The sequence below is a fragment of the Cynocephalus volans genome, chromosome 4 (assembly GCF_027409185.1).
Source record: "Cynocephalus volans isolate mCynVol1 chromosome 4, mCynVol1.pri, whole genome shotgun sequence".
NCBI lineage: Eukaryota > Metazoa > Chordata > Mammalia > Dermoptera > Cynocephalidae > Cynocephalus > Cynocephalus volans.
Window position 1 is genome coordinate 150065017 of NC_084463.1, and position 72089 is coordinate 150137105.

At 33.2% G+C, this 72089-nt stretch overlaps 3 protein-coding genes and 1 pseudogene across 3 annotated transcripts; all 4 read left to right on the top strand.

Annotated features, from left to right (window-relative positions):
- The first annotated feature begins 24275 nt into the window (after positions 1 to 24275).
- Positions 24276 to 25220, top strand: LOC134376869 (olfactory receptor 1165-like). Its single transcript, XM_063095428.1, has one exon. The coding sequence runs from the start codon at positions 24276 to 24278 to the stop codon at positions 25218 to 25220; it is 945 nt and encodes a 314-aa protein (XP_062951498.1).
- Positions 25221 to 44379: 19159 nt separating this feature from the next.
- LOC134376541 (olfactory receptor 5D13-like) lies at positions 44380 to 45369 on the top strand. The gene has a single exon (XM_063095053.1). The coding sequence runs from the start codon at positions 44380 to 44382 to the stop codon at positions 45367 to 45369; it is 990 nt and encodes a 329-aa protein (XP_062951123.1).
- Positions 45370 to 58863: 13494 nt separating this feature from the next.
- LOC134376542 (olfactory receptor 5D13-like) lies at positions 58864 to 59805 on the top strand. The gene has a single exon (XM_063095054.1). The coding sequence runs from the start codon at positions 58864 to 58866 to the stop codon at positions 59803 to 59805; it is 942 nt and encodes a 313-aa protein (XP_062951124.1).
- A 12208-nt stretch (positions 59806 to 72013) lies between these two features.
- The window catches only part of LOC134376543 (olfactory receptor 5D14-like), a 933-nt pseudogene continuing 857 nt past the window's right edge, over positions 72014 to 72089 (top strand).

The following is a 72089-nucleotide window of genomic DNA, read 5'->3' on the forward strand; positions in this document are numbered from 1 at the left end:
AAACTTTAATGTTGCCTGTACTTGAAATTCGTATAACCGAATCTCAGAATATATGGTCTATTATATCCCACATGTGTTGTATTTCCTCCCCGATTTTGATGTGCTTCTTCACTGTCTTGATGATGTATTTATATGTACAGATTTCCTAATTTTTCATGATGCGCAGTTTATCAAATTGTCTCTTTGTACAGTGAAGTGCTTTTAATATACCATTTAAGAACAATTTCTCTCCTTCAAAATAATAGTCTCATATGTTATGTGCCATCTTGACCCCTATTCTATACATTTTTCTCTCGTGTACATTATTTTCTACTTTCTTTTATTTTGTATTCTAGATTTTTCTTGGCCTTTTTGCATTGATTTTTACATTCATCTCTGTGATCACCCTGCAATGAATTTTTGCTGTAAAAGGAGAAAAGACCTATTTCATATTTTGACTTATGACAGTATATCTGTCCCAACAATATTTATTGAAAAAGTACTCACTTACATACCTCTCTTGAGTATTACATATTTCATTAAGTAAGAATTCATATATATATGGATCATTACCTGAATGCTATCCATGTTTATATTTGTTTTATATTCAGAAACACCTATAAATAAGCTCTGATACCTAGTAGAACATCTTCTGAAGATTTGTTATTTTTCTTGCAGGGTAGTGGGATATTTGGGGGCCGTCACCTTTCCAAACAAATTTTAGCATCTTCCCTGTTTGGATTTAGGGGAGAATTACAGTCAATCTATAGGTTCATTTGAAAAGAAATGGCAAGTTTGCATCACTAAGTCCTCTAAATCTTAAGCTTGTATATTTCTGTTTCGATTTTTTTTAGGTTTATGAAAAGTTTTATAAGAAAAGATTTATGATGTTTTTTCTGTAAATTTTTTACACATATATTTTATTAAATCAATTACTATAGCACTTGGTATTTTAATCCTACTTTTCATGTCTATTATAAAATGTGTTTTTAGATCTTAATAGAATATAATTTCATATTGATTTTCCTTCTGCCAAGTTTAACAAATCTCTTATTAATTTTATAATTTATTTGTATATTATTTTGTATTTTCAACATGTACATGACATACTCTTTGTTTAAATATATAATCATTCTGTTGTTTCAGACATGAAGAGAAATAAATATTTTTACCTCTGTTGATAAATGTATATTTTACCAAATTTCTATAAAGAACAAATAACTCAGAGGAAAAGTATTCTTAAATCTTGAAAACAAAGCATTCACTGAAGAAACTCCATTTTAAGTAAATTTCATAAAAATGTTACCTTCATCAGTTATTCAATTTCATATAATGAATTTCTTTTCTTTTGATCGTGATTAGCGGATTTATTAGCTCATCAGACAGTCCTTATTAGGCTTAATCTTTCCTTTTTTTTTTTTTTTTAACCGGTAAGGGGATCACAACTCTTGGCTCGGTGTCATCCACACCACACTCAGCCAGTGAGCAGACAGGCCATAATCATATAGGATCCGAAACCGCGGCCTCAAGCACTCCCAGCGCTGCACACTCCTGAGTGAGCCATCGAGCCAGCCCAGAGTTAATCATTTAAAACTTCAAAAATTCAGACTCTTGTTGGTTTACAGAAACAAAAATTTCCTATTTTTCAGTCTCACATATTATTTCATTTATCCTTGGCTATGAAAACTAAGTTTCCTACAAAAAAAGCCTTTTCTTTTTATTAGCTATTAGCTTTTTTAGTGCTATATATTTTGTGGTTTATTGTTGCTGATTAGTAATTGGCAGTTTATTTCTGATTAATACAATGTGCAAAACAAACAGACCACATACCCAGCAGAAGATAATTAATGTTAACATTTAAGAATATCTCTAAAATACTTCTTCAAGAGACAGTTTTACATCATTGAGAATTTTGTGCCTTATTTATTACCCTGTGTAATATTGATCAGTGGAATTTTTGTTTAGACCACCTACAGATCCACTTAAGTAGATATTCTATGAGTCCTTAACAATAGAATATATCTACTATGACTAAAAATTCAATATATCAATACAAAACTGTGAATGTCTGTGAAGATATATCTTTTCCCAAAGGGATTTACCATTATGTTTTTCTTTAAATATATATATATGTGTATATATATATATATATATATATATATATATATACACACACACATATATATAAAATATAAATATATATATATTTATATATAAAATAATATAAATATGTATAGATATATATAAAATATATACATATATTTTGTGTTTTTGTGACCGGTAAGGGGATCACAACCCTTGGCTTGGTGTTGCACGCATTGCGCTCAGCCAGTGAGCGTACCGGCCATTCCTATATAGGTTCCGAACCTGTGGCGGGAGCACCGCTGCACTCCCAAGTGCCGCACTTTCCAGAGTGCACCACAGGGCCGGCCCTTTTCTTTAAATATTATAGGTATATCATCTTCCCAAGATGATAACATGACCACTGTGATCTGCTAAACCCTTCTCTGATTTTGATTTATGTCTGTCTGGTTCTTATATAATTATATTTTATTATGGACCGTTCAATGCTCTAAGTATTACATACTTTAAAATTTAATTTATAGGAAATAATAATACTAAGTACAAGCATTTAAAAATTTTTTTCCAGATAAAGAAATAAAGTACTGAAGGATAAAGCTCATTGTCTGCAATCAAAATATTTGTAAGTTGTAAAGTAAGAGTCAACATGAAGCAAAAAGGGAATGCATGCATGTGACTATATTTGTTTTCACTTGTTTACCTTGACATTTTCTGTGTTCTTCCCACCCACCTTCTCAAGTTCTGCTGCTCAATTTATTTTCTTTTTTTTCATCTACATCAAGAAATGAAGGGCCATTGGACTGGATGAGGGATACCAGGGCACCATGTTTACTGACTGGATTAAGAAGATGGACCCGACAACATGCTGCCTTCAAGAGACTCACCTCACCTGTAAAGACATGCGTAGACTAAGACACTGTGAAAATGTCCATACTACCCAAAACTTTATACAGATTCAGTGCAAGCCCCATCAAAATACCAAAGATATTCTTTACAGAAATATAAAAACCTATCCTAAAATTCATAAAGAACAACAAAAGACCCTAAATAGTGAAAGTAATCCTGACCCAAAAATAAAATAAAACAAAACTGGAGACATATCTCTACCTGACTTCAAATTATAATACAGAACAACAACAACAAAAAACAAACAAACAAAAAAATCCCCAATATGGTACTTGTATAAAAGCAGACAAATGGAATAGAATAGAGAAACCAGAAATCAACCTCTGTACTTAATAGTCAATTGACCTTTGACAAAGGCATCCAAAAACATTGAGGAAAAGTCTGCCTTTTTAATAAATATTACTGGGAAACCTGGACATCCATAAGAGGAAGAATGAAACTAGACCCATGCCTCTCACCCATATACCAAAATCAATTCAAAATTTATTAAAGATTTAAATGTAAGTCCTGAAAAATAAAAATCCTAACAAAACAAACAAACAAACAAACAAAAAACATTGTAGAAACACTTTAGGAAATAGGAGTGCACTAGACTTTGTGAATTAGACCTCAAAAACAAAGGCAGTAAAAGAAAAAGAAAGAAATGTGATTATATGAAACAAAAACTTCTGCTCATCAAAAGAAACAGTTAGCAGAGCAAAAATACAACCAATAGAATGGGAGAAAACATTTGAAAACTATATATTTGACAAGGGATTATTTTCCAGAATGCATAAGGAACTCAAACAACTTCACAGTAAAAAAAAAAAAAAGAAAGAAAGAAAGAAAAGAAAAAGGAAAAAATAATAATCCTATTTAAAAATTGGCAAAGGAGATGAGTAGACATTTGTTGAAGGAAGACACACAAATGTCCAACAGGTACTTGATAAAAATAATAATTGGGGGAATGCAAATCAAATCCACATTGAGATATCATCTCATTCCATTCAGACTGGCCATTATCAATGAGACAGAGAACACCAAATGCAGATGAGGATGTGGAGAAAAGATAAACCTCCTACACTGCTGGTGGGACTATAAATTAGTACGGCTGTCATGGAAAACAGTATGGAGGTTTCTCAATACAACTACAGGTGGAACTGCCATATGATCCAGCAATTCCACTAATGGGCATATACACAAAGGAATGGAAATCATCACGCTGAAGGAATACCTTCACTCCCATGTTTATCACAGCTCTATTCACAATTGCCAGGAGTTGGAACTAACTTAAATGTCAATTGAGGGATGACTGGATATGGGAAATGTGTTATACATACACAATGGAATATTACTTTTCCATGAAAAAGAATGAAATTCTTCCATTTGCAACTTGGATGGAGTTAACGAAAATTATGTAAAGTGAAATAAGCTTGGTGTGAAAGAGAAATACTGCATGTTCTCACTTATAAATGAGAGCAAAATAAAAGAACCTGATAAATAAAATAAGTTAAAAAGAAAGATGTAATCATCACAGTAATTCATTGAACTTTCAAAGAAGAGAACAGAACTGAGACCACCAGATGTGGGAAAGAAGGAAGGGGAGGGGTTGTTAGTGAGAAGTTGGTACAGGGCCACAAAAAGTGATTACAACATGTGAGATTGAATGAACTAATTATCTTGATTTGAACATCACATATTGTATACAGGTATTGATATTCAATATTGTAGGCCACAGATATGTATAAACAATTAGGTTTCAATTAAAAAATAAATAAATAAAAAATCAATCTTCAGGGCTGGAGCCACAAAACAAAAACAAACAAACAAACAAACAAACAAACAAAAAAAAACAGAAAGAAAAAGAAGAAAAAGAAAACCAAGTGAAACCAAATATAATAACAGCAGATTAAGTGTAATTGAGAGATATATAGTATATTGAAAGACTTTTCCAGGGTAGAAAATAGAATAAAGTAGAGTAAGACAAAAAATGGAAAAACATATAAAGGAAGGGAGATAATTTGATGCTTGGACAGACACATACTTGATTGGTGATTCAGGTGATAAGAAAAAATATAAAGAGAAGAAGTAACTTTTGAAGGGATAAATGTTGAACATTTTCATGAAATAAAGACAGACATAAAATTACATATATATATTTATGCATTAATAACATTTTAAAAAACACAACAAATCAATAAGAAAATTACATTAAAAAAAAGCAAAAGAAGTAAATTCAAGTCGCCCCTCAAGGCGCTGATACACTAACAGCTGATTCCTATAGCAAATATGGAAGATAAGATAATGAGAAAATATCTTTAGTGGGTTGAGAAAAGAAAACTTCATGTTTTGAAGTTTATTCCAAGGAAAAGTATCATTCAAGAACTACAGAAAATTAAAACTATTTTTCATAAAATATAACATATTTTCCATAAAATTAAACTTGGGAGAAATTTCTAAATCTTATGAATATTCACATAGATCTGTAGGGATATATATCTACAGAGTCTGTGATAGAGTTTCTGACAGAATTTTTCCAACAGAAAACTACACTATATTATTCACCATACCTATAAATTGCCTTACTGAAAAATGTATGTTCAACACAAGTTTTAATAAAAAAGAATATTAAGATAAAATATTAAATATAAGGGCACAGTATCAAGTCTATATGCAGAATGATGCTGAGTAAGTTATTTTAAAAAACAGGCTTACAAAAATAGAAATGCTAATGGAAACTGAAGAAACACAGCTCACTAACCATATAGTATGTGTGGTTTATTGGAATATGATAGTAATTTTCCCTTTGTGAATTTTGGAAGTTTTACATTTTTGATAAATACATAATGAATCAAATTGTAGGTTGATGGTTATCACTATTTCTAAGACTAAATGAACCTTCCAATATGATTAAATGATTTAAAATTAATAATCTAAATTAGGAAGAAGGGATGTTATTCCAATTGTCCTGTTTGTAGCTCATGGAAAACCACTAGTTAAGATTCTCTAGGGTGTGATTCCTCAAGATCATAAAGCTACATTTAAAATACATGACACTTTACATAAATTTAATTTCCAAATCTGACTCACTCTTCAGAGGCTCTATACTGTCTATGATTTTTCTTTATAACTACAAAAATGTAATCTTATTACATTTTTAGTAATCTAAAAATTGTTGTGGAAAAGTAGTTGTGGAAGACAGAACTATGTCCTTTAAAGGATGCAGAATACATTGTTTCTTTGCCGGCACATTTGTGATTACAGAAGCAAATATATTAGCAGTGATGGCCTATGACTGGTTTGTGGCTGTTTGTAACCCCCCTGCTCTACACAGTTGCTATGTCTCATAAGCTCTGTGTTGTCCTTGTAGCTGGGACTTATATATGGGATTCAGTCAGTTTCCTGACACTCACATATCCTCTTTTGAAACTGTCCTACTGTGTATCTGCCATCAGTCACTTTTGCTGTGTGTTTTCTGTCATCATCTCTGTATCCTGCTCTGACACCTACTTCAACCAGAAGGTGTTAGTAAATTCTACACTAAATGAGGCTTGTAGCCTCCTGATCATTCTCACCTCCTATGTCCTCATAGTTGTACTATCATCAAGATGCCTTCCATGGGTGGGCTTTTGGAATTTTCTCCACCTGTGCCTCCCACCCAACTGCCATCATCCTTGTCCGTGGAGTTCGCCTCTACTGTGTGCCCAAATCTAAAAGCTCATTACTCCTCATTGAAGTAGGTGTCGTGTTTTACTCCATTGTGATCCATATGCTAAATCCTCTTATCTACAACCTTAGAAACAAGGATCTGAAGGAGATGGTCAGGAAGTTAATTCACACCAAACTGCTTTGTCGCTCAACATAATCACACATGCACATATATACACACAGACATAAACAAGTCCCTATTTTTTAATACACTTTATATGTTGCACTGATGGTTATTTTTGTTTTTCAAATATGTGGATAAAATTAATTCAGTAAGTTGCTTTGATAATTTATATACTTTCAATATTACTAAACTCACTATGCTTTGAAATCACCTTGGGTAAAGGAAGAAAAAGAGGGAGAAAATTCTGTCTGTATTGTTCCAGAATGTAGCAGGCTAAATAATGATCCTTTAATTAAGATGTCCATATTCTAATCCTTGTAAAGTGTAAATATGTTACTCTTATATGCTGAACTTCACTTTCTCTCTCTCTCTCTCTCTCTCTCTCTCTCTCTCTCTCTCTCTCTCTCTCTCTCTCTTTCTCTCTCCCTCCCTCTCTCTCTCCCTCTCCCTCTCTCTCTTTTCTTCCTTAGTCTATCACAATGAAATATGACAACTACTTAGATAAGTATGTTTTGAATAATAATCCTCTATGATACTTTATTCACAAAAGAAAAATGAGAACATTATCAGCACTTTACAAATTTCTCATAAGCACTTTTCTAGTCACTGTGCCTGCCCCTCGCTGCTAGGGTAAAATATATTGTGGAGATGGTATCATCCAGAAAATTTTTCCTCTTTAGCTGCAACCTCTAATTATATGTTCTGTGAGTCTAAATTTTAAGTTTGCCTCTATTTGAAATTCATGTAAATTAAATCTTGGAGCATACATTCAATTATGTCATATTTGTATTTAGTTTCTTCCCAGATTGTGATGTATCTATTCAATATTCTGGTGATTTATTTGTTTGCACAGATTTCCTAATTTATAATGAAGCACAATTACTCAGTGTCCCTTCATACAGTGAAGTACTTCTAATATCTTACTCATGAAATATTCTTCTCCTCCAAATAAGTAAGATAGTGTTCACTTTTATGGGATATATTATAGCAAATTACATACATTCTTCTGTATTTTGTATTCTATTCTCTTTTACTTTGTATTTTATTATTTTTTGTATGCTTATATTTATTGAGAGAAAAACACAATATTCATTTTTGTGTTACACTATTGTTTAAAGTAATTTGCCAAGAAAAAACTAGCAAACTTCTATCTAAATATATATCAATATACGCATGTACACTCCCTATTTCTCAATGTACTTCATTTTTATTAAAAAGTGTTTATCGTTGTTCATTACATATATCTCTTCAGTAGCTTTTTAATTTTATTTTACTTTATTTTATTTTAACTTCTCAATATACTTCGTAGTTGATTTTCATTTCTCTTTCCCTATTCCTCTTTCTTGCTTCCCTCTCTCTCCCACAGGCCAACTACATCATATCTGTTCTCTTGTCTTAACAAGTACAAGGAATTGTTGTGATTGTTGTGTCTTCTTCCCACCCACAACCATTTATTTGTTCGTATATTTATTTATTTATTTTTAGCTCCCACAAAGAAGTGAGAACATGTAGTATTTCTCTTTCTGTGCCTTACTTGTTTCACTTAATATTATTTTCTCTAAGCCCATCCATGTTGATGCAAATGGTAGTATTTCTTTCTTCTTTATAGAAGAATAGTATTCCATTGTGTAGATATACAACATTTTCCTTATCCACTCATCTGATGATGGACATTTGGGCTGGTTCTAACTCTCAGTATTGTAAATAGTGCTGCAATAAACATCAGAGTACAGGTATCCCTTCAGCATAATGATTTCCATTCCTCTAGGCATATTCCCAGCAGTGGGATAGCTGGGTCATATGGCAGATCTATCTGTAATTGTTTGAGGAAGCTCCAAACTATTTTACATAAAGGCTGCAACATTTTGCGGTCCCACCCACGGTGTATGAGAGTTCCTTTTTCTCCACAACCTCTCCAGCATTTATCATTCTCAGTTGTTTGGATATTAGCCATCCTAACTGGAGTGAGAAGGTATCTCAATATGATTTTGATTTGCATTCCCCGAATGATGAGTGATGTTGAGCATTTTTTCATATGGCTATTGGCCATTTCTATTTCTTCCTTTGAGAAATGCCTCTTCAGCTCCTTTGCCCATTTTTTAGATGGGTTACTCATTCTTTTGCTGAAAAGGTGTTTGACTTCCTTGAATATTCTGGATATTAATCTTTTGTCAGATATATATTTTGCAAATATTTTCTCCTACTCTGTTGGTTGTCTTTTCACTTTGTTGATTGCTTCTTTTGGTGTGCAGAAACTTATTTTGATATAATCCCATTCATTTATTTTGCCTTTGGTTGTCTGTGCTTTTGGTGTCCTATTCCATGAGACAAATATTCTGATACCAAGGCCAGACAAAGATACAACAATAGAATTAAACTACAGACCAATATGCTTAATGAATATAGACGTAAAAATCCTCAATAAAATACTAGCTAACAGAATACAGCAACACATATAATAACTTTTACCCCATGTTCAAGTGGGATTCATCCCAGGGATGCCAAGTTGGTTCAACATATGCAAATCAATAAATATGATACACCTCATCAATAAACTCAAAGACAAAACCCCTATGATCATCTCTATAGACGCTGAAAAAACATTTGTCAAAATCAACAGGCATTCTTGACAAAGACTCTCTACAAATTAGGTATTGATGGAAATTACCTCAGCACAGTTAAAGCCATATATGATAAACCCACTGCCAATATCATCCTGAATGGGGAAAAGCCTTCAGCTTTTCTCTTAAGACCAGGAACTAGACAGGGATGGCTGCTTTCACCACTCCTATTCAACATAGTGTTCATTGGAGCTGCTAGTCAGAGCAATTAGAGAAGGGAAGGAAATAAAGGTCATCTGGATTGGAAAAAATGAAGTCAAACTGCCCCTGTTGGTGGATGATATGATTCTACGTATTGAACAGCTCAAAGCCTCTACAAAAAACTTCTTTGAGTTGATAAATGATTTCAGCAAAGTTGCATGATACAAAATCAACACACAGAATCAGTAGCATTTCTATACTCGAACAATGAACATGCAGAAAGAGAAATCAAGAAGGCTAGCCCTTTTACAACAGCCACTAGAAAAATTAAATACGTGGAATAAAATTAATCTAGGACATAAAAAAGTCTCTATGATGAGAACTACAAACAACTGATGAGAGAAATTAAAGAGGACACAAGATGATGGAAAGATAACCCACGCTCTTGGATTGGAAGAATTAAAATTGTGAAAATGTCCATATTACCCAAAGTGATCTATAGATTCAATGCAATCTGTATAAAAATTCCAAAGACATTCCTCTCAGAAATAGAAAATACTATCCAGACATTTACATGGGATAAGAAAAGAAAATGAAGAGCCAAAACAATACTGAGAAAAAGAAGTAATGTAACACTTCCTGACTTTAAACTATACCAAACAGCTATAATAACCGAAACAGCATGGTACTGGCATAAAAACAGACACATGGATCAGTAAATAGAATAGAGAACACAGAAATAAACCCATATACCTACAGCCATCTGATCTTTCAGAGGGGCACGAAGTCTACACCCTGGAGAAGGGATTGCCTCATCAGCAATTGTGCTGGGTAAACTGGATATTCATATGCAGGAAAATGAAACTAGACCCGTACCTCTCACCATATACCAAAATCAACTCAAAATGGATTAAAGCATTAAATATACATCCTGAATCAATTAAACTCCTTAAAGAAAACAGGGGAAACTCTCCAGGAAGTAGGAGTGGATACAGAGTTCATATATATGACCCCCAAAGCATAGGCAACCAAAGGTAAAATAAATGAATGGGATTATATCAAATTATTTTGTATTTTACATCTTACTTTGTCTTTTTACATTGATTTTCAGATTCATTTCCTGACTAACCTGGGATTTATTTTTGCTGTCCAATCATCTGTCAATGGACAATTAGGTTGATTCCATATCTTGGTTATTGTAAATAGAGCTGTGATGAACATGGGAGTGCAGGTATCATATCAACATGAAGATTTCCATTCTTTTGAGGATATATATAATCTGACATGGGATTGATGGATCATATGGTAGATATAGCTGTAGCTGTTTGAGAAAACTCCATACTGTTTTTCATATAAGCAGTACTAATGTACAGTTCTACCAACAGTGTTGGAGAGTTTCCCTTCTTCTTCATCATCACCACCATTTCTTATTCTCAGTATTTTTTTATTATAACCAGTCTAACTTTGGTGAGATGATATCTCAGTGTGGTTTTGATTTGCATTTCCCTGACGATTAGTGATGTTGAGCATTTTTTCAAGAACCTGTTGGTCATGTGTATGTCTTTCTTCGAGAAATGTCTGTTCACCTCCTTAGCCCATTTTTAAATTGTTATTTATATTTTCTTAGGGTGTAATTGTTTTAGTTCCTTGTATCCTCTGAATATTAATCCCTTGTCAGATGTATAGTTTACAAGTATTTTCTCCTATTCTGTAGGTTATCTTTTCACTCTGTTGATTATTTTCTTTGCTGTGCAGAAGGATTTTAGTTTGAAATAATCCCATCTGTTCACTTTTACTTTTGTTGTTTGTGCATTAGGAGTCTTATTCATAAAGTCTTTGCCCAATTATGAAGTGTTTCAGCTGTGTTTTCTTCTGGTAGTTTTATAGTTTCAGATCTTATATTAAGTCTTCAATCTATTTTGAGTTGATTTGCGTGTCTGGTAGGAGATGCAGGCCTAGTTTCATTCTTCGGCGTATACGTGTCCAATTTTTCCAGGACCATTTATAAAAGGCAGTTATTTTTCACTATCGTATGTTCTTGGTGCATTTGTCAAAGATCACTTGTCTGTAAGTATGTGCATTCTTTATTCTGTTCCACTGGGATCAGTGTCTGTTTTTTTTTTTTTTGTTTGTTTGTTTGTTTTTGTTTTACCAATACCATGCTGTTTTGGTCACCTTAGCTTTGTAGTACAATTGGAAGTCAGGTAGTGTTATGCTTCCAACTTTATTATTATTGTATTTTTCACTCAGGATTGCTTTGGCTACTCAGGGTCTTTTATTTTTCCATATGAATGTTAGGCTTGTTTTTTCTACTTCTGTGAAGAATGTCATTGGTATTTTGATGTGAATATATATGTTTCCAAACAGTATTTACAGAAAACTGACTCCCTATACACTGCTTGACGCTGTTATGTTTTTCATAAAGTAAGTGTTCATATATGTTTGAGTCAATGTCAAGATTCCATATATGATTCTATTTGTTTTCAAGAGTAGCACCTATAACTAATATGCTTTAATATCCAGTAGAACAACTCCTAAAAATGCATTATTTTTCTTGCAGGGGGATTGATATATTTTGGGGCCTTCACCTTTCCAAAGAAATTTTAGCCTTATCCTTGTTTGGATTTAGGGTAAAATTATAGTCATTCTATAGATCCATTTGGAAAGAAATCACAAATTTGTATCTCTACATCTTCTAAATCATAAGCTTACTATATGTCTCTATTTAGATTTACTTCTATTTTTGTAATAAAAGTTTTATCATATTTTATGTTTTTAAACATTCTTGCCCATATTTTATTTAAACACAACTGAGACCTTAGTATTTTTAAAGCTACTTTTAATGCCTATATTAAAATATGCATTTTTAGACCTTATTATGATATATTATATGTTGACTTTTCCTCTGGATATTCTAACAAAAACTTATTAATTGTCAAATTTTTTTGTAGATTATTTTGTATTTTCTACATGTTTATCATATACTCTTTGGCTAAGTTTAGTATTATTCTGTTGTTTGAATTCTATTTTTTAAAAATTACTTTTATTAAATTGAGTAATTAGCTAAAAACTTCAACCTAATATTGAAATAACCAAGAAATGTGTGCATTCTTGTCTTTCCAATTTTACAAGGAAGTCATTTATAAATCCTGTTGAAGATGTTTACTGGAGGTTTTTTGTGGATAGATTTCTTTTTCCAGATTAGCAAAGTCATCTGCATTTTTAAAATTTATTATCTTTTGTTATGTTTTCTTTTTGGTGAGTGGATGTTGAAATTTTTTCAAGCTACTTTTTCTTCATTTTTTAAGTAATTATGTGATTTAACCCCTTTAAGATCATAATAAGTCAACTTAATTTTTTAAAAATTTTCTAATAGTGAACCAAATATTTTTCCCAAGAAAACAGAGTTTAATGTTGTATTAGGCCATTTCTGTAACTTATAACAAAGTACCTGGAACTGGATAACTTGCAAGAAAATTAAATTTATCATTACCAGTCTCTGAGGCTGGAAAGTCCAAAGTCCAGGGAAAATATCTGCTGAAGATATTTCTTGGTGGTGATTTCAGCTATGCAGTTTATCATGTTGCAAAATTTGTGGAACACAGAGAGAGAGAGAGAGAACTCCTCATGCATCATTCTGTCCCTGGCCTCCAAAATTAATGTCCTTTTCAGAGGTGAATACATTCATTCCATCCCCAAAGTCTTAGCTCATTTCAGCTCAAAAGTTCAAAGTCTCAAAGTCACATCTGGCAAGTACAAAGTCCAGGGAAGATTCTGGTGAGGTAACTGTACAACAATGCAGGTGTCATATAGCAAAAATGGTGGAGAAGAGAGAACTAACCCTTCACTCCCTCTCCTTTTAAACCCCAATAAACTGCTTGCATCCAAATCCTTGTCTTGGTGTCTTCTACTAAGGAAATCAACTAGGAAAGACTAAAAAACATATTTGGAATATATGTGAGACATGTGCATAGTAATTATCATATGAAGCATAAAATACAAAAGATACCCAGGAAATGCTAGCAAACAATCTAATGAACAAACTTCAAAAATAAATTAAATTGGTGTAACTAAGAGTTGGCATGTAAGTGAATTACCAAATTATTGCAAGTGCTGAGTGTGTCTGTAAAGTTTATCAAGTACTTTGAAAAACCTCTTTGGAAGAATAAACTAATAATTCCATTCATTGGTATGTACTCAATAGAAACACATTATTTTCATCAAAAAATGTTCCCCCAAACACTATTTCTAATTTCCTCAAACAGAAAATAACTCATACATACATCAAAGAATACCAATATTTTGTTGTATTTATTCAACTGAATACTTTCTAGAAATGAAAAAAAAAAAAAAAAGAACTAGCAATACTCACAAAAACATCATGGAATATTGCAGCTATAATGTTAAGCAATAAAAGGTAAATATTGAAGTATATAAACCATGATATTATACTAAATCATAAGCTTAATATTAAGTTTATAAACAGGCAAAATAGCCCATACTAATGTTTCAGAATAGATGATACCCTTAGAAATCTACTTACTGGGAGGGGTCATACTGTATGCTTCTGGGCACTATTTTGGTAATGATTGATATCTTGATCTTGTTGGTATCTGTACTAGTTTTTTCACCTTCATTCATTGAACTAAATTGTTTGCTTCATTGCATTTAAGTTATACTTAAATTCAAATCATTCAATATTTAAAAGAAAATGTAGATATGTTAGCAAAACTTAGTCTGAATTTTTTTCTCAAAGTGTTGCAGTTGGGTTCTCAGAACATAGATCTTGAGACATGGTTTGGCATGTAGAGTATTTCTTGGGGATAAACCCCTATGGGAAGAAAAAGAAGGACACGGAGCTGAATATAGGGATGACTAAGGCTATGAAAAATCCACCAAATCCCTCCTCATACCATGGGAGCTTTGGGAAACCTATGACAAATCTGAACTGATTCCCTTGGGTCAGGCATTTATACCCAAGCTTAATCAGTCATGTAGACATAGTGGCTCCAAGTCGTGGAGGCCAATTTTGAAGGAGCTGACAGCAGGGAAATAAATCCTTTTTTAAAGTGGGACTTGTAAGGTGAACCTTCAAGGACTTTCATGCATTGCTGGTGAGAGGGTAAATTCATAGAGTTACTTTAAGGAGTTCTTTAGTAATCACTGTTCTAAGAAAATGTAGCTTATTACTCAGCCAAAATACTTTTCAGAATTTATTCCAAGATATTTTGGAAAACATTGTGAACATAAAAACGTGGATTTCTTTGAAATATATTTTAAACAACAAAAGACTGGAGACACCCAAATGCCCACTAATATGTATTTGGTAATAATTGATAGTATGTTGAAAAATATCTTTCCATATAGCCATTAAAATCGTTAGGTCATTTTTTATATATACTTATAATTCATTTATGCTTATTATCTCCAAAAGAGATTGTTTCAAAATACTGAGCAATAACTAACCACACAGTAGTCATTTGGACCCCATTTACTGAAGTGAATATGTATGTTCCTGTATAGTATGAGCATGCAAATACATTACTATTTCATGAAGATTCAAACAAAAAAGAAGGTGGCAGTGGTTACCGAAGGTGGAAAAACTGATATACTGAGGGAGAGACTTTTAGTTAAAACTTCTACTTTGAATCACATCAGGTAAATGCATTATCCAATCAAAGACCATAATATTTAGTTAATCATAAACAATTTTACTATAGAAATTGATGAGTAAGAATTGTTGGCATGATATCCACTTTATGACCAACAAGGTATCTGAAATTTTGTGATCACCAAATATCTATCTCAATCTCTATCTTTCTCTCTTTGTAGGTAGATTGATAGATACACATATTTGTATATAGAGAGGCCAACAGGTACAGGTAATATGTAGATAAACATGTAGATAAACTTTGCTTCTTAATAGATTTGTAACTCGAATATTTAGATATTTAACCTTTTAATGTAGATACTGTGGACCACATATAGTATATTATATTACAAATACCTGTATACAAATTCATGAGTCAGATCACCAACTTTCAGCCTCATTCTTAAGTTTCCTAATTTTAGAGGAATTACTATTGCCTTCTTGGAACAGAAATGTGGTGCATCTTTTTTCCTTTAATCCCTATTTTAACAATTTCAGGCAATGTTAATATTTTACACTCTTAGTTTCTTTCATGAAATTATAAGCTTTCAATCTATTTTCAGTTTTTGACTATAGTCAGTCTTTCTTGTATGTAATTAGCTAAGACTTCTAGAATGTTTTCATTATGCTCTATTGTGTAGAGTGTTATAGGGGGTTAAAGTATGTCAACCTAAATAATAAACAGAGAGAGATTATACAAATATATTAAGTATATTCAGGAGTGCATGAGGAATTTGCAGATCTAGGATATGTGGTCTTTGGGAACCATAGGCATATTGAAAGAGATTTAGGCAAAGTGAATCTTTCAAAGGTGTTGGGTATCATTTTTAAGAAGTGGTCCAGCATTACATTGTTAGGAGCACAGTTTCTGCAGAGTTTGGGTAGGCAACAGATACAAAGTCTAAAAGAAATAATATTTTAAGAATAAACAAGATGAATACAAATCCAGTTTGCACAATGGTTTAGATGCAAGGACCCAAGACAAAGGTTAACCAATTAAACAAACTAGAAGACAGTAGCAAACTGGCTGAGACTTGTTCTGGTTATTAAATTGTGCTCTTATTTTATGTAGTCATCTCAAGTTTTCCCTGTGGAATTTATCCAGACACAGCATGTAATATTAGCCATAGCATAGACACCTCCTTATTTAAAAAATAGGTAATCTAGAGTAATCTATTTTTTTTATCTCTATCCCCTGTCTAGGTTGATTAAAAACAGAGTGAGTCACAGTTGCTTTAGGAATGCTGTTAAAGTTACTCACTGGGTGGACCCAAGGATTTCTTAGCTCAAGTTTTGCCAAGTTTCCTGCAGTAGCTACTGACTGTGTAATTATAATTACACCATTATTCTGCCAAATGAAAATGGTAAGCATTAAGAGAGTTGAGAGTCTCATTATGATATAGTCTTATTCTGATACCATGGAAAAAGTTGTTAACAGTGTGAGGTCATCAAGTTCTCATCTTGATTTGAAGTTTGAATGTCACTGGTTCTGGCATCAGGTGGAAGGAAACAATAATGAATTAAATAAAAGTCATAAAAACATTTTTTTCATCAATTATTCAATCTCATATAATTAATTCTTTTCCTTTAGATGCTGATTAGTAGTTTCATTAGCTCTTTAGTTTCTTAGAGTTCTGAAAATTTTATTTAGTCAATTGATCTTAAAGTTTTTGGAAACCTGTACATACGAGTACTTTTGAAATGTTTTTTAATATTCTTATTGCAAACATTTTTGGGAAAAAATTAAAACAAAAACTTCAAATTAAACAAAACAAAACAAAGCAAAACAAAATAGCCTTGATTAAAAATCTGAAAACACTTAAGCAATTGAATAAATAATTTAGTTATTTCTATTGCATACAGAATTTTAACAAAACAACCAGAATTATGACAGCATCACAGCAGGATCATCAGGCTTTCCTGAATTTCACATAATCTTTAGCACATTCACATAAATAACATATCCATACTAATATAACTTTGAAGAAGAATTAAGGAATTTGATCATTTTATACCAAGAATATTGAGTAGACCCTCTGAAATGTTTTAGTAACCAGTGTGGGAAGGTAAATTAAGCAAACAAGCAAGCAAAAACATTAAAAATATTCACCCATGAAAAAACAAGAGTAGCTAAAGGGTCATGAAATATTTGAAAGTCTGCATTATAAAATACAGTAAATCAGCCTATTTTTTTTCAAGTTACTCCATAGATAAAAATATACCTATTACGACCTAAAAATTATAAGAAAAATAAGTAGTATTGAGGGACATAAGATAAATATTGAAATGTGGAATTAACAATGATGGTTAGTACTGTGGTTTGATTCAATGACAGGTTGTGAAGAGGAGCCCTTAGATGTGAGGACGGGAGCTTTAATGTAATTACCAAACAGTAGAAATAGTAATGATGAAGACAAGTGAAAATAGTTAGGGATTATCTGCATTTCACCTGCACCAAGTTTTGTCTTAATTTTGATTTAGAGTCTTCCAGGAGGGGCACTTAGTTTCTATTAGGCAGAGCATGATCTAACAACTCAAGGGCTCATAGGTTTATCCACACCTCCAGGTACCCCTCTCTGGTGTTCTTGACCATCTACATAGTCACCGTGGTGGGGAACTTCGTCATAATTTTAGTCATAAGGCTCAGTCTCAAACTTCATACACCCATGGACCTTTCCTTCAGCCATCTATCCTTTTTAGATTTTTTTTATTTCAGTTATTTACACTCAAACTGCTGGACATCTTAATTGTGGATGACTGACCATTCTTTTTCACAGGATGCAGGATACAATTTTTAGTTTGTTTGTTTGTTTGTTTGTTTGTTTGTTTGTGTTCTTGTGATTACATAAATATTCATTTAGGTTATGATGACCTATGACTGGTTTGTAGCTATTTGTACCTTTTCCTCTACACTGTTGCTATGTCTTAGAAGCTCTGTACTCTCTTGGTAGCTGGAACTTACATATGTAGTGGACTCTCTTTCCTGAGAGTCCCATATTCTTTATAGAACACTCATACTGTGGATTGAACATGATAGATGGCCTTGGCTGTGAGTACTGTGCGATCCTCTCTTTATCCTGCTGGCTTCTACTTCAGCCAGAGGGTGGGGTTAGTCACCTTTAGGTTTAGTGAGGCTTACAGCCTCCTGATTACCCTCTCCTCCTATGTATTCATAGTTGTCGCTATTGTCAAGATTCCTTTTTATGGATGAACTCTAGAAAACCTTCACTACCTGTGCCCCCTACCTCAATGCCATCACCATTTTCCATGGCATCATTCTCCTTCTCTACTGTGTGCCCAACTGTTATGAAAGCTCATGGCTCCTGGTCAAAGTGGACACTATGTTATTCAAAGTCATGATCCCCATGCTGAATTTCCTTACCTTCAGGCTTACATATAAAGTTGTGAAAGAGCCAGTCAGGAGGTTAATCAACTATTAACTGCATTCCAACTCAATATAATTCAAATAAGTGTATACTTATTCATGTCCCAAATGTGTTCAATTTTTTTTGTATACATTTTTGGTGATAGTCCAGCTTTATTTTTAAAAAATCAATTATGTTTGAAATCAATTAAATATTGCATGTGTCATTGTTTTCAGTGCTCAGAATGTCTTACAATTATTATACCTATAATGCATTCTGATTTACTTCATCTCAGAAAGTGTCATAAAGAAATATATTTCAAAATTTCTTTTCTGGCCTCTATGGAAGTCAGGATTAACAAGAAGTTGTCTATATGCAGGGATTTATGAAAAATGAGACATGTTATGGTTTAGCTTTAAATTGTTCTCAATGTTTTGCAAACACTGTTGATGACTTTCTTCACTGGATCCATACTCAAGTCTTCATGAATAAGACTCAGTAAGGTCTATAAAACACGACTTTGTGTTTCATATTAAAACTTTATTTCAAATCAAATGAGGCCTTGAAGTTTACATTATGAAAATCACTATCTGACTTTAAGCAAGGAGATACTGGAAGTGTTACTCCTAATTTATATGTTACTCATTTTTGGAGCATCAATATAATATATTTGAGAGGTATCACAATAATTCTGAATGTCAAGAAAAAGTTTAATTTACTTCTAATAATGAATATTTTCATTATTGAGTTATACAAAGATAAACATTAATAAATGTACTTTTCGATCACCCGTTTTCACAATAAACTTACTTCTCTTATCGGTCTTCTCCTTATCAGTAAGTGATATGTACATCTACTCAGGGGCTTAAACAATGGAGAAAACATTATTTATTATTCTGTAGCCTCCCACTAACATCTGTCAATAAAACACGTTGTTTGATTTGCAAAATAAATCTACTTCTTCAAGTGTCTGCTCTCTAAGCTGTTGCTCTTTAGCAGTTAATACAAAATAAATATGCTTTCTTATTTATTAATCTTTTATAAGTTAATATTCAAGGACTGTCAATTATAATTTTTTTTAAATGTATAATCAGTTTATTTTGTTCTCCACCAAAACTTTATCTCATTCCAAAACTATTGGAACTGTCCTATAGTTTTGTTTTATATTTATGATGAAAATCCAACTCTTTGCCAAATGTGGCATTTGCTTAATTCTCTGATGTCATCATTTTAAGTTTAAAATATGCTTAAAAATATTTTTAAATAGATGCTCTTGTAACTCTCAAGTAGATCGAAAGACAGGACGTTAGTATCACCTCAGAAGCCAATCACTAGCCCTTTCCTCCCACTCCCAGAAATAGCCAAAAGTATGACTATTATCATAATGATGCACGTGCTTTTTATATGGATTCACTGAATTTGACTCTAAAAAACTACAAACTGATTTCACTCTTTGCAAACTTCAGGTGAAGGATATCATGCAGTATATATTCCATGTATATGACTTTATAAATGAGCATTGTTAATTTTTAGAGTATTTGTGTTGTTTTTTATATTTATAGTTTGTTCAATTTTGTTCCCATTTCACATTTTGTGGTATAAATATTCCTGATTTTTTCTTTACTTCAGTCTGCTATAATGGACATTTGGGATGTTTCAGCTTTGAGCATATATACAATTGTACTGAACAAAAGTAATCATTACCATGGGGTTTATGCACAGTAGTATTGTGCATTTAATTATTTCTCAATTTTCAAAGTTGCTGTATCAGTTTATACTCCTAATTGCAATGATTGAAAATCCTAAAGTTATCATCCACTTCTTCACCATCACTTAGTATTATCAGACACTATGGTCTTTACAAACCTGCTGTATGTAGATTATTTTATTATAGCTGTAACTTGAACATTTCCAATTAATGAGGTAAGGCACATTTTAATATATTACTGCTTTTTTTATTTACAAAAATCTACTCTTGAGGTCAAAAAAACCACTCTTCTATATTTTATTCCAGGATGTTTATTATTTGTATTTTTCTCTCTGGGTCATTTGCAATTCATTTTCTGTCGATGGCATGAATTTAGGGTCTATGACAGATTGTTTTATTTGTTCATCACTACTAGTTCTCTCTTCATCTTAGTCATGCTTCCCTGTAGACAGAGAGAGGATAATTCCAATATGACTAGAATTGAATAATGCAAAATGAGTGGAAATGTTGTAAATGACATCACAGGAGAAGTTTTAAATGCCTCTGTGTGGTGTGATTTTTTTCTCCTTCAGCTTATACTTTCTATCTGGAAATCAGTACACCACCAGCAGAGAGTGTTCCTTCCCCAGGGGCCCTGGAATGAGAACATAAGGGAATTGGGATCATGATAGTTTAGAAGAGTGATTTAAAAAAGAGAAGTAAAAAGAAATATTATTTTACATATATAGTAAATGAAATTAAGAACTTAAATGAAAGTCACAATAGTACAGTAAACAGAGTCGAAGACAGAAATAATGTACTGAAAGATTTATCACAGGAGAAAAATAGAATAAAATGGAGTAATAAAAAAATGGAAAACCATATAAAGTAAGAGACATAGATTATACAATGCTTGGACTAACATGCATTTATTTGGAGACTCAGATGTTGATAGGAAAAAAGATAAAGAAACAGCGATAAATGAAGGTATAATTGTTGAAAATTTTTCTGAAATAAAGGAAAACATCATTACACATACATTTATATGCATGCATGATAGTAGAAAACTGTAGAAAACACACAAAAAATAAGAAAAATACATCAAAAGGAGTAAAAATTATGAATGCAAGTTAACCCTCAAAGTGGCGATTTGACTGACAGGTAACTTCCTACCAATAAAAATGGAACATGAGATAATGAAACAATGTTTTCAGGGGGTTGAAAAATGATATCATCATGTCTTGATGTCTACACTGAATAAAATTATCGTTCAAGAACTAAAATAAAGTTACACTATTTTTCTTAGAACATAGTTTGGGAGAATATGTCTAAAAAATATGCACATGAACATAGATTTGTAACGATACATACCTCTAGAGTTTCTGACAGAGTTTCTTATGGAATTTTGGCAACAGGAAACTAAAACACCATGCTATTCATTTTACCTATCAATTGCTTCACTGAGAAATGTCTATTCAGCATGAGTTTAAATTTTAAAAAGAAAAAGATAAAATAGTAGTAACAAGGGCACAGTACCAGGTTTACATGCAAAATGATGCCGAGTATGTTATTTACAAAAACAATCAGACATCCAAAAATAGGAAAGCTAAGAGAAACTGAAGAAGCTCTACTTACTAATCATAATATGTTGGTGTATTGGAAATAGGATTATGAATTTTGGAAGTTTTATGTTTTTAATAAATGCATAATGAATCAAATTGTAGGTTGATTGATATTATTATTTTTCAAAGGCCAAATAATCAACATGTTCAACCTTCCCATATAATTGCAAGATTTAAATTAATTGCATTCTAAATTAGGAGGAAGGCACTTTTTTCAAATTGTGTGGCTTGTACCTCATTGCAAATTCCAGTAAAAATTCTCTAGGGCTTGATTCCTCAAGGTCATGCAGTTAGTTTTAAAATATACAACAGTATGACTGAATATAGTTTCCAAAGCTTACTTACTCTTGAAAGGGTCTGTCTGTTGTCTAAGGTTGTTTTTTGTAATGAGAAAAAATGTAATTTGCTTTGCACCTGCAGTGCCATATACTTTAAATGAAACTCTTCTTGACTAATTATAAAGGAGAACAATTTTCATAAAAATTTACATTTTTGAAAAATAATGCCCCCAAATTTTACTAATTTAATCAAAGAAACCTTTAGTAAATAAGTCTAAAAAGGATATCTGAATTCTTTTAGTCTAACAAGTGACTAAATAGCAGTGACTTGTGAGTCTAAGTGTTATATTTTAATTCCAATGTGGTAAATTCTGAAGTGAGAAACAAAGTTTTTGGCATAGAAATATCTATGTGAGCTTAGTGGTAGTGCAGCGGTATGCAAATAATTAAGTTGGGAATAAGAATAAAGGGGACCGAATTCTATTTTGTTTACTTTAAGAAAGTTAATGTGATTTGTATTGGAACCTCATTTATGTACTTTAATAAGATTTAGTTACCATTAATTATTTAATTAATTATTTGTTCTCAAATTTTCACATTATTTTAAAGGAAGACTGAAAAACTTATAAAACTGTAGATAAATATGCCAGACTTTGTATAACTATTCTGATTTTAAAATCATGTAGGTGGAAACATTCAGAGCAGTATAACTTTGAAATCCAGATAAATCACCAAAGATTTCTGGAAGAGAGTTGCCTGGAATTTGTCATTCAAAGGTAAGAGTGCTTAGACTTTGATTCAGAAAAGGTCATTCAAGTTAGAAGAGATACGTTGACAAAGGTATTAAATTATGAAATAACAAGTTTGTGCATGAAAGATTGAAAATGCTGGTGTGAGTGAAATAAAAGGAAGAGCAGTGAAGAGTCTGGATATGTAGGGATATTATTTATTATTGAAAGCCAGTCAGAAGTGTTTAGATTTCAAGAGATTTTTGTAAGAAGGTCATTTTGAAAAAAATGTGTGGGGATTTGACACCACACTTAGATAGAATCAAAAGATTGTCACTCTTGCAGGGTGGGAGAAGGTTGACTGAAGATCCAGGGTTATTTAGGAGGGTAATGGGTGTTGGGGAGGGAATAAATACAGCAGCATAGTTTGAAAATCTCTTTCATTTTGCTCTAACTGCCTTTCTGACAGTGTGAAGCTGAGATTAAAAGAGAATCAGAGGGAAAAAAGAAGGCCTGAAAAAAGAAAAGAGAAAATAAATATTTTATGTTGATGGTTTCAGGTATTGGTATAAATCTGAATCAAAGACAGACGGAAAACTTAGAACGGAATTAGGAGAGAAAGCTTCTTTTATCATGCCTGTTGTAATGGTTTCCACTTCCCTTTATCAACTTGCACCGTTACCTACTTCCTGTAGGATATTTGTAGAAAAGCTAACACTTTAAAATTTTCATACAGGAATGGGAGTGACAGCTCAGCACCACTCTAACAGAGAACACTTACTAGTACTATTGTCCCCTCATGTCTTGAAATATGAAGTAACAGCATACAAACACACTGTTTAAATCCCCAGTGGCAGGCTCTGTTGAGTCATCTCAGTTGTAATCTGCCCTATTGCTGCGAACTAAGATGTGTTTCCTTGTTATTCTTTAATTTGTCATATTCTTCTGTCACAAGTAATAGAATTTTATGTGAAATTCAGATATTAGTTCATAATTATTTAATTAGTAATAAGGGACAGAAATATTGCAAGCATTTAGTATACACACATATATATATATATATATATATATATATATATATATATATATATATATATATATATATATATATATATACAATTTGTAAAAGCACTTTATGCGATAGCCACATTTCTTGTTTTATGCAATAGGAAATGGGTCAATGATGGGTAAAGAAAATATTCCATGTTCAAATAGTAAGTCAGTGGCCCAAGGGAAATTCAAAGGAGGCAGAAAAAAAGCCAAAAAATAAAACATGAGTGCATTTTTTGTATATCACTCGGTGGTGATTATCATGCAGCCATCTGCATTTCCCTCATTCCTACTGTCTCTGTTATATCCGGCTGCTCAGGATGAACGCTGATTTCCTCCAACAGGATCTGCAACGATGATTGAGGGAAACGAGAGTGCTGGAGTCACTTTTGTCCTCTTGGGATTCTCAGAGTTCCCACACCTCCAGGCACTGCTTTTCCAGGTATTCTTGGCCATCTACACTGTCACTGTGGTGGGGAACCTGGGCATGATTGTGGTCATAAAGATCAATCCCAAACTCCATACACCCATGTACTTTTTTCTTGGCAATCTGTCCTTTTTGGATTTTTGTTATTCCAGTGTAGTCACACCCAAACTACTAGAAATCTTAGTTGTGAAAGACAGAACTATCCCCTTCAAAGGATGCATAATACAATTTTTCTTTGCCTGCATGTTTGTGTTTGCGGAAATGTTCATGTTAGCAGTGATGGCCTATGACCGGTTTGTGGCTGTTTGTAACCCCCTGCTCTACACAGTTGCTATGTCTCCTAAGCTCTGTGCTCTCCTGGTAGCTGGAACTTACACATGGGGTGGACTCTGTTCCTTGACAGTCACATGTTCTCTCTTGGAACTATCCTATTGCGGACATAACGTCATAAATCACTATGGCTGTGAATATTCTGCTGTTCTCTCTGTATCCTGCTCTGACACCTACTTCAGCCAGATGGTGATGTTAGTCATTTCTACATTCAGTGAAGTTTGTAGCCTCTTGATCATCCTCACCTCGTATGTCTTCATAGTTGTCACTATCATCAAGATGCCTTCCACAGGTGGACTCAGAAAAGCCCTCTCCACCTGTGCCTCCCACCTGACTACCATCACCATTTTCCACGGGGACATCCTCCTTCTCTACTGTGTGCCCAACTCTAAAAGCTCAAAGCTCCTCATTAAAGTAGCTACTGCATTTTACACCATTGTGATCCCTATGCTAAATCCTCTTATCTACAGCCTTAGAAATAAGGATGTGAAGGAGGCCATCAGGGAATTAATGCACATCGAATTGCTTTCTCACTCAGTTTAATCTCATACATGTACACACACACACACACACACACACACACACACACACAGAAACACAGAAACACACAGGTTCCTAGTTATATTTTTTAAATGTGCTTTATGCATTGCATAGATGGTTATTTATTTTTCAAATAATGGGATAAAATTGATTTAGGGTATTAGATAATTTATACATATATCCATAATTATTAAATCCCGCTATGCTTTACATCAGCTGTCAGTAATAGAAAAAAAAAAGAAAGAAAATTCTGTTTATGTTTCTCTCATAATGTAGTAGGCTAAAATAATGATCCTTTAAGGTTTCCATGTTCTAATCTTCAAAACTGTAAATATCTTACCCTTGCATGCCGCCCTTCCTTTCTACTCACTCTCTCTGTCATTTAAATTATGACAACCATTCATATATGTAGTTTTGAATAATAATCCTCTATTAGTTCTTCCAAAGAAGAAAAAACAGAACATTATCAGCACTTTACAAATTACACATAAGTCCTTTTATGTTCACTATGACTACCCAGCACAAATTAATTGCAGGGATTGTTATTCAGAACATTTATCCTTTTGAGATGCAACCCCTAAGTATAGGTTCTGAAAGTAAAAATTTTAATTTTGCATCTATTTGAAATTTATATAAATTGAATAATAGAGTATATATTCCATTATGTCATATATGTGTTAAATATTCTCCCCTATTGTGATTTGTTTTTTTACTGTCTCAGTGTTGTATTTAGGCGCAGTTTTTCTGATTTTTAATGAAGCACCACTCATCAAATTTTCCATTATACAGTGGTTTTTAATATTCTGTTTAAGAAATATTTCTTTCCTCCAAAATAAGGAAGATACAGTCTCACAATTTATGTGCTATATTGCCCCAAATTCTATACATCATCTGTCTTTTATATTATATTTTACTTTCTATTATTTTGTATTCTAAATTTAACTTTGCCTTTTTATATTGATTTCTACATTAATCTTTAATGATAATTTTAGAATTAATTTTTGGTGTAATATGAGATGAGGCCTATTTGCTATTTTAAATTACAAATGTTTAATTGTCCCAACAATATTTTTTAAATCATTACTCCGTGATACACTTTTCTTCAGTGTTATAATTCTCATAGTCAGTATTCATATATATATATACACACATATATATGCATGTATGTATATCATATATATCATAGTATATGATATACATATATATATCATAGTATATGATATACATATATATATATCATAGTATATCATAGTACATATATATATCATAGTATATCCTATATATATATCATATATATGTCATATATATATCAATATTCATATATATGATATATATATATCATAGTATGTCATAGTGTATCAGTCAATGTCTAGGCTCTATGTATGATTCTACTTATTTTATAGTCAGAAGCTCCTATAACTAATAAGCTTTGATATCCAGTAGAGCAACTCCTGAAAATTTGTTATTGTTCTTACAGTGTAATTGGGATATTTTTGGAAATTCACCTCTCCAATCAAAATTTAGCATAATACCTATTTGCATTCATGCTAGCATTGCAGTGAATTTATAAATACATTTAAAAAGAAATGTCATTTGTATCACCAAGTCTTCTAAATCATGAGCTTACTATGTCTTTTTCTCTTTATTTAGATATAGTTCAAGTTTTATAATAAATGTTTTATTGTATGCTTTTCTGTAAAAAATTTTCACATATTTTATTAAATAAATGACTGAATGCATGACATTTTCGATGCTATTTCTCACATTCATTGGAAAGCATGTGTTGTTAGATTTTAGTACAGTACATTTTTATATTTATTTTTCTTCTGTCAACTCTAACAAAATCTCTTACTAATTTTATAACTTATTTGTAATTTTCTTGTATTTTCAACATGTATACCACATACTCTCTTATTAAATATGGTTAATTTTTTCTTTCCAATATTATTCCTTCTTATTTTTCTTGCTTTGTTTAAATAGATAGAAACTTCAGTATAATGTTAAATTAACCTAGTAAATGTGGGCATCGTTGAGTTTCTGATTTTACAGGGAAATCATTTACGTTTCATATTGAAAATGTTTGCTGTATGTTGTTTGGGGATAGATTTTTTTTTTTTACATTGGTAAAATCATCTACATTGTTTTTGTTTGACTTTTCGCTGTGTCACTACATTTGTTTCATGGTGAGTGGATACAGAGTTGACAACAGGGCTGATTCAGGCTGTGATAAATCAAGCAAAGCCTCCCCTGTACTGTGGGGAGATTTGTCACACCTAAGGCATATCTGAAATGACCCCCTTGGATCAGGCATTTATACTCATGTCGAATCAGTTAAATGGATATGGTGGCTCCATGGTGAGGAGGCCGATTTTGAAGCAGTTGATGGCTGGCATGACAAGTTTTTCTTTAAAGGGGTTCTGTGATGTGAATCTTCAAGGACTCTCATACTTGCTGGTGAGAAGGCAAATTGTTAGAATCACTTTAGAGAGTAATTTAGTAACCACCATCCTAAGAAAATGTAGTTTATGACTCAGCAATACTACTTCTGAGAATTTATACTGATATTTTGAAAAGCAATTGTGAATATACAAATGTGGATATCCTTGAAGCATTATTTTTAATAACAAAAGACTGGAGCCACTAAAATGCCACTTGATATGCGTTTGGTAATAAACCATGGTATTTAAAAATATATATATATATACCATATATCCATTGAAATTTTAGGGCATTATTTATTTATACTTATTTATTTTTTATACTTAATATCTCCACAATTGAATGTTGCAGAAAAATTGAGCAAGAACCAGACGGTAGTAATTTGGATACCATTTATAGAAGAGGTAAGTATATATGTTCATGTTATGGATGACCATGTAAATGCATTTCTATTTCTTGAGGATTCAAATAAACAAAGAAAGAAAAAGGTGGCAGTGGTTACCTTAAGTGGAAAAACTGATAGACTGAGGAAGAGTAGAATGTGGGAAACTTTTTTAAACTTGTATTTTAAAACACATTAGATAAATATATTATCAAATCAAAGATCATTACATTTAATTCATCATAAACAATTTTAATATAGAAATTGATGACTAAAAATACTTGGTAAGATATCTCTTTATGACCAACATGTTATCTGAAATTTTATGATCACCAATTGTCTGTCTTCATCTTCATTGTAGGTACATTGATAGTTACACATATTTACATATATAGATGCTCTTATGTACAGATAATATGCAGATAAACTGTGTATATTAATATATTTGCATTTTGCATAATTAGATATTAAAATGTTTAGTGTATATACTGCAGACTACATATAGTATATTATAATACAAATACCTGTATATTACTTCAGGAATCAGATTATATTGGACCTATAGAAAACAGTCAGTCTTTGTTACTGATAATTAGCTTAGACTTCTGGAAAGTTTTCATTATGTTATGTTTTGTGGAGTGTTAAATGGGTTAAAAATATTTCAACCTAAATAACCAACAGAGGCATAGTCCAAAGATAATAGGTTTATTAGGAAGTGCACAGATGATTTGCCAATCTGCGATATGTGGACTATGGACACTATAGGCTTATCCAAAGAGGTTGAGGCAAAGAAATGCTTTTAAAGGCAAAGGGGAAATGTACACATAATTTGTTTTAAACAAAGAGAACATTGGTTACAGGGGCTTATCACAGGGGTTGACACCAGTTTATTAGTGAAGACAGTGTGTCAGGGAAGTGTTCTTGTGCATTTGGATATCTGTCCTTTTGATTGGTGCAGCAAGCTCCAGTTTTAAAATTCCTTGATAAAGGTCTTTCTTACAGGCATATGTGCATCAGAACCCTTTATCATACACATGTGTGTGATTGCCCTCCCATCTTAATCTCTTTGCTTTATTTTCTTGTTATGGTTTGACACAAGTGACTATATCATGATTCTGGCAACTTACACATTTCCCCCTTTTTATTAACATTTCTCCAAAACTATCACTGAAAAGTCCAGTACTTAGGTTGAAATTGTCCTTCGGTGCCAGAATGATCTTGTCTCAGTTGAAGGACTGGTCCCACACTGGACTGTACTAGCAATTTTAAGTCAATGTCAAAACCTGTTTAGCTATAAATAAATGCTCTTTCATTTATCCAAGGTAACCAAATATAAAGTTGTCACATAAAAGGAGGTGTTTGGTTGTTTTTCTTATTTTTATACTACCATTTTTCTTTTAGTAGGTTTTACTCATTGAGAAATAACTTGTGCAGGGCTGGCCCCTGGCTAACTTGGGAGAGTGTGGTGCTGATAACACCAAGGCCAGGGTTTGGATCCTATATAGGGATGGCCGGTAGGCTCACTTGGAGAGCCTGGTGCTGACAACACCAAGTCAAGGGTTAAGATCCCATTACTGGTCATCTTAAAAAAAAAAAAGAGAGAGAGAAATAACTGGTGGTTTATTTCCATTTTATACAAAAATGTGTTCTCCACCTGTGCCCTCACCTGACTGTTGTCACCATTTTCCATGGGATCATCTCTACTGTGTGCCCAACTGCAAAAGCTCATGGCTCGTGATCAAACTGGCCACTGTGCTGTTTAGAGTGGTGATCCCCATTCTCAATTTACTTCTCTAAATCCTTAGCAACAAAGACGGAAAAAGGCCAATCAGGAGGTTAATCAAATCCAACCTGCATTCTTACTCGATATAATTTGATTAAATGTGTATATACATTTCTGTTCAAACTATATTCAGTTTTTCCTATGTATTGTTGGTGATAGTTTAGCGATCTTTAATATATATATATATATATATATATATATATATATATATATGTGTGTGTATATGTATAATGTTTTAAATCAGTTAAATGTTGCATATGCCATTATTTGCCATGTTCAGAATGTCTTACAATTATCTCTGGTTTTATATAGATACAATGCGTTCTGATTCACTTCATCTTAGAAAGTTTCATAAGGAAATATATTTCAAAATTTCTACTTTGGACTTTGGGAGTCAGTATTAAAAAGAAGTTGTTTGTATTTAGGATTTTTTTCCTTCATTTATTTTTAATTTTAAATTTGCTCAATTTTTAAATTTACTTATACAATTTTTTGGTAGAATGTGTTGCTACAATATACTGCACACTGATCCACTTGGGGTACATAGCATAGTTTTGTACCCTTTAGCTCACTACTTCTTTTATTATCTCTCAATTTTTAAGAGTGGTTGTATAAATTTATACTCCTAATAGCAATGTTTACAAATACAAAAGTTATGATTCACATCCTCAGAAGCACTTCCTATTATCAGACTTTATGATTTTTACTAATTTGCTCTGTCCAAAATATTTTATTGAAGATTTAGTTTGAATATTTATGATTATTGAAGTAGAACATATTTTAACGTTTACGCGATTGAGAGTATTAGTCGTATTTTATTATAGGAAAGTGTCAAACCAAAGATTAAAGACTAAACACAGTTGATGACTTTCTTGACCTGATCCATACTCATTTCATAACCAACTCTTATGGTTCCATAAGTTATCTAAAACACAACATTTTATTCAACTTAAAACTTTATTTCAAATCAAATGAGGATTTCGAGTTTAATTCTGAAAAACTATAAGACTTTAAGCAAGAAGATGCTGAAAATATTACTGTAAACTGTATATGTCACTCGTTTTTGAGTATCAATGGAATATATTTGAAAGGTCTTGAAATAATTTTGAGTATGAAGAAAAAGTTCAATGTTCTTCTAAGTGCATTTTTCCATTACTGAGTGGTGCAAAGACCAAGGATAGCAAAATGTACATTTCAATCACCCATTATCACAATAAACTTGTCCCTCCTACCAGTCTTCATATCAATAAATGATATCCAGATCTCCTTAGTGGATTAATCAATAGAAAAATGTCTTTTATTATTCTGTATTCTGTAGCTTCTCACAAATATCTGTCAATAAATTATATTGTTTCTTTTTGCAAAATAACTCTATTTCTTCAAGTGTTTGCTCTCTGAGCCATCACTGTCATTAAGTTGGTCTTTAGCAGTTAGTACAAAATGAATCAAGTATACTTGTTTGTTAATCTTAATGAGAGCATCAACAACCATACAAAATCAGGGGCAGGTTCTAATAGCTGAGAAGATAGATTTTGAGGTGAAAAGCAGTATTGTTACTGAAATTTAACGTATATTGCTAAGAAATATCCGTGATGTTTCTAGAATCTTAAAGTTCTACACAGTGGTATGGTTGTTGTCTAGAAGAAATCCTGACTCCTGCTGTTTCACTCATTTACAGGCAATTTGAGATGAGTCAGGAAGCACTCAGACACCTACATGCATAACTAAGACAAGAAAGGCTCTGAGCTGTTCTTTTGCAATAGAGACTGTGGTCATGTTGTCTAGAGGAACATTCTGAGATAAGATTTCAATTGCCCTGAGTAACAGACTTTGTTGTACTTCTTACTGAGACAATATTTTTTAAAAAAATCTACATGAGAATCAGTTACCAGATCCAGGAAGTTAAAGAAAAAAGTGTTTTATATATTTCAAGCAAAATTATACTAGGACAAGTTCAAAGATAAGCCAAAATTCCAATGAGATGTCCGAGGTAACTTTGACTACTTTTTTCTAGAGACATTTGCTAAAAGGCTGAGCTACACTTTTTATTCCTCTTAGGCCCACAGGTAAAGGGTCAAATATAAGGTTAATCAAAATTGAAGACTCACAGAAAACATTCCTTAATGTGGATTCAGACTCTGGACAAAAAGTCATGGGTGTAAAAGTGATCAGGAGATAAACCCTAACACCTAACATTGTCAGTCTGAAACTGAAATGTTACTTACTTAAGTGGGTTGGGAAATTTTAATCTTGGAAATTGGATGAAAGTTGTACTAGACTGCTTGTGTTCTAAATGCCTACTGGAAACATGTAACAATATTATTGTGATGAAGATCAAATCATTGAAGACCTCAATTCATGAGTTTTTGAAGGTGATATCTGATATGTAATCAAAGTTGATAAAGCACGTTAAAAGACAGGGCAATATAAGAAATATGAGGTGAAACAAATTACAATGACTACAAATTAGGATTATTGAATGCATATTGTAAATGAACTATACACCCTATGATTAAGATGACAAATTAAAAAATAATAATAATAAAGTATACATTGACAGAGAACTGGGAATCATGAAAATGTACCAGGGTAATTAAAAAAATAACTAAGTAAAAATATTATTTTTCAAGTATGTTAAATGAAATTAATAATATAATTGAAAGTTTTAATAGCAGATTAAAAACAGTTGAAAAGAGAAATAGTATAATGAAAGATATATCAGAGGAAAAAATATAATAAAATGAAGTAAAACAAAAAATAGAAAAACATATGAGGAAAGAGTGATAGAAGATACAACACTTGAGCTAACATATTTAATCGGAGACCCAAAAGTTGATGGAAAAAAAGGTAAAGAAGTCATATTTGAAGAAATAATCTCTTAAAATTTTCCTGCATTAAAGAAAGACATCAAATTACATATAAATTGCATTTATAAGAGTAAAAAAGTGTTGGTTGATTGCTATAGTTATTTTTCAAAGACCAGCACCTTCCCATATGGTTAAATGATTCAAATTAATGACATTATAAATTAGGAAGGAGGGATTTTCTTCCAATTGTCTTGTTTACAGCTCATTGCAGTCCCCTAGTCAAGATTCTCTTGGGTGTGATTCCCCAGGGTCACGCTGCTTGTTTTAAAATACACAATGTATTACCTAAATTTAGTTTCTAAATCTGTCACTCTATGCTATGATTTTTTTTTAATGTAATGAGAATCAATGTAATTTTCTTGATACCTTTAGTGGCATCTTATTTGAATAAAGCTCCTCTTGTCTAATTACAATCTATAACAATTTTTATAAAAAGTTACATTTTGGGGAACTGATGTTCAAAATTTGATTAACTGAATAAATGAAGACTTTAGTAAATAAGTCTACAAAAGATATCTGACTTCTGGTGAGAAAGATAGAGAAAAAAGTGGAAATTAAAGATTTTGTGTTTATGCATTCAAATCTTGGTGGAAATTTGTATCTAAGACAAATGGAAAAGTTAGAAGGGAATCGGGAAAGGAAGTTCTGTTTTCACCATGTCTCTCATTATGTTTTCCACCTCCTGTTCACTATTTGTACAATTTCCTACCTCCTGTAGGGTATTCCTAGAAAAGGTATCACTGAAAAATCGTCATACAGAATTGGGAGTGACAGCTCAGTAAACTTTAAATGAGGAAACTTACTACTACTATTTTCTCCTCACTATCTTAAAATATGAAATATCAGCATAAAAACACACAATTAATGTCCCCAATGGAAGGCTCTGTTAAGTCATCTCTAATTGTCACGGAATAAGATATGTTTCCCTGTTATTCTTCTATTCCTTTTAGTATTCCTTTTCATATAGTGGAATTTTAGTGAAATTTATAGTGGTAGGTCTTACTTATTTAATCTTTAATAAGAGGCAGAAATCTTTTAAGCATTTGCTATTCACATATATGTTTATAATTTGTAAAAAAATTAAATGTTATGAAACAGCCACATTTCTTGTTTTCTAGATGAGAAATTGAGACTGACTGCTAAAGAAAATATTCCGTGTTCAAATACTAAGTGACCAAAGAAAGATTCAAAAGAAGCAGAAAAAAGGCAAAAAAAAAAAAACCCCAAAAAAACATAAAAACATATTCCATAAAAACAGGAATAGTTTCTCATCAGGAGCCCTCTCCATTCCCTCATTGCTACTTTCTCTGTCATATCCGGCTGCCCAGGATGAACTCTCTGATTTCCTCCAACAGTATCCACGATGACAACTGAGGGAAATGAGAGCACTGGAGCCACTTTTGTCCTCTTGGGCTTTTCAGAGTTCCCACACCTCCATGCTTCTCTTTTCCAGGTGTTCTTAACCATCTACACCATCACTGTGGTGGGAAACCTGGGCATGATTGTGGTCATAAAGATCAATCCCAAACTTCAGACACACATGCCACTTCTTCTTGGATTTTTATTATTCCAGTGTAGTCACACTGAAACTACTAGAAATTTTAGTTGTGGAAGTCAGAATTATCTCCTTCAAAGGATGCATGACACAATTTTTCTTTGCCTGCACGTTTGTGATTGTGGAAATGTTCATATTAGTGGTCATGGCCTATGACTGGTTTGTGGCTCTTTGTAACCCCCTGCTCAACACAGTTGCTGTGTTTCCTAAGCGCTGTGCTCTCCTGGTAGCTGGAACTTACACATGGGGTGGACTCTGTTCCTTGAGAATCACATATCCTCTTTTGGATCTTTCCTACTATAGACAAAACATTATAAAACACTATTGTTATGAACACTCTGCCATTCTCTCTTTATCCTGCTCTAACACCTATTTGAGCCAGATGGTGATGTTAGTCATTTCTACGTTGAATGAGGCTTGTAGCCTCCTGATCACCCTCACCTCCTATGTCTTCATAGTTGTCACTGTCATCAAGATGCCTTCCACAGGTGGACTTTAGAAAGCCTTCTCCACCTGTGCCTCACATCTCATTGCCATCATTACTTTCCATGGTATTCTCCTTCTTCTCAACTGTGTACCCAAATCCTTAAATTCTTATTAAAGTAAGTCCTGTGTTTTACACTATTGTGATCCCTGTGCTAAATCCCCTTATCTACAGCCTTAGAAGAAGATGTGAAAGAGACTGTCAGGAAATTAATTTACACCCAAAATACTTTCTCACTCCATGTAATCACATATACACACACAGTAACACACACAAACTGTGTTAGTATTTAAAATATGCTTTATATATTGCATTGATGGTTATTAATGTTTTTCTTTTAATAATGTGATAAAATTTATTCAGAAAAATCCTTCAGATAATTTATATATCCATAATTATTAAATTGAGTATGCTTTAAACGTCACCTGCAGGTAAAAGAGAAAAACAATAAGAAAGAAAATGGTGTTTATATTTTCCCAGAATGTAGTAGGCTAAATAATGGCCCTTAAATATGTCCATATTCTAACACTTAGAGCCTGTGAATCATTAATCCCATTAAACATTACACTTCTCTCTCTCTCTCTCTATTATCATGGAATACAAATCTATTTAGATAAGTACTTTCCAATAATAATCCTCTCTGATACTTTCTCTGAGAGAGAAAATATAGAATCTTATCAGCACTCCACAAATTGCCCATAAAACTTTCCTAGTCACTTTGACTACCTGCACCTTTAGAAGTAAAATCTATTGTAGGGATTGTGTTATTAAAGAAATTTTTCCTTTTCAGCTGCAACCCTCTAAGTATATATTGTGAAAGCATAAATTTTGATGCTGTCTCTATTTGAAATTCATATAAAGTAAATCTTACTGTATACATTTTATTTAGTTATATTTGTATTGAATTTTCTCCAGGTAGTGATTTGTCTTTTCACTGTCTTGATTAATTATTTAGGTACAAAGATTTTCTAATTTTTATTGAAGCACAATTCTTCAAATTGTTTCTTTATACTGTGAAGTGCTTTTAATATCTTAATTAAGAAATATTTATATCCTCCAAAATAATAATGAAGAGAGTCTCAAATTTTATGTGCTATATGTTGTCTTAAAATCCTTACATTGTTCTATCTTTCATGTTATATTCATTTTCTTTTACTTTGTACTCTAGATTTTACTTTGTCTTTTTACAGTCATTCCTATAATAGACCTGGAATTAATTTTAGCTGTGCTATGACAAAAAGCTTATTTTGTATATTAATGAATGAATGCATATTGGTCCCAACAATATTTATTGAAAAGTCACTTCATGAAAAATTTCTCTATAGTGTTTAATTTTTCATATAGCCAGTTTTCATATATGTATTGGTCAATATCTAGACTGTATTAATGTTTCTATTTGTTTTATACTTGGAAACAGCTATAATCAAGTTTTGATATACAATAAGCAACTGTTGAAAAGTTCTTATTTTTTCTGAGTGGTGATTGAGATATTTTCATAAATTTCTTTTAAAATTTCTTATTAATTTTATGATAATTTGTATTACATTGTATTATCAACATGTATGTTACATACTCCCTTTAAATACAGTATTTTTGTGTGGTTTCCAACATTATTATTATTTATTATTTTTCTTGCCTTGGTTAAGCCAGGAATTTCAATATAATGTTGAAAAACTTGCTTAAAGTGGAAATCCTTGACTTTTTGATTTTACACAATCATTTATCCATCATATAGAAAATGTTTGGTATAGTTTTTATTGAATAGATTTATTTGTTTATTTTTTCAGGAATATGTATTCTTATGTCTGATGAAATAGACTTTAAACTGAAAAGCATAAAAGGAGATAAAGAGCCATTATATAAAATTAAAGTGATCTATAAAGCAAGCAGGGTACATATATATGTACCCAATACCAGAACACCTAGATATATGAATCAAACCCTATTAGAGCTAAAAAAGAGATTGACCCCAATACGATAACAGTTGGGGACCTGAACACCCCTCTCTCGACATTGGACAAATCATTTTGCTTCCAAATCCACAAAGAAATACAGGATTTAATATTGACATTAGACTAATTGGACTCGGCAGATAACTACAGAATATTTCATCCATTAAGTACAGAATATACATTCTTCTCTGCACATGGAACATTCTCTAGGATTGACCACACATTAGGTAACAAATCAAGTCTGAAAAAAATTTACAAAATTGCTACAAAAATATACAAGAAGTATCTTTCCAGATCACAATGGATTAAAACTAAAAATCAATAACCAGCAAAACTCTGGAAACTGTACAAACACATGGTAATAAAACAGCCTGCTCTTGAGTGACGTATGGATCCACAGAGAAACTAAAGAGGAAATCAAAAATTTATTGAAACTAATGAAGATAAAGACCATTCATACTAAAATCTGGGGGATACTGAGAAAACAGTATTAAGAGAAAAGTTAATTGCAATAAATGTTTACATCAAAAGAGTAGAAAAAATTTAAATAAACAAATTAAAGCTACGTTCCTAGTAACTAGAAAAACAAGAAAAATCCAATACCAAAATTAGTAGACAGAAATAAATAAATAATACTAATTCAGAACTGAATGAAATAGAGAGCCAAAAAAATGATACAAAAGACTAATAAAACATAAAGTTGTGTTTTTTTTGATAAGATAAACAAAATAGACAAACCTTTAACTAGGCTAACTGAAAAAAGAAAGCAGAAGACCCAAATAACAAAAGTAAGAAATGAAAAAGGAGACATTACAACTGTTACTGCAGAAATACAAGGAATCATTAGAGACTATATTACATAGTCTCTATAAACAACTATATGCCAACAAATGTGAAAACCTGGAGAAAATGGATACATTTCTGTATACATGCAAATTACCAAGACTGAATGAAGAATAAATAGAAAACCTGAACAGACCAGTAATGAGCAATGAGATTGAAGCAGTAATCAGCAATCTCCCACAAAGAAAATTACAGGAACAGATGAAATTACTGATAAATTATGCCAAAAATTTGAGGAGGAATTAATACCAATCCTCTTTAAATTATTACAAAAAGTTGAAACAAAGGCAATTCTCCCAAACTCATCTTTTGAGGCCAGCATAACTGTGGTACCTAAACCAAACAAAGATACATCAATAAAAGAAAAGTACAGGCCAATATCTTTGATGAACATACACATAAAAATCCTCAACAAAATATCAGCAAACAGAACGTAAAAAAAAAAAAAAAAAAAAATGATCCAGTAGGATTCATTCCAGAATGCAAGGATGGTTCAGCATATGCAAGGCAATGAATGTGATATACCACATCATCAAAATCAAAGACAAAAACATGCAATTATCTCAATAAACTCAGAGAAAGTATTTGAAAAAATTCCACACCCTTTCATGAAGAAGAATGAGCAAATTAATTGTAGAATGAAAATATCACAGCACAATATAAGCCATCTATGACAACCTCACCGCCAGTGTCATCCTGAATGGAGAAAAGCTGAAATCTTTTCCTTTAAGAACAGGAATGAAACAAGGATATCCACACTCACCACTCCTATTTGCCATAGAACAAGAAGTACTAGCCAGAGCAATCAAGCAAAAGAGAAAAGTAAAGGGAATCCAGATTGGAAAAGGTGAAGTCACACTGTCCCTGTTTGCAGTAGACATGATCCTATATACAGAAAAACCCAGGCTCTGCAAAAATCTCTTAGAGCTAATTAATGATTTCATTAAAATTGTAGAATACAATATCAACACACAAAAATCAGTAGCATCTTTATAGCATAACAACCAATTAGAAAAAGATGTCACAAAAGTGAGTCCACTGACAATAGTTAACCAAAAAATAAAATAACCAGGGATCAATTTAACCAAGTAGGTGAACGATCACTACAACAAGAACTACAAAACACTGCTGAAAGAAATTAAAGAGGACACAAAAATATGGAAAGACATTCCATATTCATGGAATGGAAGAATTAACATTGTGAAAATGTCCATACTACCCAAAGCAATTTACAGATACAATCCAATACTCATCCAAATACCAATGCCATTCTTCAAAAAAATAGAAAACAAACAAACAAAAAACAGAGGCATTATACTACTTTACTTCAAATTGTACTTCAAAGCTGTAGGAACCAAAACAGCATGGTACTGGCATAAAAACAGACCTTTGGACCAATGAAAGAGAATAGAGAACACAGAAATCAACCCACATACTTACAGTCAACTGAGCTTTGACAAAGGCACCAAGAATATACACCAAGAAAAGGACAGCTTCTTCAATAAATGATGCTGGGAAAACTGGACTTCCATATTTAGAAGAATGGAACTAGACCAATACCTATTGCCATATGCCAAAATAAAATCTAAATGATTGAATACTTAAATATAAGACTTGAAACTGTAAAACATCTAAGAGAAAACATAGGGGAAACAATTCAGGAAGTAGGACTGAGCAGAGTCTTTTATAAATAAGACTCCAAAAATATAGGCAAAAGAGTAAAGAATAAATGAATGTTATTATATCAAACTAAAAAACTGCACAGCAAAAGAAATAATTAACATAGCAAAAAGACAACCTACAGAATGTGAGAAAATATTTGTAAACTATGAATATGAATTGTAAACTATGAATATGAATATTAATATCCAGAATATACAAGAAGCTCAAACAACTTAACAGTAAAACAAGTAACCTGATCAAAAAATGTGCAAAGGAGCTGAATAGGCATTTCTCAAAGGAAGATATATGAATGGCTGACGGACATAAAAAATGCTCAAAATCATAAAGCATCAGGGAAAGGCAAATAAAATCTACGCTGAGAAAACATCTCTCCCTAGTAAACTGACTATTATCAAAAAGAGAACAACAAATGCTGGTGAGGGTGCTTAGAAAGGGAATCCTCCTACAGTGTTGGTTGGACTGTAAATTAGTGGAGCCATTTTGGAAAACAATATCAAGGTTCCTCAAACAACTATATGTAGAACTGCCTTATGAGCCAGCAATCCCACTGCTGGGTACATACTCAATAGAATGGTAATTGTTTTGTCTAAGGGATACCTGTACTCCAATGTTTATCACACCTCTATTTAAAATAGCCAAGATTTGGAACCAAACTAAATGTCCATTGACAGATGACTGGATAAGGAAAATATGGTTTATATAAACAACAGAATACTACCCTGCCATAAAGAGAATGGAAATCTGACATTCACATAAACATGGATGAACTTAAAAAAAAAATTGAAATAAGCCACACACAGAAAGAGAAATACCACATGTCCTGACTCATAAGTGGAAGCTAAAATAATAAACATAAATAATAAAATAATAAATAACTTTTAAATAAAAAAGAAAGATAAATCAATCACAATAATACATTGAACTTTCAAATGGACGAACAGAGCTGAGGTTACCAGAGGTGTAAAGGAGCATTGAGGGGTTAGTGATAAATTGATAAATACACACAAAAGTGATTACAGTGTATAATATTGAATATACTAATTAGGCATCACATTTTGCATGCAGGTATTGATATTCAAAACTGTACCCCACAGATATGTACAATCAATGATGTTTCAATAAAATAAGTAATTACAAATTATACTAGCCTCTTAAAACGTACTAGGAAGTGCCTCCTTTTATTCAATCGAGAGAAAAATTATGCAAAATATTAGAATTCACTGGAAAATAGAAAAGTTTTTCATCATATAGAAAGGTTTTCAATTGTGAATTCACTTTCTTTAATATTGGTAGGAAAACGATGATGTAAATTTATTATTGTCTGTTTTAATGATTCATTTTTTTTTTTTTTTAGAATTCATCCATCATACTTGTTTTCAAAGTTGTTGGCATGATTTTTTTCATAATATTCTACTTCTAAAATTAGCAGAGTCCATAATAATTCTCTCTTTCAATGCTTAAAGTGTATACTTTTGCCTTATTTCTGTTTTTTCCCCCTTTAATTGAATATATGAGACTTTAATCAACTTTGTTTTCTCAAAGAACCATTTTGGAATGGTTTATCTCTTCTTTCTTATGCTTGTTATTTACTCCATAAATTTCTTCTGTCTTCTTATTTTTTATTCTGTTTTATTTCTTCAGATTTTTGTTGTTGTTGTTGTTGTTGTTTTTTATGAAAATACCCCTGACTTTCTATCTAGAGGCCTTTTTTCCTGGTAGTAGGAATGTGCTTAGTACACACATAGGACAACTTGAAATTGCCAGGAAGTTACCTCCGGAAATCGGTCTCAACCAATGATACACTGTAGAGGGTATATAAATAACTGAACTCCCTCAACTCTTGGATAGACAAGCTAGAGTTAGGTTTTATACAGTCTTCCCAAGGTATTGGGTCGGACTAAAACCCAATTGTCCTTAAAAAAACAAACAAACAAAAACTATTCATCTATGCTATCTTTTCAACTTAGCTACTGCTACTTACTAAAATCCTCTTCCCAATAAACTACTTGCATCTAAATCTTTGTTGTTGTGACTGCTACTAAGGAAATCAAACTAGGAAAGACTGCAAAACATCATTGGAACATGTATGAGACTTGCATGTAATAACTATATAAAGAGCTCATACTAACTATAAACTACAAAAAATACCCAAGAAATATTAGCAAACAATCTAATGAATGAACTTCAAAGAGAATTTAAATTGATAAATCAAGTGTTGACAATGATTTGGATTTAACAAATTTTATAACTGCTGAGTATCAATGTAGAGTTGATCAAAACCTTTGGAAACCTCTTTGGAATTATAAACTCATAATTCTATTCCTTGGTATATACTCAACAGAAACATATATTTTCATGAAAGAGATAAGAATGTTCAGAACAACCTATTTCTAATCGCCTCAAATTGAAAATAACTAATATGTGCATCAAGTATAAATATTTTTGTTGTATTGATTCAACTAAGTGCTGTAGAGAAATGAGAAAAACAAACAACCAAAAAACCTTAATTACCCATACTCAGAATAACATCACATAATTTCACAGCCATAAGGTTAAGGAATAAATGGCAAATACTAAAGTGTATAAATAGTATTTTTTTAATAAAATTTTTATACACAAGCAAAATTAGACTACAGTAATGTGTCTGAATATATGTTACCCTTCAGAACTACTTACTGGGAGGAGGCATTCTGTATGCTTCTGAGAAATATTTTGGTAATTTATATTAAGCTGAGATTATGGGTTTCTGGGGAAGTATGTTGAGGTGAAATGCCTTTCTCAACACATCATATCATTGGTACGTGATGTCCACATCATATTACTGGTGATGGTAACCTGGATCTTTTGCTTAAGGTAGTGTTTTCCAGGTCTCTCCACTATAAATGTGAATGCAAAACTTAAAATTCCATTAATACCACCTACTTATGAATAGTTCTTTTTATCTTATTTTCAAACTATCTGTAATGCTATCTTCAGTAAACATATATTATTTCAATAATTCAATACCTAACATCAGTTAATGGAATAGATGTGATGATGTAATTATCCCTAATGATTTAGGAAAAATATACCTATCACAAGGACACCAGACAGTGTTTCTAATTGTATGTTTCAAACTAAATGTATGTTTTGATGTCCACTGAGGAAAACTACAATTATAATTCCACGTGGTCTATAGCTCTATAGTCATGGGGCCGTTATAAGACTCAGAGGTTAGGAGAGTTAGGACTGTGCACTCAGACTTCAGTTTTTTCCTTGCACTCTCTGAGATTTCCTATGTCCTGAAAATAAAATGCTGTTTTACTGGCACATTCATTGAAATCGACTGGCGCTTTCGTTGCCGATCTCAAGCCTGTTGCTATCTTACGGAATGTTTGATTACTGAGAAGAAAACTGCCTGAGATTCATTAATTATAACAAGAAATCATGAGTAAATTAATCAAGCAATTCTGGTTTCAGGTTAGTTCGTTTGTCTTTTGGTACCTTCTATTCAGGTGGAAAATGTGGACGTCTAGTTCATATAGAGTACTCTAAAAATTACATAGGTCTATTTTCGTGGGCAGAGACATTTTACTTCTTACCAACAAGGTGTGAAATGTTTATTAACATTAGTTTTTTTATTACAGAAACTGGCAAGAGATATACCAGTGAGGAAGAATTGAGAAAAGTTGCAGAAAATGGAATATTTGTTGATGTTGATCACCCCAGGTACAAGTCTAATTCTAGACATAGGAAATTTATTTGAAATTGCCAAGGCTAAATACCACTGTTTTTTCTTAATATCTTGATGTTATTTACCTAGTAAATGTGCCAAGTAACCAGAGCAGTAGTGACAGGCTTTACTAATGTGATAAAATGTTGAACGGGAAGTCATTTATTAAAACTGTGAACAAGAGTGAATGTTTAAAGTGTATCCACCCAGGTCCACTTGCTCACAATTATATTGGACTTGCTCAAAAAAAATGCTGCTTCAGGGGTTGCTTGCGGTGCACGTAAAGGTAGAAACTCGTGGCCTAAGCTTGGATCTTGGCACTTGTTCCAAGTAAAGCCGAGAAGATGGAAGAATTATACATTCATTTGCTGTACCCTCAGGTCTATATCTTCATTTATTCTTTAATCATTACAAGGCAATTCTTTTTATGTCCTTACTCCTCTCATCTCCGTATCTTTCTGAAATTTGCCTCATCATAAAAGAGGCCATTTTTTTATTAGTTTAGAAATGGACAATTTTCATTATACAGTTTTCATTGTATCATAGATCATATTTGGTATGAAAATATTGGTGACTTTAGGATGGATATATATATATATTACATATATGTGTATATATCAGGAGTGATAACCTGAAGCACATTAATAAACAGTTCATAAAAATTTAATTGAATTACTTTATGTAATAAAAGAATGAAAGTTAAACAAAATGTAAATAAAGACTAAAAAATACAGCAGGAGCACTGCTCATTGGTGGAGGTTTTAATAGGGAATATAGAAATATCCCATGGAAGACATTCTGTTGCAAACTCTGAAACATTAGGTGGAATGTATGGATCAGGTACATTTTGAGGTTTATTACAACTCTTAAACTCTATGGTTATTTAATTCTGTATTATGCCTTCAAAAAGTGGAAAATAAAATAATAATAATAATAATACCAAAGTGTGTGCACCACCAACTGCAGTGTTAAGTCATCTTCTTGATCTTTAGTCTCATTCTTAGAATAATGACAAGGTTCTCTGTGCTTCTGTTCTGCCTCTCTTGCCTCTGTTTTGTATAATTTCCTTTGAACCATTAATTTCTATTCCTGTTCTATATTAACAATACTGACAAGTGCTGATTTTCAACAATAGGATTATTAACTATATATTTTCCACACCGCTGGTTCTCACCCTCTAGCATGCATCAAAACCACCTGGAGGCCAGGTTAAACCACAAATTGTGGGCCTCATTGTAGAATTTTAGATAAGAAGTCTGATGATGAGGCTGCAGAATTTGGAATCCTAAGAAGTTCCAGGTGCTGCTGCTGCTGCTGTTTGGGGACTGCACTTTGAGAACCACTCTTCTGTGTCACTCTTCACAGAGACACTTGAAGCCTCTTTCCTGTCTCTGTGTCTCATTTCTGTCTTCAGTCTGCTTTCCACAAATAACTTTTTGTTTTATTTTATCCAACAGGCATCATGACCTTATCTGAAGGAAATCAAAGCAGCACACTCACTTTTACTCTCCTGGGTTTTTCAGAATACCCAGAATTTTGGCTTCCACTCTTTCTGGTTTTCTTGTCCATCTACACAGTCACTGTGGTGGGGAATTTGGGCATGATAATCATCATCAAGGTCAATTCAAAACTCCACACAATCATGTACTTTTTCCTGAGTCACTTGTCCTTTGTAGATTTCTGTTATTCCACCATAGTTACATCGAAACTGTTGGAGAACTTGGTTGTGGAAGACAGAACCATCTCTTTCTCAGGCTGCATCACACAATTTTGTTTCACTTGCAGTTTTGGAGTGACAGAAACGTTCATGCTGGCAGCGATGGCCTATGACCGTTTTGTGGCTGTTTGTAACCCCTTGCTCTATAGCACTACTATGTCTCAGAAGCTTTGTGCTCTTCTGGTGGGTGGGTCCTACACATGGGGTGTAGTGTGTTCTCTGACACTCACGTATTTTCTTCTTACACTGTCCTATTGTAAGTCTAGCATCATAAATCATTTTATCTGTAACTACTCTGTAATTATTTCTGTTTCATGCTCAGACCCCTATATTACCCAGATGGTATGTTTTATTTTTGCGATATTCAATGAAGTGAGCAGCCTGATGATTTTTCTTATGTCATATATACTCATTTTCATCACTGTTATACCTTCTGCAAGTGGGCACCAGAAAACCTTCTCCACCTGTGCCTCCCACCTGACTGCCATCACCATTTTCCATGGAACCATCCTTTTCCTTTTCTATGTCCCTAATACTAAGACTTCTCAGCTTATAATTATAGTGGCTTCTGTATTTTGTACAGTGGTGATTCCCATGCTGAACCCATCAATCTATAGCCTTAGGAACAAAGAAGTGAAGAACACGTTCAAAAAATTAGGTGTCACTAAGTTGATTTGTTACTCAATTCAATATTCTTTGACTTACTTTATATTTCAAAAAAATTGTTTACTGTAGTATAGATTGCCCAACTTTTATAGTGTGATTGATTATTCTAATTATTTAAAGAATAGGCTAGTAGTATATCTATAGCAGAACATCATTTTATGATTATTGATTTTTGCATACATCAATGTTTAGTGAAATAGCTGTAATCCATGTAAATCACAAATTAAAAAATAGACCATTTGTAACAATGTTTAAAAATTATTTTTTAAATATTTTACTACATGTACTAGGATTTTATAGATGTGATTCCAAAGAAATACTAATTTCCAACTCATCAAATATGAGCATTTCAGGATAGTCCCTGAATTAATTCAGGAGCCATTACCATTGAGAGTGTTTTTACAAATACTTCAGCTTACTGCATCTTGTACACCAAATCTCCCTTTGCTTTTTGTTGGGTTAAATGGCAGAAGGTGATTTTAATTCATGAAAATTATAGTTTCTTGGCTAGCAAACAAAATTGAATAAAATATTATTTTGCTTTCCCTAACTGTATCCTCTATTTCACTTCAAAAATTATTTGAATAGTCAAGGCAATGACATTTTAGGGTAATAAGAGCAAAAATGGACTCACACATATCTGGTAATTCAAATTTCAACATATGTGTCATTATAATTTAATGTAAAAAGGATGATATTCTAGCAAATAATAATGGAAAAACTGGATATCCATACAGATAAAAGAGGCTTAACTTTTACTTCACATCATACACAACTATTACCTTTAATCAAATGAAACATATCATAAATGTAAGCACAAATGTTAAAGGCACAAAATTTTAGCATAATACATAGGGAGAATTCCAAAAATGGATGAAAATGTTTTAGATTGAATGAAAAATAAATAGGTTATTAAAAATTGATAAAATTAACTTCATCTACAATAAAAATATGTGATAAAAGTTTTTTTAATAATGAAAGATACCGTTAAAAAATAAAAATGCAAGCCACTGATTGAGATTAAATATTTGCAACACATATGTCTGACAATTCATTTGTATTTCGAATGTATAAAGCAATCTCACAATCATGACAAAAAACAAATCATTCATTTAAAGAATATTTGAAATAGTTGAGCAGACACTTGAAAAAAGATATGCAAATTATTGATAAACACTTTAACAGATGCTATGTATTATTAGTCATCAATGAAAGGTACTTTAAAACCACAATGAGATATCACTGAACACTCATCAGAATAGCTAAAACAAATATGAGAGAAATACCAAATATTCGTGAGAAAATGGAGCAAGTGGAATGTTCATATATTTGAGATGGGGTAGAAGGTACAATAAGATTGAAAATAGTTTAGCAGTGTCTTATGAAGTTACACAGAGACTTCCCACACAACCCAACACTTTTTTCCTAGTTACATACCCATGAAAAATAAAATCACATATTTTAACATAGGAGAAGACTCTTCCTCTGGCATAAGTAATAATCTAGGGAAGGGAAAGTGTAGGGAGAGTATGCGATTGGGAAATCTGTGAACTTTTTTTGACACTTTAAAAAGTGATTTTCCTGGAATAGGTGGATTTTCTTCTAAGAAGAGCTTTTGGTGTAGACAAATGAGACTGAAAAGACAGAAACGTCATGTCACTTTAACATAGGGAAATTGATTATACACATGTATATGCACATGCATACATACATATATACATATGTAGGTCTATGTATAGTCATATATGTATAATTTGTGTGTGTGTGTGTGTGTGTGTGTGTGTGTGTGTGTGTGTGTGTAGTATATGGTACAATATACATATACTTGGCAGTGTGCATAAGTCTTCACCTGCATTGTGCTTTTGACCACCTTTTCATAAACTCTATATTACCAAGCCTTTGAGAATTGTACCGATGAGGTATTAATTGTCCTCTCATGTAATTGTCCTATTGAGATGCAAGTTAGGGGTGTAGTTTGTTCTTTTTAAAAAAGTGGTTTTCACATTGCTATTGATTCTGAGAAAAGACAGACTCTATATATGAGGCGGTGTCTGGTCAGGAAAAGGAAATAAGTGCTCATGGTTTTTAAACAGAAGGAATTTAAAACAGTGATTTATTATAAAAGTGCTGGTAAAAGGAGGATAAGAGAGGTCTTTCTTAGATTAGTAAAGGAGCCATTAAAATTCTCCAGCTGAACAAACAAAATATTTGATAAGACTCAGCCCACACCATGACCTATTCCTGTTCCTTGCATGTGGCCATCCTGAGGTTTTGATTGAGGCTTGCCAGGTGTTTGCCTTGATCAGATCTATAAAACCTTATACAGATTAAGCTCTATTCTCCCAAAGTTTGAATTTATTTCCTTCTCTTGCTACTCAATGTAGCGTAAAAGAAGGCAGATACCGAAAGGGAGATGGTCAAGCTCTGTGGAAGCTCACAATTCCATAGTCAGATTTTATCTCCTAAGGATCATGACATTCCTGTGGAAGATGTCAATCTGCCTTCTGGTTCAGATCCCCAGGCTTCCATGCACCATCAGAACTCAACAAATGTTCTGTGGGGGAAGTTGCCATGAGTTTTGAATTTCTTTTTTCGTTTTCCAGCTTTATTGAGGTATGATTGACAAATAAGGATTGTATATATTTAAGGTGTACAACCTGATGTTTTGATACATGCATACATTGGAAAATAATTACTACCATCAATCTAATTTTCATATCCATAACCTCACATAGTTACTATTTTTTGTAGTGAGAACACTCAGATTTTACTCTCATAGCAAATATCAAGAATACAGTAAATATTAGTCACTATAGTCATTATTCTGTACATTAGGTCTCTAGTACTTATTTATCTTACAAGCAAATGTTTGTTCCATCTGACCAATATCTCCTCTCCTCCCCTGGCCCAGCCCATAATAACCATCATTCTACTCTCTGTAACTGTGAGTTTGGCTTTTCAAAAAGATTCTACATATAACTAATATCATGCAGTATTTGTCTTTCTGGGTATGGCATATTTCATTTAGCATAATGTCCTCAACTTTCATCTGTGTTGTTGCAGGAGACAGGATTTCCTTCTTTTTTAAGAGTGAATAATGTTCCATTATATATATATTTATATACCCCTTTTCATGTATCCATTCATTTTCTCATGGTCTCTTAGTCTGTTGTTTCCAAATCTTGATCATTATGAATAATGCTGCAGTGAACATGCAAGTACAGATATCTGTTTGGCATACTGATTTTTTTTCCTCTAGATATAAACTCAGTAATGGGATTGCTGGATAATATAAAGGGTCTGTTTTTAATTTTTTGAGGACTGTCATACTGTTTTCCATAATAACATTACAGATTTACAGCTCCACCAACAGTGTACAAAGGTTGTCTTTTCTCCATGTCCTTGTCAAGTCTTGTATTTGACTTTTTAATCACAGCCATACTGACAAGAGATGACAAAAGAGAGGTGATGTCATACTATAGTTACGGGTTGCATTATTATGATGATTCATGATGTTGAACAAATTTTCATGAAACTGTTAACCATTTGAGTGTCTTATTTGGAAAAATTCTATTCAAGTCTTTTGGCCATTTTTCTAGGTTTTTTTATTATTTATTAATTTATTTATGTTGTTTTGCTATTGAGTTGTATGGGTCCCTGTACATTTTGCATATTCACCCTTTATCACAAATATGGTTTGCAAATATTTCTTCCCATTTCACAAGTTGCCTTTTTATTTTATTAATTGTTTGCTTTGCTATAAAGGAAATTCTTAGCTTGACTATTTGTACTTTTTTATTTTTGCTTTTGTCACCTGTGCTCTTGGTATCAAATTTAAAACACCATTGGCAAGTCCAACATCCTGTAGTTTATTCCCTATGTTTTCTTATACAAGTCTTACAGTTTCAGATTTCACATTTAGGTCTTTAATCCATTTTGGATTAATATTTTTGGATGGTATAAGAGAAGGGTCACTTTCTTCTCTATCACACCAGGAATATTCTCCAGGATAAATCATGTGTTGGGCCACAGATCAAGACTTAACAAATTTAAGAAGATTGAAACCAAATCAATTGTCTTTTCTGATCACAATTTTATTAAACTAGAAATGAATAGCAAGATGAAAAGTGGAAACATCACATAAATATGGAAATTAAACACACACACACATTTATGGACAATGATTAGATCAGAAAAAAAAATCAAACAGAAGTTAATTTGATCCATAGGTATTTAATTTTTTTCATAACAATTGTAAATGGGCTCACTTTATTTCTCTTTCTGTTAGTTCATTATTTGAGTATATAAATGTGACTGATTAGGGCACATTTATTTTGTATCCTGCAACATTTCAGAAGTTATTAACCAGCTCTAGGAGTTTTCGATAGAGTCTTTAGTTTTTTCTATATATGGTATCATGTTATCTGCAAATAGAGAAAGTTTGACTTCATTTTTTCCAATCTGGATTCCCTTTATATTTTTCTCTTGCCTGACTGCTCTGGCTAGTACCTCCAATACTATGTTAAATAAAAGTGGGGAGAGTGGGACTCCTCATCTATCAGGGAAGTGAAAGATCTCTACAATACGAACTACAAACCATTACTGAAAGAAATTAAAGAAGACACAAAAAGTTGGAAAAATATTCCATGCTCTTGGATTGGAAGAATTAACATGGTGAAAGTGTCTATACCACCCAAAGTGATATACAGATTCAATGCAATCCCCATCACAATACCAATGACATTCTTCACAGAAGAGGAAAAAAGCATCTTAACTTTCATATGGAAAAAAAAGACCCTTAGTAACAAAAGCAATCCTGAGAAAAAGAAGAAACCTGGAGGCATAACTCTACTTGACTTCAAATTATACTACAAAGCTATTGTAACTCAAACAGCATGGTAATGGCATAAAAATAGACCCTCAGACCAGTGAAACAGAATTGAGAATCCAGAAATCACCCCTCAGGCTTACAGCCATCTGATACTGGACAAAGCAACAAAAATCTATATTGGGGAAAAGACTGCCTCTTGAATAGGTGGTGCTGGCAAAATTGGATATCCATATGCAGAAGAATGAAACTAGATATACACCCCTCACCATATATTATATCAACTGAAAATGGATTAAAGATAATTATAAGACCTGAAACTGTAAAATTACTAAGGGAAAATATAGGTGAAACACTTCAGCAGCTAGTTCTGGGCACAGACTTTATGAGCATGAGCCTGAAAGCACAAGCAACAAAATAAAATATAAACAAATAGGACTATATAAAACTATAAAGCTCTGAACAGGAAAGGATACAATCAACAGAGTGAAATGACAACCTATTGAGTGGGAGAAAATTTTTGCTAACTATGCATCTGACAAGGGATTTGTATCCATAATACACAAGGAACTCAAACGGTTACACAGCAGAAAAATAATAATAATAATAATAATAATAACCCAATTAAAAAATGGGCAAAGGAGCTGAATAGACATTTTTCAAAGGAAGACATACGAATGGCAAACAGGTAATGAATAAATGCTCAACATCACTAGTCATCCAGGAAATTCAATTTAAAACCACATTGAGATATCACCTCACCCCAGTTAGACTGGCTATAATCAAAAGGTTGGTGAAGAAGAAATGCTGGTGATGGTGTGGAGAGAAGGAACACTCCTGCACTGTTGGTGGGACTGCAAATTAGTACAACCACTATGAAAAACAGTATGGAGGTTTCTCAAACAACTACAGATAGATCTCCCATAAAATCCAGCAATCCCACTTCTGGGTGTATACCCAGTGGAATGGAAACCGTCATGTCAAAGGGATACCTGCACTCCCATGTTCATTGCAGCTCTGTTTACAATAGCCAAAATATGGAACCAACCTAAATGTCCATCAATGGATGATTGGATAAGGAACATGTGGTATATATACACCATGGAATACTTCTGTGGCATAAAGAAGAATGAAATTCTCCAATTTGCAATAATATATGGATGAGCTTGGTGAAACTTGTGTTGAGTGAAATAAGCAAAGCACAGAGGGATAAATACTGCATGTACTCACTCATTATTGGTAGCTAAGAGAGAAAGAAGGAAGGAAAGAAGGATCACAGTGCTGCATTGGACTTGCAGAGGGGAAGAACGTATTGTGGGATACAAAGTGGAGTGGGGGGGAAGAGGGACGGTTAGGGAGGTTGGGGATAATTGGGTGGGGGACACGGGGTACAATCGCAGTTTGTGGTATGGGCATGCTGCCAATATGGATCTGACTGTCACATATTTGGCATGAGGGGTGACAATCAGCTTTGTATCTCATGAATATTCATAACCACCCAAAAAAGAAAAAAAAAAGAAAAAGAGAAATTAGGAAAATATCTTGACCAAAACAAAAATGTACACAAAATATACCAAAACTTACAGAATCCCTTATGAGGGAAGTTTATAGTGATAAGTGCCTACATTTAAAATAAAAGGAGAAAAATCTCAAATAAACAGCCTAAATATACACCTCAAGAATCTTACAAAAAGAGGAACAAACTAAGTTTTGAGTTTCTTTAGTTTTCAGTGTATTAGTCAATTCTTATCTAACTGCAAAGCACTGTTGGATTCATTGTTTAGTCAGCAGTGACTGCTTGCAAGTGCCAAATGTAAAATTTAGCCTGTTCACAGAATCGTAAACATATACAAAGAAGGAAATAAGTAGTGACTTTCAGCTCACCAAGGAAAGTCTCTTTGCTTTTTGGAATCTTAGGGATATATTCCTAGTCACTTCCAGCGATCTCTTTAAAATGTAATTTTAGAAATTTATTTTTTTTAATTGACAAATAATAATTGTGTATATTTACGGGGTACAATGTGATATTTTGATATATGTTTGTAATCTGGAATGATTAAAGCAGGCTGATTAACAAATCCATAACATAATATATCATTTTTTGTGATGATAACATTTCAAACCTATTATTTTAGCATTTTTGAAATATACAATACATTGTTATTAACTATGGTTACTGTACTGTGCTATAAATCACTAAAAGTTATTTCTCCTCTCTACCTGAACCTTTGTACTTTTTGACCAACATCTCCCCTTTTTTCACCACCCTTCTCTCCTCTGGTAAGCAACACTCGACTCTCTGTCCTATGAGTTTGGCTTTCTTAGATTCCACATACATGTGAGATCTTGCGTATTTAAGGGAACCCTGGTACACTGCTGGAGGGTGTGTAAATTAGTACAGCCTTTTCGGAAATGAATATGGATGTTTCTCATCAAAGCAAAAATAGAATTACCATATAATCCAGCAATTCCACTTCTGGGTATATTTCCAAAGTAGAAGAACTATAGTCAGTATGTTGAAGAGACATCTAAACTCCCACGTTCATTTCAGCATTATTCATAATAGTCAAGATATGGAACAACCTAAGCATGCATGGACAGATGAACAAATAAAGAAAATATGATATACATGTGTGTATGTACACACACATACACACACATATGTATGCAATGGGATACTACACAGCCTAAATAAAGAAGGAAATTATGCTATCAGCAACAAAACAGGTGAACCTGGTGGATATGACAATTTTCATTTTTAAAAAGTTATTGTAGGGGAAATGTTGGTCTGCAGTGATCTTCTGTACACTAACTGAGGAAGACCAAGACTGACTCTCCAGTGAAAGAATGAGTAAGAAGGCAATAATTGTTAAATTGGTGAAGAAAATATCTGTAGAATTATAACTAAAATATTTTTCAAAATAAAAATGGAACAAAGATTTTCAGAACAAAATAGCTAAAATAAAGTTTTCCATGGACTTAGAACCAAAGAAATCATAAGAGGAGCTCTTCAAACAGAAGAATGCCAGGTGTATCTTGGTGATGACTGTAGACAACAGCAAATTCAACCAAGCAGCAGCCCTTTAATAGATGAATAAGGCTTATGGTATATAGTGTGCATCCACTGATTTGCAAATACATTATTTTCCATTCTAATTTTAAGGTAAAACCAGAAACAATTCACATTCCCATGGGATAGATAAAAGGGTTTTATAAGTTTTTCTGTGACTATGTGAATTCAGCCATGTCTGTTGTAATATAATTTAAAGAGATCTACTTGAACGTGATGCAGAACATCACACCTGTCCATTCCATTGATAGCATCACATTAATCATACAATGTAAACATAAGGTGGCTAGCAAGCTGGAGGCCTTAGTGAGACATAGAGGACAGAAGAGATTTAGGAAACTGCCACTTCAATGACATTTTTAAGAGTGAATTAATCAGAGATATTTCAGAGTACCCTCTCCAAATAAAGGAAACATTTTTGAATTTTCTGGATCCTACCAAAAGTGAGGAAGCATAGCTCTTGGAAGAACTACTTTAAGTTTTAAAGGCAACACATTCCATACCTGATAATACTGCTCCGGCACTTATACAAGGTGTGGTGCACAAACCTGAAGGTAATGATTACCACTTTCTAGTGAATATGCCTTTGAGTGCTCCCCTCCCATTGAGTGCAGGGAGGCCTGTGACTTGCTTGCAAACAATACAATATGGAAAAGGTAATAGAAACCTTCCCTAGAATAGGTTATGCCACATAGCAGGATGAAGATTTTTGCATATGTAATTCAGGAGCAAAATAATATAATTTTGACTAAATCAAATGGAAATCTATCCTAAGGTGACCTTGGTGTAAACATAGAACGCACTTAAAGGAGAGTCTAGGCCTTCCCTTAAGTTAGAAAAACTCTCCATTTCTGGCTTTGAGTGCGTAAGCTGCCATGTTGCAAGAGAGACTATAGAGAGGGCCATGTATCAAGAAATGCAGGTGAATTTAGGATCTGAGAGTAGCTGCTGGCCAATAATCAGCAAGAAAGGGGGACTTTATTCCAACATCTGCAAGGAGATGAACTGCTTGAGGAGCTTGGAAGGAAATCATTCCCAAGTGTGGCCTCTGATGAGACTGTAGTTCTAGGTGGCACCTAATTGTAGCCTGGTGGGACCCTGAAGAATACTAATATATATCAGCACATTATACTAATAATATCAGCTAAGCTGTGTCATGACTTCTGCTGTACTAAAACTGTAATATAAAAATGTGTATTAATTTAGGCCATGAGCTGGTAGTATCCTGTCATGCAGCATGATAAACTAATATACCAGGTGACACAGAAGGCTGCCAGGTTTGAGCGGCTCTGGTGCAAAAACCAGACCAAAGCTGGTTCAGCTTGCAAAGGTGTCAGTGGTAAAGAAAAGACTCAATGTGGAGTTTATGCCAGTTACTTGGGAAAGTAACAGTACAGATTGCTGGGATATGGAGCAAAACCAGGCCATCTTCAGCCCTGTGATGAATAACCTGTTGTATTAGCTGTCCCTGGTAGACAGTCTGGCAAGGACTGGTGAGATTGACAGCAGTCAGGGAAAGAATAAGTAAATTTAATAGTGGGGTATTCAGGTGTAGTAGAAATAATGGACTGGTTGACACCCGTGGTTCTAGGAATTAAACCTGCTTCCAAATGCATGTGCGATTTTTAAAAGGTATAGACACAAAGATATTTTATAATTTAATTGTATTAATATGGCCTTGAAACAATGTTGTACTCATATTTGGAAGGAAACACAAATTAATTTCAATTACATGAATCTCTGATTCCAAAGACAATGATGATTTTCTTTTTTAATTGAAACATAATTAATTACACGTATGCATGGGATACAGAGTTGACTATCAGTATTTGTGTACAATACGTGATGATCAATTTGGTATTGTTATAATGTTAAATAAAAAATCCAAAAGGTACTTCTCTTGTTTATACATCTCAAGACATACATACAATATACAGAAAAAGATAGAAATATAATACAGCAAATGTTAACGGATTTCACCTCTTAATTGCTGCATTATAATTGATTTATGTTTCCCTTTATGTTTTAGTTACTATGTTTTCTGAGTAAATTTGTATATCATCTATGTTAAAATTTTCTGAAGTAAATCAATGACGTAGGTTTGACAAGGTATTGTCTCCAATGATTTAGAAGAAATTTCATTCTTGCAAATACACATAGGAAGGCAATTAATCTAGTTTCTGAGTTTGTGTTCTAAAAATAAGTAGTTCAAAAAAGATTGTCTAGGGTTTGAATCTCCAAGGTCATGAAGTCATACATAAGCCCTGCATTTTCATCCTAGGAGTCAAAATCGGCTTCCAAGCCTTTCTCTCTCTCTTGCACTGTCTGTCTGTCTCTCCCACTTTCCATTCTTTCCCTGTTTTTATCAGGGTGTTAAGAAATACACTCCTGAAACATTAATTAAACAAAACTATGAACACCTGCTGTATTTACCATCTTAATATTTTAAGTAATGAGTGAATTCTCAGTGAGAACTTCTCTGAAGACTCTAATCAATAAGAACTGGATTTGCAGGTGAGTTGGTCTCAGGCTGGTAATGTAGATTGCATTATATTTACTCATATGAGGGACATAGAAGCACAGCAACCTTTCCCTATATAAAGAATTCTCCATTAGTCTAAATGCCATATTTACTGAGTCCATCTTCATAAGGGCTCAAGTTGTTGAGCTCTGATCTCTTCTTCCTTCTCTGCGGTATCAGTCCTGATTTTTGTTTTCAGGATATCCACCATGTGCATAGCATAGTACATTTTAAATAATTAAATTATCTGGGAATGTCCTCAGCATTTCAAAATCTTGTAGAAAGAAAAGACAATATACATAAAATAATAATGAACAGAGTGTATCTTGATATTTTAATTTCCTGATAATGACTCTGGTAGATACATCAAGAATGTAGAAAATATCCCTGGAATAAAAAGGAAACATTCCTTCATAACAGTGATTTTCATCTAATGCTTTATAGGTTTCAAATGCTGCATGAGTAGACTGGAAAAAGAGGATATTCCAGAGGATAAAATTAAATCAAAATCAAATAAGCCCATGAATAAATGAGATGTATTTATCATTATAAAGTGAGAATAATTGGCATGATTAAAGAAAACTGAACACTGAAATGGAATACCCTGAATAGGTAGGGTAAGGTTTTAGGTAAAATCAAGCAGGGAAAGTCAGATTTGATGAATTAGGTAGCACAGAGCAAGTGAAGCTTTTGGAGCCACAGACTCTCATAATAACCACAAGAACGGAGGGGTGAGGAAATCGATGGTCCCACAGAGCAGGGCAGGAGCCTCCACTACCACAATCCACCAGAGTAATGATTGCAGTTTGGTGAATCTTCCATGAGCTCAAACCTGAGACAAGAAACAGAAAGAGTCAGATCATGATGAGAAGGCAAATGGGGAAACAAAGAAAATTTATTGAACAATAGTTATTAGTGAATTCAGACTAAAGTGGGCAAAAAATTGAACAAGGAAAGAGAGCTGAATTAGCCTTCAGTTTCCTATGCTGTATCCACATGTATATGCCTGCCTGCTTTGGCCTTTAATCTGTTTCTTAGATGTTTTATAATGATATAAAAGTTGAAAAATAAAGCCAATTTACCAATTAGTCATAGAATTAAAATTAAAAGGTGTGAGGGTGGTGGAGCCTCCATTTCCTGGCCTCCACAATTGTAAGACTCTGAGGTAAGAACATTAACATTATTTCCTAAATTAATACTTACACATACTGCCATTTGCAACAACATGGATGGACCTCGAGAGAATTACATTAAGTGAAACAAGTCAGGCACAGAAAGAGAAATACCACATGTTCTCACTTATTGGTGGGAGCTAAAAATTAATATATAAATTCACACACACACACACACACACACACACACACACACACACACACACACACACACACACACACACACACATACCCGGGGGGGTGGGGAAGAAGATATAACAACCACAATTACTTGAAGTTGATACGACAAGCAAACAGAAAGGACATTATTGGGGGGGAGGGGGGAGGGAGAAGGGAGGGAGGTTTTGGTGATGGGGAGCAATAATCAGCCAAAATGTATATCGACAAAATAAAATTTAAAAAAAAAATACTTACATATCTATGAAACATGTATTATCCTGTCATTACTGTTCTCAATTTCCTGATTAAGAAGTTGAGGCTTATAAAATTTGAGTAATTTATTAATGATCATGAAGCTAATATCAAAGCCTGGAATTCACAATAAATATATATTTTCAAAGGCCCTGCTTCTTTAATTACATTCACCTGTTATGACCTGTTTGCCACTCTCCTGTCTATTCCCTATTTCTCATGAAGGAATAGATTTTTTTCAAGTGTCAGAAGAACATTTAGCTATGGAGGATATAGATGTTTCTTTCTACCTTCAGATGGTTAAACAAACCTCAAAGGATGTCTTTGCTAATGAGATTCATACTAATGTCTTTTATTAATCTGAACATTTCAGAGATGTACATGTTCTTGGCTCAACTTATTTTTTAAAAATCATCATTAAATGATTAAAGAGACTTTTGTGGTTGTGAAACACTTGTGCATACCAGATATTTATTCTTTCTCAAAATAACACTTATAAATATAGCAAGGTTTGTATGCTTCAAAACAAGACAAGCACACATGTAACTTTAATCAAAACCCTTCTGCAATACCTAGAGTGGCAATATTCCTGTCACATGAAATGTTGAGGATGATTAGAGAACCTTTGGTGATTATTACCATGTTCTCCAGCTTTATCTAAAGATCATGGAAGTCTTGGGAAAGAACATTTTATATTGTTCAAAGTCAGTGTTCTCTTTTTATTTAGTTATATAATACACCTAATAAAATTGTTAGATTAAAAAGTAGTAATGGAAAGTTAAAAGATAATGAACAAGTGATCTAGATGGCTATGTTGAGAACATCAGAGACACTAAATGAGAAAGCACTGATGTGGGAAGAAAACAAAGGAGTGAGGGAATCTATAGAAATTGCAACTTCATCACTGCACCAGGTTGCTACACGGCTGCAAAACAGGAAGGAAATTATCGCAGAGTAGGATGAGATCATCAGAAAGCCTGAAAATATACAAAGCTTTATTAGCTTCAACATCCAAATGTATGAATATTTTAATAATTCAGAAATCCATGTGCTGACTCATAAAAGCTGCTTCTTTCTAGGATCCACTGTAATCATGGCAGAATAACCTCCTTGAAACCTTCAACTCTCCTGTTCCTTTCATTATAATTTTTAGTGCTAAATTTATAATCATTGTTACAGTAGCACTATTAAAAAGCACAAACCTTCACAATGATGAAACTGTGGAAGACACATTTTCTATAATACTTTAGAAGACTTTTCTCTCTATCTAAAAGAAAACCACATTTTTCAACTTCAGCGTGTCAAGGATCAACTTCAAAACCCAGCTCATTACTAACAAGCTATCTAACCACTGAAAAGATGCTTAATATATGCCTCAGATTCATTTTGTAAAAATATGGGGATACTTGTTTTACAATGTATTGTGTTATTTGGAGATTTAAATTAGTATGTTTAATATTTTAGCAGAATGCCCAATACAGGATAAATGTTGCACAAGTGTACTCAATGTTATCATTACTATTTTTATATTCATTATTTCAGATTCTCTCCAACAGCAATCATGTTGCTAGCTGAAGGAAATCGGAGCTCTGAAGTCACCTTCATCCTCTTGGGCTTCTCAGAATATCCAGACCTCCAGGTGTCCCTGTTCCTTGTATTCCTGAGCATCTACACAGTCACTGTGCTGGGGAACTTGGGCATGATCATAATCATCAGGATCAATCCCAAACTCCACACCCCCATGTACTTTTTCCTCAGCCACTTGTCCTTTGTTGATTTCTGTTACTCCACTACAGTTACTCCCAAACTGCTGGAGAACTTGGCTGTGGAAGACAGAACCATCTCCTTTATGGGATGCATCATGCAATTCTTCTTGGCTTCTGTATTTGTAGTGGCAGAAACATTCATGTTGGCAGTGATGGCCTATGACAGATTTGTGGCCATTTGTAACCCTCTCCTCTACACAGTTGTCATGTCCCCAAAGCTCTGTGTGTCATTAGTGTCTGGGCCCTACGCATGGGGTATAGTCTCCTCCCTGACATTCACCTATTTCCTCTTGGCATTATCCTTCTGTGGGTCCAACATCATGAATAATTTTGTCTGTGAGCACTCAGTCATCGTCTCTGTCTCATGCTCTGACCCCTCCATCAGCCAAGTGCTTTGTTTTGTCATCGCCATATTCAATGAGGTGAGCAGCCTGGTAATCATCCTCACTACTTATATTTTCATCTTTGTCACTGTCATGAAAATGCCTTCTGCTGGTGGATGCCATAAAGCTTTCTCTACCTGTGCCTCCCACCTGACCGCCATCACCATTTTCCATGGAACTGTGCTGTTCCTCTATTGTGTCCCCCACTCCAAAAACTCATGGCTTACGGTCAAAGTAGGTTCTGTATTTTATACGGTGGTCATTCCTATGCTCAACCCTTTGATCTACAGCCTCAGGAACAAAGATGTCAAAGACACAGTCAGGAAGTTAATGAATCACCTAACAAAATCTTGATGAAGATTTATATTCCCGAAAGGAAACTGATTTATTATATTGAGAGTAATTTAATGCTTCTACTAGAAATGATGCTTCAAATGATTTAGTCAATTCACTGGTCAGATTTTAAAATCTCTTGTAATAAACCAGTTATTGGATCACTTCAGTGTTTAGTAAAATATCTCTGAACCATATGTAAAGTAACACAACTCTTGTGTAAAGAATAGTGTCCCCTAAACTACTGATGTCCACCTAGAACCTCAAAGGTGACATTATCTTGAAATAGGATCTTTGCATTTGTAATTAATGTAAGGATTGAGATGAGATCATGGTGAAACAGGGTGGGCCCTAAGTCCAATGAAAGTGTCCTTATGGGACAGTAAAGGACAACACAAGAGACACACAGGGAAGAGGCCAAGTGAAAATGGAAGCAGACTGGAGTTTTGCTGCTACAATCCAGGGGCAAGGAAGGATTCTCCCCCAGTGCCATCAGAGGGAGCGTAGTCCTGCCAGCACCTTGATTTCAGACATCTGGTCTTGAGAACTGTGAGAAAATACATGTCTGTTGTTCTAAGCCACCAATTTGTCATAACGTATTGTGACAGTTTTAGGAAACTTATGCAATAGATAATTATTAGACCATAAAATCTAAATCTCTTTACATGTATTAGCATGGCAAATAGTTTTTAAAAATACTCTTTCAATTTCATTTTAGCAATGAGAATGTCAGGGTTACAGAGGATATCTGAAAAGCCACAGCTGGGTAGGATTATGGAATAGAATGTGGTAGAATTAGTAACACGAGGCTGGGGCACTATCCCCAAGGTTCTACCAAGTTCTTTGTGCCTTTCTCCTGTATTTTTATTTTATGTAGGAAATGATGTGAAACATGATGACTCTGAATATCAAGTAAAAATGTTGATTCTATGTGAAGTTCCTGAAAGACTACAAAGGGGCTAAAAAAATGAAAAATTCAGTTATTAATCTCACAAATCTCACAAACTGATCTGTCAAAATTGTTTCTGCAAATTCTATTTACTAACACAGTGGACATCATTATAAGTTTTTGAAGTAGTTTGCATAATCCTTGTCTTGCTTTTTAGTGTTAATCTCTAGCTAATTACACACTTCACCTTTATGGAATAGTTTTGTCTGTCAGACAAATATGACGTTGTCATAACAGCTTTGATTCAAATTTCCTGTAAATTTATTATTCATGTGTTTGGTTTAAATTGATGACTGATTGAGTTAGAAATAAAAATCTAAATGTTATCTCTGTTTCCGTCTTGCTCATTAAGGTTTGCATTACAAAGATTTCCCTGGACATGCACTGTATAGACACCTGAGATTATTGCTCTACATGAAGTAATTAAACATTACTTGTATCCCCAGAGTAAAGGTATTCATGTCAAACTTTTAACTTTATATCATGTTGTATCATGTGAGTCGATATTAAATTATAAAACATAGTAAGCAGATACTCTACTAATTTGCTTTGGTTGTTAATCCAGGGATCACACATTACTTTACCATAATTCAGGGCATTTACCAATATACTGTTTCACACATTTTACAAATAATGCAAATCAAAGTTTATTCACTGTGGCAAATAAAATAAAAACTTTCCATTTTAATTCCACCATGGAGGATTAAATGTTTCTGTGTGTCTGTGCGTCTCTGTGTGTGCATATGTATGTCTATGTGAGTGTACTGTTGTGTTACTGAAAAATACAAAATAAATGCCTTCCCTGTTCCAACACACTTAGGACAAAATAAGCATTATCAATCATTTCCATTCTGGCTGGCAATTTTATTATGTACTTTGTGGTGCATTGCCTTGTATATGGAGAAAAGATGAATTCTCTTTGATCTTGGGTTTGTAAATGGAAGAGAGAAAAAGGTGATAAAAGACAACACAGATAAAGTAAGGAGAAAAAGCTGAGGTTAATTATTTTTAATTCAGCTGAATACCTTACTAGATCACTAAATTACTTAATTTCTATCAAATCAAAGGTAATCAAAATCAGTGCTTTTCAAACCTTAATATACATGCAAAACATTTGAGGGTGTTGTAAAATGCAGATTCTAGTGCAGTGGACCTTAGCTGCGGCCCAGGAATCTACTTTTCTAACAGACTTCCAAGTGATGCAGCTCTTACTGGCCATTGTAACATGCTCTGAATAGCAAGACTCTAACCAAATATCTATTTTTATTTTGGTTAATGTCCAATTGTAATAGACTCATGCCTGATTAAGTGTGGAGTCACTAGAGAACCTTTAAAATGAACTGCTTATTTCTCCTTTCTTCCATTGGCTATAACTTGATTTTAATTATAAAATTTTAATAATTACACAACTTTTTAACAAGTAGTTTTACAAATATATTAAACATTTAAATCAGATAAATAAAGTTTCTATGGTCTTTGTACAACTTCTAATATCATTCTCCTTTTAAATGGTTTCTTTGCATTGTTTAACTCTTGCAGACAAAGTTTCTGCAATGGAGAGCCAAGTGGAAACTAATGGAGAAGAGGTGAGACGGCCTCTGCTTTACACAGTTGTCACAGTTGTCATGTCCCAGAGGCTCTGTTCCATCATCCTGGCTGGATGGTGCACCTGGGCGTGTAACCTGTTTCCTCATCTTCATCCTCTCATTGGACTGCCTATTGTGAGTCCAATGCATTTAGTATATTTTGTATGAATATTCTTTTGATCTTTTGGATGTTGTTCACTTCATCCAGTTCATGTTATTTTTCTTATCTTTTTACTTAAGACAATTTTTATGAATTAAGAAAGCTCATAGTTATCACTTTTTAGCCTTCATTTTTAACTATGTCCTAAAGATACTTTTAATCAATGGACATCGGATCATTTTCTGCCTGTTTTTCCAACCTCACCAACGTCCTTACTCTCTGTAGTGTGCCAACTCCAAAAGCTCCTGGGCAATAGTGACAGTAGACTTTGTGCATTATATGTTGATAATACTCATGCTGAATGCACATGGGGTTCAAATGTGAAACAGCCCACTCAAAAGTTAATAGAGTCCAAAATATGTTAGCACTGAATGCAATTAAAAAATATATTTCTATGAAATTATATTTCTACTCCAATGTCACTTTCACAAAGAATCCTTCCCTGAAAAACTAATATAATGTGAAAGTCATTTCCTACTCCCTTATTGTGATTTATGTATTTTTTAAATTTGCAGTTGATAATATATTTTTAAATTCATATATTCATATAGCTTTTATTTTTAATTGACATGCAATAATTTCAGGGTTGCAGAGTGATATTTTGATACATAAAATGTGTACTGATTAAGTAAGGATAATTAGCAAATCCACTATGTCAAGAATTTATCATTTCTTCTTGTTGGGAACATTCAAAATCCTCTTTTATCTATCTGAAAATATACAATAAATAGTTATTAACTGTATTCACCCTACAATGCTGCAGAACACTGAAACTTTTTCTTCCTATGCAGTTGTAATCTCATATCTTTTAACCAGCCTTTCCCTCTCTCACCCACCACCATTCCCAGCCTCTTTTAACCACTATTCTACTCTCTAATTTGATGACATTTAATTTTTCTGAGTATAATTGAGAATATGTGGTATTTATTTTTCTGTGCCTGGCTTATTTCACTTAACATGATGTCCTCCAGTCTCATGCATGTTGCCTCAAATGACAAAACTTAATTATTTTTATGGCTGAATATTATTTCTTTGTGTATATATGCCATATTTTCTTTATGTATCTGTTAATTAACACTTAGGTTGATTCCGTACCTTGACTTTTGTTAATTATGTGGTGGACATGGTGGTGCAGATATCTCTTTGATATACTAATTCTCTTTTGTTAGGATAAATACCCAGTAGTGGGATTGCTGGATTATAGGGTAGTTTTGTGTTTCATTTTTTGAGGATTCTCCATATTTTTCTCTTTAATGACTGTGATTTACATTCCATCCCACATTAGTGTGAGTTCTCTTTTCTCTGTATCCTTGCTAGCATTTGTTATTTTTGTATTTTTTATAATAGCCATTCTAATAGGGGTGAAATGATATTTCATTGTGGTTTTGATTTGCACTTCCCTGATTATTAGTGATGTTAGCATTTTTTAAAATGCTTGGCCACTCGTATGACTTCTTTTGAATAATGTCTGTTTAGGTTATTTGCCCATTTCTGGATCAGATTATTATTATTATTTGCTCTTGATTTGTTTGAGTTCCTTGTTTATCCCAAATTTTAATCCTTTGTTGAATGAATACTTTCCAAATTTTTTTCCCATTCTGCATGTGCTCTCTTCACTGTTAGTTCTTTGCTTTGTTGTGGAGAAACGTTTTGGTGTCAAGTAATACCATTTGTGTATTTTTGTCCTTGTTGGCTGTGCTTTCGCTGTCTTTTCCACAAAATCTTTGGGCAAATCAATGTCCTGAAGCAATTCCCCAATGTTTCATTCTAGTAGTTTCACAGTTACAGGTTTTACATTTAAATCTTTAATTCTTATGGTGTCTATTTTTGTATATAGTGACAGATATGGGTCTAGATTCATTCTTCTGCATATGAATACCCAGTTTCCCCAGCATCATTTAAGAAAGAGACTGTCCTTTCCTCAATGTATGTTCTCAGTGTCCTCATCAGAAATCAATTGGCTATAAATATAAGGATTTATGTCTGGGTTCTTTTCACTGTTCTGTTCATGTATATGTCTGTTTTCATACCAGTACCATGGTGTTTTAGTTATTGTAACTTTGTAGTTTATTTCGCAGTCAGTTTATGGGACACCATCAGTTTTGTTACTTTTACTCAGGATTGCTTTGGCTATTTGGGGTCTTTTGTGGTTCTATACCAATTTAAGCATTTTTAATCTATATCTGTGAAGAAGGTCATAAACATTTTGGTAGAGATTGTGTTGAATCTCTAGATTGCTTTTAGTAGTATGGTAATTTTAACTGTATTAATTGTTTCATCAGCGTTTTATATTTTTCCTTGTAGAATCTTTCATCTTCTTGGCTAAATTTATTTCTAGGTTTTGTTAATTTTTTTTATTTTTTGTAGCTATTGTAAATGGAATCTCTTTCTTCATTTCTTTTTCAACAAGTTTGTCATTGGTGCATAGAAATGCTGCTTATTTTTGCATGCTGATTTTGTACCCTGTAACTTTACTGGATTTGTTTATCAGTTCTAACAGGTTTTGGTGTGGTCTTTAGGATTTTCTTTGTATAAGGCCATGTCATCTGCAAATAGGGACATTTTGATCATCTCCTTTCCAATCTGGATGTCCTTTATTTTATTCTCTGGCTTAATGGATCTGGCTAGGACTTCTGGTGTTATGTTGAATAAGAGTGGTGAAAGTGGGCCTACTTATCTTGTTCCTGTTCTTAGAGAAAACACTTTCAACATTTCCCTGTTCAGTATAATGTTAGCTGTGGGTTTGTCATATATGGTAATTACTGAATTCAGGTATGTTCCTTCCATTACAAATTTGTGAAGAGCTTCTTTCATGTAGAGTTTTTTTGTCAGATGCTTTTTCTGCACCTATTGAGATAATCAAATGATTTTTGTTCTTCATTTTGGTGATGTGACATATCACATATCATGCTTACTGATTTGCATAGGTGGACCCATCCCTGAATAAATCCCACTTGAACATGGTTTGTGCAGTTGGATTTAATTTTCGATTTCTTTGTTGAGGATTTTTATATCTACGTTTATCAAGGATATTGGCCTGTAGTTTTCTTTTCCTTTCATTTTCTTTTTTTTCTCGGCCTTGTCTGGTTTTGTTATCATCAGGGTAGTGCTGGCCATATAGAATGAGTTTAGAAGAATTTTCACCATTAATTTTTTGGAGTAATTTAAAAGAATAGAGTTATTTATTCATTAAAAGTTCATTTGAGTTAAGTAGTGAAGCCATCTGGTCCTGAGCTTTTATTTGTTCAGACAATTTTTATTACTGATTCAATATTGTTACTCATTAATGCTCTGTTTTTTGTTTTTATTTCTTCCTGTTCAGCCTTGATAAGTTGTATTTGCCAATAAATTTAACCATTTCTCTAGGTTTTCCAATTTGTTAGCATATAGTTGTTTATAATAGTCTCTAGTGATGCTTTGTATGTCTTTGTTATAAGTTGCAATGTCTCCCTTTTTTAAAATAATTTTATTTATTTTCACCATAGTCTAACAGATGGTTTGTCAATTTTATGTTTTCAAAAAATGAACTTTCCATTTTGCTGATCTATTGTATTTTTTTTTTTAGTTCGTTGAAGTGAATCATTAGTTTTTTTTTAAATTTAAAACCTTTTTTCTTTTTTATTTATGAATTTATCGCTATGAACTTCCCTCTTAGTATTATTTTTGCTGTATTCCACAAGTTTTAGTATACTGTGCTTCTATTTTAATTTGTCTCAAAAATTTTCTAAATTTTTCTTCTTAATTTTTTCACTGACTCATTAGCAAGTTGCTTAATTTTCATGTATTTTTGTAGTTTTCAATGTCCCTCTTGTCATTTATTTCTACTTTTATTTCATTGTGTTGTTCTGAAAATATATTTTACTTGATTTTGATTTTTAAAAATTTGTTGAAGCTTGTATTATGGCCTAATATATGATCTATCCTGGAGAATGTTCCATGTACTCTTAAGAAGAATGTATATTGTGTAGCTGTTGGATGAAATGTTCTATAAATATCTCCTAGGTCCATTTGTTGGATGAAGTGTCCTATAAATGTCTGCTATGTCTACAGTGCAATTGAAAACCTCATTTGTTGATTTTCTTTCTACCAAGGTGATCTGTCTAATTCTGAGAATGGGGTGCTGCAATTCCCAACTATTATTGTACTGGGATCTATCTGCCACTTTAGAAGAAATAAAATGTACTGTATGTATCTGAGTGTTCCAGTGATGGATGCATATATATTTATAATTGTTGTTTCCTCTTGCTGAGTCAACCCATTTACTTTACTTGTCTCTTTTTACCATTCTTGACTTGCAGCCTATTTTAACTAATAAAAGTATAGCTATTCCTGCTCATATTTGGTTTTTATGTTCATGTAATATGTTTTTGCATCCCTTCACTCTGATTCTTTTTGTATCTTTATAGGTAGGTGAACGTCTTATAGGAAGGTGGATCTTATTTTTTAAGTCATTTAGCTAGTCTTTTTCTTTTAAATAGGGAATTTAAACCCCTTGCATTCAAGTTTAGTATTGATATGTGAGGGCTTACTCCTGTCATTTTGTTCTTTGTCTGCTGGTTGTTTTGTGTATCCTTTGTTCCCTTCTTCTTCTCTTGTTTATCTTTGTTGTTTGGTGGTTTTTTTGTAGTGATAAGGTTGTATTCATTTTTCTTTCTAATTTGTGTATCTGCTGTATGTGTAAGTTTATACTTTTGTGTGTTGTCAAGCTGTGGGCATGAAGTGGGTGGCTCCCAAGTTTGTGTGTGGTACCCCCTGGCCCTGGGGGAAGTCCTTTGCTGTGATGGACCACCTGCTCCTTTGTGTATATGGTAACTCTGTGTGGGCTCCTATGCAGGAATTATAACTGTATCATTAGGCTTACCTGGGGTCATGGCTCTGCAGCCTTCTGTGTGGGCAGAGTGCAATAATGGAGATGCATGAGGCAATTGGACCCCAAGGAAGGATTCAATCTGGTTGTAGATCCTCTCTCTAAATGCTATGATTTAGCATTCTGAGTCCATTAAGTCTGGTGGGATACAGCGTAGTCTCCCTATCTAATTCAATACAGAAATATGGACTCCTGCCAGCTCCTTATACTAGGCTCAGAGCTTATAAGGACTATAGGGCACCCCTATAGCTAGGATTGCAGGCATCTGTGGTGGAAAGGAGGATTACTGGGGTCTTCCACTTGCTTTTTCTTCACAATGTGGGGTTCTTCTTGGCTCCAAGCACATCTCAGCTGAAGGTAGGGAAAAGTGAATTCGAAGGGGAAGAAGATGGGCAAGGGGAAAGCTGAGGAAAAACAGGAGGGAGAAAGGGAATGGGGAATGGAAGGGGAAAAGACAGCCACAGTTGTGAGGAACACTCACTTCCTCTATCCTTCAAAAGGAACCAACACTGCTAACACCTCGATTTAAGCCCCAAAGACTCATTTTGAACTTCTGACTTCCAGGACTACAAGATAACAAACTTGTGTTTTTTAAACCAATGAGTTTGTGATAATTTAATTACCAGCCATTAGCCGAAGAGAATGGGACAAAAGTTCTATAAGGCAGTGAGAAAACCCGAATAAAACAAGAACAGGAGTGTCTGCACAAACTCAATAGCTTTCCAAATTAGACTGACCTCTCCCTAGGAAAATTCTGAGAAAAAGTAGAGAGTGCTTATCTTTTAGAAGACTACAGAGCAGTTCCTTATTCCAAGGAAGAGGTGAGCATTATAGTTACACAACAGAGGAGTCATTACACTGTTTCACACAACTGTCAAAAGGAAGCCTACATTTGTGTATTCACAACATCAATTAAAATTGCCTTAAACTTTTCTTAAAATGTAAAATAAATGCATATTTGAATATTATTCAAAATCTAGAATGACTTCTAAAAACACATTTCCAAAAAAGTAGAATATAGGGAAATGTTTCACAAAGTTGGGAAAATGATTTTGTGACCTATCTAAAGATAATATTTATTAAGCTTTTTATATATTTTATACAAGTTAACAATGAATCTAAACATAAATACAGAGAACACCAGCATACAGTTTTTTCTTGACTCCCCTGTGACAGAAATCTGCTAGTAATGGTCCCAATACTCAAAGTCCATCTGCACAGAGTCGCTTACGGTGAATTCTGTTTCTTTTAGCTCACATATGTACTTACAAACACACACACAACATACTCATGACCAAATACTTCTTAATGAAAATTTAATTATACCAGTAGAAACACTGGGTATATGAAAAGAATTTTTTCATTCAAATTTTGGAATATTATTGTTGAGTTTTTCATTTACAGTAATGATAAGGAATAATTCCAATAAACAAGCACATTTTATAACACATATATGCATATATATATACATGCACATATTATAATAAAGTTTAAAATTGAAAGTTGATTGACATAATTTATTTTCATTCTGAATTCTATCTATTCCTCAAATATATGTATATATTTATGTATATGTATATATATATATGTTTGAGTCTTCATGTATGGCTGTTGACTGTAATTGATGCATCTGAAATCAGCCGCGTGCTCAGCTCCCAATATATGCATATGACTTTACAGGAAAAATGGATTTTGTTACTAATTTTGAAAACAAATTAATGAACCAGAATTGTAATTTCAGACATTTTTTTTTTTCCTGAGGAAAGAAACGCTCCTTAAATTGCTGGCTAAAAATGATTTGTTATTTCTCACCATCTTTGGGTGACTGGCTGGGTCTTCTGCCAGTCCTTCTTGGGCTCACTCATGTTGCTGCAATGACGTGGCAATTCAGCCAATATTAAATCTTCCAAGATGGCATCACTTGTTTGTTAGGTAATGTGGTGTGGACTGTTGATTGGGGTGCCTCAATATTTTCCCAAGAAGTCTGTCATTCCCTAGTACAGTACAATGGCTTCCTTGTGTGGTGATCTCAAAGCAATGTTTGAAGACAGTAAAAGTAAAAGCCATAAGTCATCTTAGTGTCTCAACTCCAGAATCTGCACACCACTTCCGCCATATTTTCTTGGTCAAACAAGTCACAATTCCAACATAAGAATTCAACACTGCTCCCCCTTGTGAAAGCATCACCCGCTTGGTACATAACACTTCTAAACTACCAGAACTACTGGTTTCACTTATGGGAAGCAAGATTTAACTATTGCACCATTAATGGTGATAAGGTAAGAGCAACTCCACTTGTAGATTGTACCAATAAATTCTGGACTAGTAAAAAATCATTGGAGAAAAGGTGATGCATATTGGTTGCAGAATTAGAGCATGCAACAAATTCTGGAGGATATTACTCCATCCACGTAAAGTATTGGCACAAAGATCTTCTGATAAGTTTCAAAATGTGATACCAATGTTCCAATCATAGTTTTTGAATTTTTAAATATTATAAAAATTTTTGTTCAGCACTGCATTGCAGGGCTACCCCAGAGCAGGATTATTATAGTGCTGCCACTATTCATTTTAGTGTGGTGCTATCAAATAATAGAGAACCATCTGAAAATAAGGCCATAGCACTTTCTTCCATAAGGAAGTTGTCATAGGGAGTACCCCATGAGGCTAGAGTTCAGGTTGAGAAGCATGAAGTATTAACGGCAAGAGGATGAACCACGGACATTTGTAATTGCTCATATTGCTTATATGTGTCTTCAAGAATAGGAGTGCTGTTGACTGCTGTGCATGCCTAATTTTATAGATTAGTAGAATAGACAACACACTGTTCATGATGGGAAGTGCAGGTTGTATGGTACGTTGGTGGCTGATTGTCAATCATTCAGATTCTAATGGGGTCTGTATAAAGTCAGAAGCAGTTTCTCAAAAGGTGAATAGTTTTCTGCAGAGGAAGTTATTTGCTTTAAAATCCTAAAGTTTTGATCTGTAATTCACTGTAGGGGCCTATCAAAATTTCTGAACAGCCCCTATTTGCCAAATACACTTCTGCACATGTATGTATGTATGTTTAATAATAATAATATTAATAATAATAATAATAATAATAATAAAGTGCTGGGTCATCTGTCCCTAATAGCATAGTTTGCAGGGGAGATCAGAGTTTTCAATGCATTTTACTCTGTTTTCTCTGGTTTTGTACCCCCTAAAATGGACATGCTTTGGGGTAATTTTGTAAGTAAGTGGGAGAAACTTGCCTAAAATTGCTATATGCTGCCTCCAAAATTCAAAGGCACTCACTGAATTTCAAATAGATGAGGTGGTATCTGATTTTTATTCTTGTTTCATTAGTTAAAGAGGGCATTTTAATTATTTGCAAACAAAGCAAAGTAGTCAACTTCATACTGGAATTTTTCTGTGTGATTTCAAGGAGACTCTCATCATTAAACATGTCCAAGAGACCTAGTATTTGCCTAAATTACCTGTTTTGCTGATTGTGAAGAATTAGTTGCTAGTGATTCTCCAAAGCTTGAGTTCTCAGGGCTATAGACTTAGATGTGAAAGCCTTGGTCTTCCTGTCATGCAGAGTTTACAGAGAAACAGGAGGGTGGTGGTCTGATCTCTGTAGCAGGTAAAGTTTTTCAGGTTTTCTATAAAGCTGTGGAAATGGTGTTTTCCTGATATAGTAATTGGGGTCTCTGATTTTTAATGTTAAGTCACTGTAAATGTTATCCAATTCTGAACCTATTTAAAGGAAGAAGTTAACAGTCTTGTTTCACAAACAGTAGAGTAAATTTGCTACTTGGAAATGGATATATATCCATATTGTCTTTATATGCACTTTACATTGTTAAATAAACTGTTACAAGAATGAACTCTAGTTAGTCTTGGGAGTATTCTTACCTGATATATCTTGGGACGCTTGTAAGATAACTATGCAATGTCTTGAATATAGTAAAAGCTAACCATTAGCCTATAAACCCTAATAAAATGCACACTCCGCTCTGGTCAAGAGTAGGCCTTTGTCCTCCAGAAACCCTCAGCAATTAAGATAATCAATGAGAGAAGATGCCTTTATGGGATAAGTTGCTAATATGGGATTGCTATGCTCTTTTTCTATATTTTCCTAATGTTTTATACTCATAATTGAAACATAGTTTCTGAAAGGTTTTAATTGATTTGCAAAACCAGTGTAGAAGCAAAATGCAATAGCAGGGTATGTTCTTCTTTGAGGCAAATATTTCACATATTCTTTCACAGAATCTTCACTAATGTATGCATTCATGTGCAAACATTGTGTATCAGTTATGTGCATGCTATCACACTAACAAATATGTGCATGTACATATTGCAATGAAATAAGTATTTTTATTGGAAACACATAGTGCAGTGGAAATGTAAATACATTTCAAAGACTCAGCTTTGTTTGGTATATATGCAGCAGCTATCTGCTTGAGGCATGTTCTCCATAGAGAAAACTAGGACCAACAACTCTTCCTTCTCATTTATTTCCTCTAAGACACAAAGTCATGACATAATTGTCACTCATCCCCATGAATCTTCACTTTGGCAGAACAACTCTTAGCAAGCACACCATTGCATTAAAAAGAATTATGGTTTGGGCAACAAGAAATGTGAGTCTGAGAACAACCTTTGCATTAAAAAGAATTATGGTTTGGGCAGCAAGAAATGTGAGTCTGAGAACAACCTTTGCCATCCTAAGTTTCGCAGATTACCCAGAACTTC

What these genes read in the sequence shown, in the direction of transcription:
- LOC134376869 (XM_063095428.1), top strand. Translation starts at nt 24,276, where the DNA reads ATGATTGAGGGAAACGAGAGTGCTGGAGTCACTTTTGTCCTCTTGGGA.
- LOC134376541 (XM_063095053.1), top strand. Translation starts at nt 44,380, where the DNA reads ATGACCTTATCTGAAGGAAATCAAAGCAGCACACTCACTTTTACTCTC.
- LOC134376542 (XM_063095054.1), top strand. Translation starts at nt 58,864, where the DNA reads ATGTTGCTAGCTGAAGGAAATCGGAGCTCTGAAGTCACCTTCATCCTC.